The sequence below is a fragment of the Oryza sativa genome, chromosome 1 (assembly GCF_034140825.1).
Source record: "Oryza sativa Japonica Group chromosome 1, ASM3414082v1".
In the NCBI taxonomy this organism is placed as follows: Eukaryota; Viridiplantae; Streptophyta; class Magnoliopsida; order Poales; family Poaceae; genus Oryza; species Oryza sativa.
Genome location: NC_089035.1, coordinates 13,167,407 through 13,239,495, shown reverse-complemented (window position 1 = coordinate 13,239,495; position 72,089 = coordinate 13,167,407). Strand labels below are relative to the sequence as shown.

The window sequence follows — 72,089 nt, the reverse complement described above, 5'->3', positions numbered from 1 at the left end:
AAATTCGGAATTAAAAAATAAGGAATATTAGAAGTAGAGTATAGAGTCCATATAGGAATTTAAAACTAACTAAAATTTGAAATAAACATAATAAAACTAAAAGTAGAGTACGTTCGTTCTCATGGCATAAAAATTCTCACATAAATCGGAGAAAAAGAAAAAGCAGAGTCCATATAGTAATACAATTTAGAAATAGCTGAAATTGGGAATTAAAAAATAAAAAATATTAGAAGAGGAGACTAGAGTCCATATAGAAATTTTAGAAATAGTTGAAATTCGAAATTAAAAAATAAGAAATATTATAAGAGGAGACTAGAGTCCATATAGAAATACAATTATGAAATAACTGAAATTCGGAATTAAAAATAAGGAATATTAGAAGTAGAGTATAAAGTCCATATAGAAATACAATTAGGAAGTAACTGAAGTTCGGAATTAAAAATAAGGAATATTAGAGGTAGGGTATAGAGTCCATATAGAAATACAATTAGGAAATAACTGAAATTCGAAATTAAAAAATAAGAAATATTAGAAGTAGAGTATAGAGTCCATATAGAAATGCAATTAGAAAATAAAATAAATTTGGAATTAAAAATAAGGAATATTAGAAGTAGAGTATAGAGTCCATGTAGAAATACAATTAAGAAAAAAAAGGAATTCGGAATTAAAAAATAAGGAATATTAGAAGTAGAGTATAGAGTCCATATAGGAATTTAAAACTAACTAAAATTTGGAATAAACATAATAAAATTGAAAGTAGAGTTTAGAGTCCGTATAAAAATACAATTTACGAATAACTAAAATTCAAAATTAAGAAAAACAAGAGTTTAAAGTCAATATAGGAATACAATTTAGAAGTAACTGAAGTTCGAAATTAAAAATTGAAGAATATTAAAAGATGAGTTTAAAGTCCACATAGAAATACAATTAGAAATAATAAAAAGTCAGAAATAAAAATAAATAATATTGAAAGAAGAGCATAGAGTCTATATAGAAATACAATTTATTGAAAATTCGGAATTACAAAAAAGAAATATTAAAAGACAAGTCTAGAGTTCATATAGGAATATATATAATTTACAAATAACTAAAATTGATATTAAAAATAATTAATAACTAACACGTACATAAAATACAATATGAATATTACACATTAGTAGTTTTGTAAAGCTATTGCAAAATTTAAAATTATGTTGTCATTTTAATATATTTGAATAATATAATGAGAAAACATATATGCTATTATATGAGAGAAAATATAATAATGCTAGCCGCGCAATCTGCGTGGGCCACCATGCTAGTTTTTATCATGGTCATGACACATAGCCTGATAAAAAGCCAGGGCCTAGACCCTAAATCTATTATATCTATAAAGTAATAGAAAAATGAGCCTCCACGTTCGCTCTTAAGGCCTAGAAATTCCCACATTAATCAAAAAAATAAGAAAAAAAATAGAACTAGATTAGGATTAGTTAAAAACTGAAGAAAGAAAAAAAAAGGAAACTCTGAATCGGACAATCGGTAAAAAAAAAGAAGAAAAACCTAATCATACTACACACTGGAAACACAATTATAATACCTCCATATAATAGTAAACCGTTATAATTTCTTATAACGGTTATAATGACAGTACACATTGTTACCCACTCTAACTTATTAAAGGAATAGAAAAAGGAGTTTCCACGTTCACTCTCACGGCCTAGAAATTCTCATATTAATCAGAGAAAAAGAAAAACAGAGTCCATATAGAAATACAATTTAGAAATAGTTGAAATTCGGAATTAAAAAATAAGGAATATTGGAATAGGAGACTAGAGTCCATATGGAAATACAATTTATAAATAACTGAAATTCGAAATTAAAAAATAAGGAATATTAGAAGTAGAGTATAGAGTCCATATAGAAATACAATTAGGAGAAATAAGAGAAATTCGGAATTAAAAATAAGAAATATTAGAAGTAGGGTATAGAGTCCATATAGAAATACAATTAAGAAATAATAGAAATTCGGAATTAAAAATAAGGAATATTAGAAGTAGGGTATAGAGTACATATACGAATTTAAAACTAACTAAAATTCGGAATAAACATAATAAAATTAAAAGTAGAGTTTAGAGTCTGTATAAAAATACAATTTACAAATAACTAAAATTCAAAATTAGAAAAGAAACATGAGAAGAATAGTCTAAAGTCAATATAGGAATACAATTTAAAAGTAACTGAAATTCAGAGTCCACATAGAAATACAATTAAAAATAAAAAATATTAGAAGAAGAGCCTAGAGTCTACATAGAACAATTTACATATAACGAAAATTCAGAATTAAAAAAATATTGAAAGAGGCGTCTAGAGTCCATATAGGAATATAATTTACAAATAACTAAAATTTGATATTAAAATTAATTAATAACTAACACGTATATAAAATGCAATATGAATATTACACATTAGTAGTTTCGTAAAGTTAGTACAAAATTTAAAATTATGTTGACATTTTAATATATTTGAATAGTACATTGAGAAAACATATATGCTATTATATGAGAGAAAATATAATGATGCTAGCCACGTAATCTGCGCGGGCACCATGTTAATTCGGTTTATACGTGAAATCACACGACAAACGTTTGACAGGCATCTATCGATGGAACTAAGGCCAAGTTGACTCGGCCGTGGACTCAACTAGCACGAATCTTGGAAAACATCCTGCAGCCAGAAAAACGTCAAATACTAAGAAAAAAAATCACCCGACAAATATTTAGCAAAATCGATTAGTTTAGATTAGACAAGCATGCAAAACAACTTACGATGAAAATAAAGGATAATAGATACTAATATCTTGTTGACGGAAATGATCTGTTTGTACCATACTTAAAAATATAAAAACGAATTACTACATAGAAATGGACTATTTAAAACAAAGTTATATAGGTTGCGTTCAAATCGGCTGTTGGTGGGAGCTACTTCCCCTTATATTCTGAATATGATTTCTAAACTGCTAAATATATTTCGCTTGAAACAAACTATATAGAAGTTTTCTATAAAAACTTAAATAAATTTATTTTTCAAGTTTATAATATTTTAAAACTAAGTTAATCAAGTGCTAATCACACTAAGATCGGTTTACGTGCCACTCACTAGCCGAACCACACCTCACTTTTAAACTCAGCCTGGTCCAATCTTTTTTATAACTTGGTGTAACCCCACGCTTTACTGCGGGAGTTTAGTATGAAAATAACAATAGAACTAATATATAAGATAGCTAGACAAAATAAACTTACATAAGTTGATGTGGTTTATGGTAATTTAAATTTAAAAAATATATAGAATGATGATCCAAATGTAAAAGTAAGGTGATATGGCTTTACGAGAGAAGAAAAGAAGGAAGACAGTTCGGACAATAGATAATCATCTAAGGATAAAAACAATTGAAGTGATATGGCTTAATGATACTCCCTTTATTTCAGGTTATAAGACGTTTTGACTTTGGTAAAAGTCAAACTGCTTTAAATTTGACCAAGTTTGTAGAAAAAAGTAGTAACATTTTCAACCCAGGACAAATTTATTATGAAAATATATTCAATTATTGATTTGATGAAACTAATTTAGTATTATAAATATTATTATATTTATCTATAAACTTAGTCAAATTTGAAAGGTCAAAACGTCCTATAACTTGAAACGGAGGAGATAATTTGAACCATAGATAATCATCTAAGAAATTAAAACAATTGATGTGTTATGGCTTATTGAGAGAAGAAAGAAATTACATTAACTAAGTTAGGATGAACTATATAGGTACATAAGATATTATAAAAATGATGAAGATATTTATTGAAATATTATGTGAATTATATCGGATGATGATTTAACATGCTTGCATTTAAAGCTCCAAAATTTAATAAATTATAAAAGTATACGGAGTAGATAATATAACATGCTTTGCATGATGTTTAAATATAATAATTGTTAGTGGATGATGATGTGACATCTTTACAAGTTAAGCTTTAAGATTTAGTGGATTGTAACTTTATTATAAAACTAGGTAATAATCCACGCTTTGCTACGGATTTCATGTATGAGTATATGTTAAATACTTCCTCCGTTTCACAATGTAAGTCATTCTAGCATTTTCCACATTCATATTGATGTTAATGAATCTATATAGATATATATGTCTAGATTCATTAACATCAATATGAATGTGGAAAATGCTAGAATGACTTACATTGTGAAACAGAGGGAGTATTGTAGAATTGATGAAGTTGAAATGTTGTAAAAATAATAGGAGGAAGATGATTTGACATACTTATATATTGAGCTATATAATATAATATATTCTAGATGATGTGTCATACTTGTTCGGGATTACAAATGATTGTTCGGGATTACAAATGATTTAGAATTGTAATTGCTAATGAGTGATGATGTGACATACTTGTATGTCGAGCTTTAGTTCTAACAATTATTAGTGGGTGCGAACTATATTAAAAGTATAGATAGGATAACAATACGGAAATTTTGAAAAAGGTTAATCTATATATAACAAATATTTTAGTTTGAAAACCGCACTGTGCACATAGCGGAAAAGGTGGGAAGTTGCTAAAGTGCATGTTTACTGAGTACTTATCCTAGTACTAATTAACATTTGCTATTACTATGTTTTTTTATCCTATCCTCCTTATCAGTCCATGCTCCTCAAATGTTGTATTGAAAGTGTATAAAATTGATTGAGCGAAAGGGATTGAGCGAGAGAGAATTGCACACAAGAATATAGGGAATGAATGAGCGGACTACTTTATTGATCAATGCGGTACAATATACAGATGGGGAAGGGGTGGCAACCGGAGACGCGATGGCTGGGAACCATTGCGTCCGTTGCCAAGAAGCGCCTAGGAAGAGGCGCGGTTGCCTTCGGTTGCGATCCATCCTTTTATATGGATGAGATCACCCTGTTGTTTCATAACACTCCTCCTTGATCGAATCCAGCTTTGATCATTGCTCTTTCATTGTTCCAGATATCTGTAAAGATAATCTTAGAAATAATTATAGTTAAATACCTCACGTAAAACTCCTCGAAAACCCAATGGGAAAAATAAGGAGAGAACCGTGATATATATTATTGACTATTTTAGATCTATGAGTAAAGCTCATAGTATGATCCAAAATAGTATAATGTCTACAGTTATCATTTAGTAAAAACCCCAGTGGGGAAAAGCCAAACGATAAGACATATAAGCTTATGTTGATATTACCTCGTTAAAAACTTTGGATGAGAAAACCTAGAGGGTAAAACTCATACAAAGGAAAAAGAGTATAATATGACGAAAATAAGTTATTTTCCAGAGGAAGATACTCCCCCTGAATCCTGCAAATTTTTAAGTCGTCTCATACCAATTCCTTAGACACATTTAAAGAATGTGGAGTATGGTAGAGATTTTGTGAATAAATCAGCAAGATTATCACATGACTTAGTTTACAAGATGTTTATCTCTCCATGTTGCTGAAGCTCATGAGGATAAAATAATTTGGGAGCAATATGCTTAGTGATGTTGCTCTTAATATAACCAGTTTCCATCTGAACAACACAAGCGGCATTATCTTCATAGATAATGGTAGGTGATTCCAATGAACCAATACCACAAGATGTTAATATGTGGTTAACCATTCCGCGAAGCCATACATATTCACGTAATGCCTCATATAATGCAATTATTTCAGAATGATTTGTGAAAGTGGCTACCAGAGTCTGTTTAGAAGACTTCCATAAAATGGCAGTTCCACCTTGTAAAAATACGAATCCTGTTTGTGATCTGGCATTGTGGGGATCAGATAAATAGCCAGCATCAGTATACCCAATTAAAGTCGAATCCTGGTTCTTTTTAAAGAAAAGAACAAGATCTCTTGTGACATTAAGATATCGAAAGACATTCTTAACTCCAGTCCAATGGCGTTTGGTAGGAGCAGCGCTGTATCTTGCTAATAAATTTACCGAGAAAGCAATATCTGGCCTCGTACTATTTGTGTCGCGCCCGGAAAAATACCTTTTTTAGAACGCTAGTGTATTAATCCCCGTCCCAGGAAAAGCCGGGGTACACCACACAAACATGATACAAAAGGCACATCTTTATTATATCGATAATATTTATATTACTACAAAGGCACTTAAGGCCTGACAAACAGAAATAAACAGCAGCGGACTAACGGGCCTACAGCTCCATCTTCACAGGCGCTCAACTGGGGTATAAGCCAGGACTCCACCTAAGACTTCTTCTCCAAAGCTTCTCTTACTGAAGGGGAGGAAAGATAGAGCAAAAATGAGTACAACCACAGTACTCAGCAAGCCACACCGGGAGATGCATGATTAATGCAAGGGGGTACAAGGAGTAATAATATAGGGTTAGGTTTTGCAGTAAACAGCATTTAAAAGACACTTAGTTGCTCAAAGCTATTTTGTAAAGACGATCATAGAGCTACACAGTATTATTAATCAAGGCCGTGAACCCACACGAACCTGCCTTAACCCAAGGCCTACGATGATTCAGACCGAACTGGCAACCAGACCCAGGTCCCAGCTCGTCCCAAGCCAACCCAGGCTAACCATTCCATATTTTAGTTGTTAAGCAAGTTTTAAGAAGTAAACCTCTAACTTGGGTACATTGCTAGGCTTGCCCATAACCGAGGGTGCGGCTATTCGAATAGATTATACTCTGATAAGAGGTGTACATCTTTACCCACAAGACACATCTTTACTCCACATTCCACGGCCTTGGAACCCGTCGTAAAGAATGTGACATAACCCCTTTACCCATCCTAGCCGTGACAAAAGCACCGACCCAACCTCGCCTACGGCCGGAATCCCGAGACAGGTAGGTAAGATTGAGCCCCTAGCAGCAGGACACCGGCCCTGTGCCATGACATCTCGACTACCGAGCCGCAGCCCGTGTAGCCTTCATTTACCCTAGAGATGTCCATCGAGCCCCGACTTCGTCCATCTCCATCCGTGTACTCTTGCCAGGACTAGACTGAGCACCGAGTTAAGCCCTACCCATTAGACATGTGGTTAGTACGGTAGTGTTTTGCAACAGAGGCCTGAAGACCGGTCCTTATAGTGGCCGAGGTGCTACTAGCAGAACCATGCACCTCGAGCCCAGCCTAAAACCATTTTGGGAGTTTTGAATAGAGGGGGGAGGTGTGTGTTCAATTCCATCACAAGCCAACCATTTCACAGTGTCCAAATGACATGAGAGCTCCCATAGTCTAAAGTTATAAAACCATCTAATGTTGCCTAATTAATTAGCGAAGCATCTACCTAAATTCATACTAGTGGAACCATTAATAGAGTACCCACTAGTTGGGGTTTTGTTTCCTAGGGTGAACGAGGTGATAATAACAATTGCAATGATAAGGCTATAACAAGGATTAATAGGAAGTGCTAAATAAAACAGTGATAACGCAGGAATTTAAATAAAGTAGTAATGCAATAATTTAAAAAAAATAATTTTATAAACTGGGATTCAATATGCTCAAGGGTGATGCGACTTGCCTTGTTCAGAGAGAACGGCCTTCCGAACCTTCGGCGACGACCGCGAACCACGCTTCAGGAACCTCCAGAACGACAGGAGCTACGCGAAGCACACAAGCAAAGCTACCAGCCTATAAAGAAGCTATAACAATACATAAAAAGAAAGCAGAGGGTTCTTTAGGTTATAACAAACATTAAGAGACTTGAACTGATCGATTCGGAGTTCGTATGACCAAGGCATGGTCATCCGAAGTTTAATGCTGTTATATGGAGATTTACGGATTATTATGATTAGGTTTTGCAATTATAAAACATGTGTAAGCGCTAGCCTGGAAAAGACAGGAAGGCTGCGCTGTTGACATGCAGACCCCACATGTCAACCTAATGGACCACGGTAGACCGAGTACACAGAGACGGTCCACGGGTCGACGGAAGCAAACCCCGTGTGTCAACCGAGGCGAGTGGCCGACAAACGGACTCCACTAGACACCACGCGGGCTGCACACGTGGAAACAACGCGGCTACCGAGCGGGCACACAAACACGGTCACCACACACACCCACGAACGACTACCGACACCGGTACACGGGTACCGGGGTCGACAACCACACAACGGGCATGAGGCGACACCGAAAGGACGAGGACGGGGCAGCGAGAGGACGGATCCTTACCACCACGCGACGAGGCGTGGGAACGACGACGACGAATGGACGACACTTCGGCGGCGATCCTTGGAGGAAGGCGGGACGAGGCGCCGAGGATGAAGACAACGACGAGGCTGCAGCAGTCTTGACGAAATGCGGGCGACGAACGAACGCGGCTTGACGAAGGGACGAACGCCACGACGACCGAGAACGACGGGAGGACGACAACCGGAACCGGCGAGGAGGCGATAAGGGCAGCCGGCAGTAGCTGCATGGATACGAGGACGGCGCGGATGACGACGATGATGACGATGGTGGCGGCGCAGTGAGACAATGAGCTGGGCGACCGACGGGACGTCGACGACGAGGACGAACGGTGACGACAACAACGGACAGCGGAGGGGTTCGGATGGAGGGGAGGCGATGCCGAGGACGAAGTTGCCGGCTCGCCGCTGCGAAGCCGGAGGTGGTGGTGGCACGGCCGACGGCGCACGGGTGGAGGAAGGGCCGACCGGGGAAATTCCGGCGAGGCGATGGAGAGGCCGGCGCGGCACGGTGGTGTTCCGGCGAAATACGGGCGACGCCGTGGCCTGGCCGGGGAAGAGGATGGCGTTTCGGTGCCAGGAGAGGTGGCGGCGACGTCGGCCGGTGCACAGGAGAGGTGGCAGAGGCGGCCGGAGGCGGAACAGTGGCGGCAACGCCACTGTTGCCGGCGGGGATGCACTTCCGGAGGTCTCCTCGAGAAACGGAGGGCAGGCCGGGGAAGGGGAGGCGACTGCGACGCTGGGGGAGGCGACGGCACGGCCGGCCGGCGTGCTGACATGGCGGCAGGGGCGGCTGGAGTTGGCCGGCGGCGTAGGAGAGAGAGAAGGTCGGCGACGGTGTGGCTAGGGAGCTCGGGAAGGGGGAGAACAGTAGGAGAGGGGGACTAGGGCTCCGTTTTATAGGCCATGGAGGGGAGTGCCGACCACAGGAGGGGACGGGAACGACGCCGGAGAACGTGGCCGACGGCATCAATGGCGGTCAAAGAAGAGGGATTAAATCCCGGCGATTGGGGGCGGGATTAAAGGGGGAAAGTTGGGGGAAATAATGAGGAATGGATGGGGATTCCGTTTTTGCAATTTATTTGGCCGGAACTTGCGGAGTGGAGCGGGATCGAAGGATGGTGGCGCTAGGGTTCGGGAGAGGGACAAAGAGGAGCGGCCGGCTGGAGGTTGAAGACGACCGGGTGGGTGGACCCACCGGTCAGGCGCGAGGCGCGCACGTGTGCCGCGCGTGCAAAGGGGCGCGAGGGAGAGGAGGGAGGCGGCCTAGGGCGGCAGGTCGGCTGGGCCGGGACAGGGCAGGGGCGGCCCAAGCGGAAGAGGAGGGAAGAGGTGGGCCGGGAGGAGGAGGGGAGGCCTGGGAGAGAGAGGGGAGGAAAAAGAGAGGGAGGGAAGAGAGACTTCAGCCGCAGGCCGAGGGAGAGAGGAAAGTAACTTTGGGCCGGACTTGGCCCAAAGGAAAAGGAGGATTATTTTTAGTTTCCTTTTTAATAAATTTTCTTAATTGTTGTTGTTGTTTAATAATTATTTCCGGTGCTCTGAAAATTCAAGTAAAATTTGAGGGCTCATTTTAGACCAAGGGGAATTTAACAAAAATTCTCCAGGCCACATTCGAATTTTTCTTGTACGCATTTTAATGTTTGCCAATTTCTATTTGAATTTTAATTAATTCTATTATTCCTTTTAGAAAATGATTTTTATTTCGGGATGAATTCATCAGGACGTGACAATTTGCAAGGTACATAAGTGCGCCAATAGCACTAAGATATGGAAAATCAGGTCCAAGCACATCCTCACCATCTTCCGTTGGTCTAAATGGATCTTTCTCCACGTCTAGAGATCGAACCACCATAGGGGTTTTAGAAGGATATGACTTGTCCATATTAAATTTCTCCAAAATTTTCTGGGTATATGCACTTTGGTGCACAAGGATTCCAGAAGGTAAATGCTCAAGTTGTAGACCTAAGCAAAATTTGGTTTGACCCAAATCCTTCATCTCAAATTCTGTCTTTAAATGATGACGTGCTTCATTAATATCTTGTGTATTGCCAATGATGTTGAGATCATCAACATATACCGAGATAATACAAAATCCTGTGGGGGAGTTTTTGATAAAGACGCACGGGCAATCATCATTTATAGTGTATCCCTTTAGTGAAAGGAATTCACTTAATCGGTTGTACCACACATCCTGCCCGATTGTTTTAAGCCATAATGTGACTTCTGCAACTTAACATAATACATGTTACGATTCACCTCCTGATTCGGGATGTCGATTCCATCAAGAACCTTCATGTAAATATCAGAATCAAGTGACCCATAAAGATATGCTGTCACTACGTCCATCAACTGCATAAATAGACGATTTTGTACTGCCAATGATATTAAATATCGGAAAGTTATACCACTCATAACTGGAGAGTAAGTTTCGTTGAAATCAACACCAGGTTTTTGCGTAAAACCTTGTGCTACAAGCCTTGCTTTATATCTCACCACCTTGTTAATTTCATTCCTTTTCCGGACGAAAACCCATTTGTATCCCACAGGAAAGATACCACGAGGAGTAGGCATTACAGCCGAGAATACATCTCTTTTGTAAAGTGAGGCTAATTCTGCGTCAATTGCGTCTTTCCATTTGTTCCAGTCAAAGCGCTTTTGGCACTCTTTTATAGACCTAGGTTCTGGATCAACTTGGAGGCAATCAGCAATTTGTTCAGAAAAATTAATGTTGACAATTGTAGCTCTTCTATCAAAAGATTCTCCAGTTTCAGAGTAGTTGATGGCAATTTCATCAACCCTTATAGACTCATCGTGATTTCCCAAAACAATGTGTCTATGGTCTTCCGAATTCCTAGTCTCAGCATTGTGCACCACCAAGCTAGGTTGCAGACTATCACGATTTGCTTGATATATAGTATCAATTTGGTGTGTACCAACTAAAGGTTGGTTTGCATTTACCGTCTTTCTTTGCTTATTAGCAATTGTTTCTCGCTGAGTGGCCATACTTCTTCCTCTCTTTTTAGTGAGTAGAAGTTGAGTGGTTTTATTTGGTACCTCCACTCTTTCTGGCGCATTCTGAGCGGGAATGAAAGATTTAGTCACACCTTTATAATTGGTAAATGCATCTGGCAGGTTATTTGCAAGTCTTTGCAAATGTATAATTTTCTGAGCTTGAAGTTCAGTTTCAGTAGTACGTGGATCTGAGGCTGGAATACCTTGGGCGTCCCAATCAATTTCATGGCATTCTTTCTGGTACTTGAAGTCTCCCCCTAATGCCGGGAAATGTTCCTCATAAAAGATAGAGTCAGCGAACCGGGCAGTAAATAGATCACCTGTTAAGGGTGCTAAATACTTTATGATCGACGGAGATTTGAATCCCACATAGATCCCCACTTTCCTGTGTGGGCCCATAGCGGTACGCTGTGGTGGTGAGATCGGTATGTATACAGCACATCCGAACTTACGCAAATGGGAAATACTTGGAGGATTTCCACATACTAACTGCATTGGGGAAGTTTCATGATATGCAGTTGGTCGTAGTTGGAAAAGGTCAGTAGCGTGCAGAACTGCATGACCCCAACACGACGAAGGTAATTTGCAATTCATCAATAATGGTCGAGCAATAAGCTTAATTCTTTTGATCAACGATTCAGCCAAACCATTTTGTGTGTGGACATATGGAACAGAGTGCTGAACTTGAATTCCCAATGCCATACAATAATCATCGAAAGCATGATATGTAAATTCGGCAGCGTTGTCCATACGGATTGATTGAATCCTATGTTCAGGGTAATTTGCCTTCAGTCTTATAATTTGAGACATTAATTTGGTGAAGGCATGATTTCGTGTCGATAGAAGACACACATGAGACCACCTAGTAGATGCGTCAATCAAAACCATAAAGTACCTGAACGGTCCAGATCTTGGCACAATAGGGCCATAGATATCTCCTTGAATGCGTTCAAGAAATTTAAGTGGTTCGGCTCTAATTTTGAGATAAGATGGTCTCAAAATCAGTTTCCCAGTAGCACATGCAGTGCATACGAAATCAGAGGATTTGGGAAATTTGTCGGTGATCAAATGATGACCAATAGAGTTGCCAATAATTTTTCTCATCATCCCGATACCGGGGTGCCCAAGTCGATCATGCCAAGTGTGGAATGCATCAACATTTTGAAAAATTACTTTGTACGCAACATGTGCAATGGGCTTAATGTGTGTATAGTACAATCCCGATGTGAGAGATGGAATTTTCTCGCAAATGCGTTTGCCATATCCGTTTTGTTTGGTTAAGAGAAGAAATTCTTCTCGATTATCCATATGGGTTTCTATGTGAAACCCATTTTGACGGATATCTCTATAACTTAGTAGGGTACGGGTTGAATCGGGATACAATAAAGCATCCTCGATTGTAATTTGTGTACCCATTGGGAGTGTAATAGTTGCTCGTCCTGAGCCAACTATCACAGTATCGCGCCCAGCGATAGTCAAAACTTTGCCTTCTCTCTTTTTGAGAGTTTGAAAATATTTGATCTCCCTAAGTATAGAGTTTGTGTTACCACTGTCTACAAGACATAATTCCTCTCTAATCGGAGTGATATCCTTAGACATCTATAATGAAAGAAGAATTGCTTGATTAAGAATTCTTTATCCAATATATATACATACATACAATAATTAAAACATCAAATACAGAGTATGAAGTTTACATATGTTAAAAGTACATACTCTAATGACTAGCAAGCCATACAACCTTACAATATAAGGGAGCTCGTACTTATCTACTTATTACAACCAATATTGTTTGGCAAACTTATAGGATATCAATATACTGTTTCAAGCACACTGAGATTAGAGCAGCTTCATCTCCAAGTGGGACTCACCAAGATCATTGCAAATCTCCAAGTGGGTCCGTTGAGCAGTATTCGATGAACATATCGTCCATCGCAGAGAATGGAGCGACATCTTCTGGGAGAACAATGAGGTTGCTCTCTGGTTCAACAGGAGCCTGGTGAGAACTTGCAACCTCAGGTCGCTCTTCATGTGTAAGATTGAAGTGGGCTTCAAATCTTGGGTTCTCAGAAAACTTTTTGTCCTTGAGGGATTTTTGGTACAAGAGAACTAGATGTTTCGGGATGCGCCAGTCTTTAGCGACATGAGTGTTAGATCCACACCTGTTGCAATGCTTGTTGCCATTGCTACGAGGTTGTGGTGCCTTACCCTTCCCTTTTCCTTTCTTTCGACCCTTGAATTTGCGCCTGTTGTTGTTATGTTTGCGCTTTCCAGTCAGATTCTTAGGATTATTCGAAGAATTTCCCTTGAATCCTTTATTATTCTCAGCATTATTCTATATATTGAAGTGCACCTCAGGCAGTGGTGCAGAGCCCGGGGGGCGCCGTTGGGCATTCTTTAAAGAAAGCTCATGGTGTCTTTCTGCCTGAGTCAATGTATGTATAAGCAGAGAATGTTTCTGGAAATTGTTAGCGCGATACTGTTGAGTCGGTATCCTGTCCACCGGAAGCATAGTGGATAGAATTTTCTCTATCTTCTCTGCCTCCGTTGGCTTTTGTTCGCAAAACTTCAACCTGGAACAAATGTTATGAATAACATGGTTGTATTCTGCCACAGTTTTAAAGTCCTGTAGGCGTAAATGAACCCACTCATAATTAGCCTCAGGCCAAATGAGTTCCTTTTGCTGATCATAACGCTCTTTTAGAGCTTTCCAAAGATTGAGAGGGCTCGTCTCTAACATGTATTCATGTTTGAGATCCTTGTGAATGTAGAGTCTTAAAAGAAAAAGGGTTGTATTGAGCTTCCTGGGCTCAATTTCCGGGTCCCCATCATTTTAATTGTATTTAAAATCCCCCGAGAGGCAAAATTGATTTTGATATCAGAAGCCCAGATGGGATAGTTAGTCCCATCGAGGGGGAGTTCGTCGAACTCTTTTGTTGCCATATCCCTACAATCATGGTTAACATTATCAATTTACAGAGGTAAATTAATAAAAACATGATATTAAGGTTGTAATCTCAATGCGAAATTTAAGACTTCATATTTTGTAATGTTTCGAAAAAATGCAGGTAATAGACCTGACAATTTGAGTTAGGATTTGAAATTAGGTGGCACAATGTGGATAATCTCCAAGTAATTAAAAAGTGGAGTAGATCTCTTAATAGTGGGCAAGTTATACTTGCTGCCTAAAACACGGTCTCCAGGCAAATATATTATGTTGAATATACCGCAGCCAATGTTTAGGACTCCACTACCTTGTGCTCAACCAAAATTCAAATAATCTCATTTCTCAAAACATATTCTTGGAAAATAACACATGTGGGTAATCATCGTGAGATGTAGACCTCTGTGAGATGGGCGAGGTGCTCGCTGCCTAGGTTATGACCAGTGCGGCCAATTTGAAGGGCTCCATCGGGTAATCATCTCAAAATGTAGACCACTTAATGATGGGCGAGATACTCGCTGTCTAAGTTATGGTCACGATGACCAAAGTATAGGACTCCATCGACATGTGATTAATTTCCAAGTCAAAATGTGAAGTGGAACATGCATTAAATCCTCCATTAATCATGTTGTACATAATTAAGAGAATTTGCTAAATCAAAGTACAGAATTTATAGAATTTTGTAAATTAATAAAGCGAGAAAGTAGAGCGTGTCTTGAAATAATATGCAAAAGGCATGTTATTAAGACAACAAATAAATTTAGTGAAACAGGGTATTTGCATAAACACCTATGTTAATTAACACATAACATCAATGCTCTATAGGATCATTACATAACAATGTGAAGAACTGATGAACTATTTCCACTAAATTACAGAAAACATAGGGACTAAAATGTAATTGCTGCTGAAAATAAAATTAAAAACTAAATTTAAATGGTAAATTGGGTGGTGGGCTGAAATATAAAGAATTCGGCCCACCACCGTGTGGCACAGGCCGGCAGGCTAGGGGGAAGCGGGAGCAATGGGCCGGCCCATCTGGCCCGGCACCAACAGGCGGGGGGGGGGGGGGGGGGGGGGGGGGGGGGGGGGTTGGGGGGGGGGGGGCGTCGGGGGGGTTAGGGTTAACCCTAACCGCCCCCACGATTTTGCCGCCGCCGCCGTTTTCGCCGCTCACGCCGCGCCCTTTTCGCCGCCCACCGCCGCCATTTCGCCGCCGAGGTGCGCCGCCGTTGGGGGCGCCGCTGACGCCGCCGAGGTGCACCGTCGAGGCAGCCGAGGTGCGCCACCGACGCCGCCGTTGGGGGTGCCGCCGACGCCGCTGTGGGGGCGCCGCCGATGCCACCGCCGCTGACTCCACCGCCGTCTCCACCTTCTACCGCCGCCACCGCCTCCATTTCCACCGCAGCCTCACGCCTCCACCGCCACCTCCCATCCACCACCACCTCCACTGCCGCCATCCACCATCCGCCGCCGCCGCGTCCCCCTCATCGGCCGGCGGCATGCCGGCCAGCTTTAGGCCGACAATCCTGACTCCTCATCGGAGTCGGAGACCGGCCGGACCCGAATACCGTCCCCCCATGCCATTTGGTATCGTGCGGCTCCGGGAGCCATGGGGAACGGCGATGAACGTATGGCGGAGGCCGGGACGACGTGCAGCGGCGGCTCCAACGTGGCGATGTGTTGGAGACGGTGTAAAGAGAGGCGGCTCCCCCGTGCACGCCGCCATGGTTCCGGTAGGGCCGAATCCTGTTGGCGCGGGAGTAGTGGAGCGTCGAAAGCTTGGCGTCGGCTGCGACATTGATGGAGGTGGGGAAGGAGCGGTTGGTGGTGATGGAGTGGCGACGAACGGGGCCGGCAGCGACTCCATCTCCAGTGGGAGATCACACGGCTCGCCGGGCAGTGTCACCACCGCCGTCCATCCATGGTGGGCACAGTACTGTACCCCCTGCACAAGGATCCGGCGAGGTGCTTCGGCAACCTGAGGCGGAGGAGGAGGTGCAACAGGGATGGGTGGGAGGACCACAACCGGAGTTGCAGTCACACGGCGGCGAGGGTAGTGGCGGCGGCCACCAACCCTAGCCCTGCCTCCGCGGGATCCCCGGCGCGTCCTCCTCATCGATCGACAAATAAGATGGCGAAGCCGGCAGGCGCGCTGATGGCGAGGGAGGCCGAGAACGGCATCCATGATCCAATGAAAGGTAGGCATCGTACCTTCTCTGTTGATTCTTCTTTTCGCTTTTCTGTTAGATCAAAAGCGATATTTCTTCCTTCTTTCACTTCGCGATCTTCTTCGCGAGAGCGATCGTGCTGATAACGTATTGAAAGTGTATAAAATTGATTGAGCAAAAGGGATTGAGCGAGAGAGAGAATTGCACACAAGAATATAGGGAATAAATGAGCGGACTACTTTATTGATCAATGCGGTACAATATATAGATGGAGAAGGGGTGGCAACCGGAGACGCGATGGTTGGGAACCATCGCGTCCGTTGCCAAGAAGCGCCTAAGAAGAGGCGCGGTTGCCTTCGGTTGCGATCCATCCTTTTATATGGATGAGATCACCCTGTTGTTTCATAACATGTTAAACTTGGGGGTCTTTTTTTTTTCCCATTTTATTATTAGGGATGGTACAACTTACTACAATAGTATATATATACTGCCAGACTGCCAGTATACCATCCCACTTAATTAGAATGTAATATAAAATTACATGGAGTAAAATTACCTTTCTATGTTTTATTATTTGGAGACAATCTCGTAAATTTGCTAGCCAACAATACTTAGACTGTGTTCATTGGTTGGGGACGTGGGAAGTTATTATTCCTCTAGGACATAAAATGAAGCTGACTTATTAACACATAAATAATTAAATATGAGTTTATTTTTGAAAATATAGATGAATATAATTTTTTAAAACAACTTTTGTATAGATATTTTTTGAGAAAATTGTTTAACCATTCAAAAAGTGTGCTCGTGAAAGAAGGGAAATGTGAGTCGGGGAAAGAGGGAAAGATCACAGCCGATCCCGTTTCGCGGTCGCCCCCACTCGTTCTTACCCACGGCGAGGCGTCACCACTCACCACCACCGTGAGTCCGCGTGCACCAGGCTGTCGCCGCCAGCTACCACGAGCGTACACGACACGTATTGTTACTCGGCCGTTTCAATTTATGATAAATTCCTAGAGTACTTTTGTTTATGTTAGCAGTGTATACTACTAAATTGTACTCAGTGTATGACGCTGTTGATTTTTTGATAAATGTTTAACCTATCGTCTTATTTAAAAAATTTATGTAATTATCATTTATTTTACTGTGACTTGATTTATCATCAAATGTTCTTTAAGCATAATATAAGTATTTTTATATTCGTATAAAAAATTTGAATAAGACGAATGGTCAAACGTTGGTTAAAAAGTCAGCGGCGTCATACATTAAAATACGGAGGGAGTACCATGTAAGAGTTCTGACGGAGTGAAATTCGCAATATATGAATCTCCCGACATGCATTTGGTTATACCAAAACGGAACTATCAAACTAGATATATAGCCATCAGTGCCAACTTCTACGTAGCTAGCTGAGGACGTCTATATATATGTATGGAGCATATCGGCATGCATACTAGGGATGAAAATTTGACCGTTTGCTGGTTTATCCGTGGGAAAAAACTCTAATAGAGTTAGATTTGTTTTCTATTTAGTACATATGGGTTTTTTTATTGGGTCAAAACCTGTACCCAATGCGCTTATGGGCATGGACATGGGTAGTCACTACCCATGCCCGCTTCGCCCGTTTACCCGCAAAAACCAGCTAACATGTGGGTCCTCAGTCAAATTAGTATAAGTGTCACCATTTAGGATTGATGAACTTGTAATACTTGTATTGTTGAACTTAGTACAACTGTACCCTTTCTTTAAACTGTGATAATGTCTCTTTACTTGTGGAGATTTGTTGTTGAAGTGTTGCATTGTGAGTCCGTGACGGGTAAACGGGTATGCTCGTGGGCACATGGCGCCCGTGGGCGACGGACATAGACAGTGTTCCTTGTCCGTCATGTAGTAATGGGCATGTCTGCGGGCATGAATTACCTCGCGGCTGCCCGACTGCCAAGTCACATAGCTAGAAATGGTCGACTGATCAATTCAAGTCTTCCAGCGTGTGCTAGTCCGAGTGCGACAGTACGTATATGCGTACATATTGAATGCTAACGCGCATGCATATACGCATATGCCTCTGCATGGATTGAGATGAAGACAGTAATCGGCCGTTTGAAGAACTAAAAAGTCCAATAACAATTTATTCTCATTCGTACATGCATGTGCGTTAGCATTCAATATTGTATGTACATGCATACGAATGACGATAAATCGTTATTAGACCTTTGAGTTCTCCAAATGGCCAAATGTCTTCACCTCAACCCATGCAGATGCATATGCGTACATGCATGCATGCGCGTTAGCATTCAATATATACGTAATAGCACGCTGGAAGACTTGTATTGATCAGTCGACCGTTTCTAGCTATGCGACTTCTGATCAGTTCATATCAAACTCCGTATATTTTAAATCTGCACATAATTTTCGAATGTATGACGTGTACACGGATGGATGAGATATGATATGAATTAATGTACCTTCAGTTCCATCAGTGTCGTCGCGTCGACATGCTCTTCATTTTGACTCAGCTACGCGCATGCCTATTACTGGTTATGCTAATCTCATAGATAATCGCGGCCTAAACAGAGCCTCGTTCGTGGAGATACAAATATAGTCGTATATACTCCGTACATAGCTGAGCTGGTTGTCGACCATACTAAATTAAGAGTATTAAGGTCAACTTCAACTTACAATACGAATCGGGGTAGATAATTAATAATTGTGTCCAACAACTTGGGTTCTGGGCGAATGGCAGCTACGGCAAAACTAGGACCGGTATGGCCCGTGTGCTTTGCCGTGGGTTAATTTCTTCAGTAACTCAAGTACAAGTACTGCAGACAATGCCATCAGATTCTTTTACTTTTTCAAAGAAAAGAATAAACACAAAAAAAAAATAGCGTAACGTGTTATTCGAATAGCAATAGAACACCAAACTAATTACCGGGATATAATTTTTTCTTCACAAATATACCCTCATTGCTGAGTGGAAGAGCGAAATGGAGACGATAAAGCGACGATGGCGTGACGAAGCCGCAGTCTCGCATGGTGGTATCGCGAGAGTGCAGGACCTACGACGATCTCGCATAGCTACTGGAACGAGGCTCCCCGCAAACTTTTCATAAAAACATCACATTAAATCTTTGGACACATGTATGAAGCATTAAATATAGATAAAAAGAAAAACTAATTGCAGAGTTAGGAAGAAAATCGCGAGATGAATCTTTTGAGCCTAATTAGTCCATGATTAGTAATAAGTGCTTCAGTAACCCACATGTGCTAATGATGGCTTAATTAGGCTCAAAAGATTCATCTCGTGGTTTCCTGACGAGTTATGAAATTAGTTTTTTTTTATTTGTGTCCGAAAACATCTTCCGACATCTGGTAAAAACGTCCGATGTGACACCTAAAATTTTTCATTTCACCAACTAAACATGCCCTTAGTCCAGCGATATGGACTTTCGTTAGACTATAGAGTATATATTTAACCAAACTACTGAAATATTATCCTATATGCTGTGTCAAAGAAAAAAAAATGAATATATACCACTGTCTCTCTCCCTAATCCTGTTCCTGTATGCCTCGACCCAAAGGAAAAAAAAAACTTTTCCACTAAAATCCTCTATGCCTCTGTAAAAAAATGAAAAGAAAAATCTACTCCTGCATTCTGCATGCAGGGACATTGCAGGGGCAAGCAGACAGGCAGAAGAGGGACAGGCGGATGAAAGAGCAAGGGTAGGCGCTGGCCCTCCGGCCGGCAGCGCCGCCAGCGCGAGCAGGAGGTGGCGCGGGTTGGCAGGCAAAAGAGCTAAAATCAATGCGGTGATTCACCGGTGTGCGAGCGGATAGCGGACCTTTCTGGGTGATCTTGCCGGAAGCGAGGGGTCAACGACGGCAGTCGGAGGAGATCGAAATGCATCGCAGGGTGTTGTGGGAACGTGAGACGAGCTAGCACACCAAGGGAAAATAACATATGCACCAGAAAAAAAAACGTCGATAGGGGCATACATCCTGTTGAGCCCCAGGACTAGGGGCTTCGAGGGAGGATTCAAGGGCCTCACTTTGGGGGTATAGTAGTGTCTCTGCTGAACTTAATTTTTTCATGTTAAATCTCATAATTAATATAGTAGGGTCACTACTGGAGATGCTCGAAAACTTGACATAGGAATCAAACAACGTAAAACAAGCATGACTCAACTTACTAGAACTACGTGACTCAAAACTCCTAAACGTGTATCTATACAATCTGGCCGGCATAAATAAATATATATATGCTACGGATCGACTTCTTAACCAAATACTTATCCTAATTAAACTATAACAAGATTAACTCTATCAGGATGCATGAATCTTCAAACAAATTGGATGGCTCAAAATCTATAACAAGTCCCGTCACTACGGGAGAAACCTTCTTCTCTCTCGGTTTGCAACCTCCTATAGTCCAGGATTACAAACCGGGAGAAAGAATCCGGGACTAAAGATCACCATCTTTAATCCCGATTGAAATATCTGGAACTAAAGATGGTAATGCCACGTGGAAGGGCTTCCTTCCTTAGTCCCGGTTGTTTTTTTTTTCATTGTTTTTTTTGTTGTTTTGCGTATCTTAGCCGACATCCCAAATTATAACAACAAAATATCATCTCCCGACATCAAAATTCATCGAACAACAAAATATCATGTTCCGACATCACAAATCATCCGCAACAACAACAATCATCCACAAATTATGAGAAGAAAAAGGAAAAAAAAAGGAAATCCGGCTAGCTGCGTGCCGCCCGGCCGCCTCCCCTCCCAGATCCGGCGGAGGCTCGCTCCGCCAATGCCGCCAGGGTGCCTCCCCTCCCGGATCCGGCGGAGGGGAGGCTGCCGTCACTCCCGCCTGGCTCGCTGGCTTGCTCTGCCATCACCGCCCGGCCGCCTACCCTCCCGGATACGTCGGAGGGGAGGCTGTCGCCCCTCCAGCCTGCTCTGTTGCGTGTGCTAGAGAGAGGAACGCAGGGAGAGATAGAGGAGAGAGGAGGAGGAGTTGTTTGCGAGAGTGGGGGGAGAGGATAAGTCCTAGGATTATATACCGTGTTTGATCTTTAGATAGTACTAAAGATAGCGTGGGCTCCGATGTTTTCTGAATCGGGACTAAAAATGATCTCTAGTCCCGGTTCTTTTTGGAACCAGAACTATTGTGGTTTTTGGTTAACCCAGCAAAAGATTAGTTCCCCAATAGTATGTCGATTTTCAGTCTAATGCCATTTAGCAATTCTGATGTTAGAAAGGTGAAAAGAATTGTGAAACGGTTGACTTATTCTTTACATGATGAAAAATCGTGTCTAGTAAGAAACAGTTCGCTCTCCCGTTACTCACTAGCCTTTGCCTATAAATACCCCGAGGTTGATCTATCATCTTCGCACACAATTCTTATTCTGATCATCTCTTCAAAACCTGAAGAGCACACTACTCGGTCAGTCCGTCTAAACCGAAGAGCATCTAATGGCGTCCACTGAAACTATCAAAGAATTCTTCAACGTCAATGGCCAGATAATCGGCGCCGCCGTGCTTGCCATGCTCGCTACGGTAGTGGTGGCGCTCGGCACGTACGGCCATCATTGCAGCCACCCGGCGCTCCGCCTCTTCGTGTGGGGCGCCTCCACCGTCTTCCTCCTGCTCTCCACCTCCATCATCTCCAATTTGCTCAAGGGGGTCCAGGGGGACAAGTGCAGCAATGCCTCTCCCCAAGCTTCCGGTGGCGTCCAGCAGAAGGACAAGCCGGATATTAGGAAGATGTGGATAATCCTCCTGTGGTCGGCAATCATCCTCATCATCAAGGGCAAGTCCGACACGTCGGCGACCGCCCGTTAACATGGCCTCGTCGTCGCCGTCGTCCGGCGACGTTAGCGTCGACGGGCAGAAGGTCTGGCCGCCGCTGGAGTATCTGCTGAAGTACATATGGCTGATTTATCTGATTGTGGTGTGCTATCCACTGGAGGACTGGGTGGGCACTACCAGGAGGAACATCTTCGTCGCGTTCTGCATGCTCGGCCTCGCCAAGTTGCTGCTCAACCTGTTCGCGTCATGGCGGGCGAGCAGCTCGTTCGCCGTTGGCAAGAACGCCCGGCTTGTCTCCGGCTACATGGAGCAGCTCGAGGAAGAGGGCGACGAGGTCGGCGGCCATGACCAGGTGCCCCGTTACATAGTGACGGGGGAGAAGGAGGAGCACGTCGCCACGGGCGCCCGCGGATACCGCATCAGGCGGGACGCCCTGGACGATGAGTCCAGCAGCCTCGTGACGCTGGACCGCATGTGGCGGATGGCGGAGCACGGCGATGTCAACGGCCTCCTCGCCAAGCGGCCCGAGCTCAGGGACCTCTGCCTCTCCTTCTCCCTGTTCAAGAGCCTTCGCCGGCGGCTGTCAGGCTATCCCCTGGACGACGCGGGCTCTACCAAGGCCCTTGAGTTCGTGCTGCGAGGCATGAACGCCGCCGGCTCTGCCTGTGCCGTCAACGCCGACCGAGTGTTCCATGTTCTCGTCGACGAGCTCTCGTTTGCCAGCGACTTCTACTTCGCTGGGCTTCCGCTGTGCACTTACAGCGGGTGGTGCGCCGCCCTGAACTACATCTTCTCCGTCCTAATCGTTGTCGGAGCCACCGCCGTGGGAACAATATATAAAGTGGAAAAGGTGATCATATTCTAACAAGTGCTAAAGAGAGACACCTTTCTTTCAAAAAAAAAAAAGCTACTAGTACACTTAATATCTATATATTTTTTTTCTTCTTAGAGAAGTTTCTCTTAAATTACTCATCCGATTACACCGTTGTGTTCGTAACAATTAAATCTTTACAATAAGATCTCACATGATTATATTTTGATGAAAAATCACAAATTACTTTTATGATATGTCTAAATTACTTCTAGATTTCACTAAGTTACTTCTTACACATATAAAAGTAAATTCAGTAAACCTTAAAAGTAATTTACATATATTATAGAAGTAACTTATAACAAAAAGAAAGTAACTTTAATTTAGAACTATATCTAGATTCATTTACATCTATATAAATAAGGGCAATGCTAAAGTGACTTATATTATGAAACGGAGGGAGTAACTATCTGTAGTAGAAATAATTATATTGTGAGTGAGCTGAAATAAGAAACTACGTAGAGTACAATTTGCAAGTAAAGTGTAGAGAAGATTTATAAAGTCCACAAAATATAGAATTAACTAAAAATAATAATAAAAATAATCAACTTAGAGCATTATGAATGTATAAAAGTAATTTAGTCAAATCTAAAAGTAATGTATATATATATATATATATATATATATATATATATATATATATATATATGATAAAAGTAACTTACGTATATAATTAAAGTAATTTATAAATATAAATATTTTTTCATCGTAATATAATCATATAAGATCTTGTTGTAAATATTTAATTGCAACGAATGTAATGGTGTAATCAGATTGTAGATTGAATAAGTAATTTGAGAGAAAACTTTATAAGAAGAAAGAAAAAGACATGCATATCTAAGAGGGAAAAAAGCATGCACGTGTAGTAGTAGTTCTTCTCATAATTGGTTGGTCGCTAGTTAACACTAAATCAAGAGGCTTCTCGGTTTAGATTTTGCCATTCAAAGAAGGGAAGCCTAACTTTGTCGTCACGTTCGCCCTCCTGGTGGCGGTGGCGCTCGTCGAGGTATGGGACATCGTCGCCGGCGTGTGCTCCAATTGGAGTAAGATGGCCTTGCTCGGCCACTACATCAGGCACGAGCCACAGTGGCGTCGGTGTCGCCGCGCCCACGCGGCGCTCGACGCCATGCTGCGGTTCAGGCCCGCGAGGCGGTGGCGCAACAAGATCGGGCAGAACTCGGTGCTGGAGCCCCGCCGCTTCTGCCGGCGGTCCGGCCTTCTCTCCGAGAAGCTCTACGGCCGCGCCGGGCTCATGAGGTCGGTGGAAGTCTCGCCGGCGGTGAAGGACACGGTGCTCAGGTCCTTGATGAGCAGCTACGGCAGGTCGAGCAGAGGAAGCGTTAGCGCGGCGGAGCGGCGAGTCGGCGGCAAGGTCGACTGGCTGTGGTATGGCTCCCGAAAGAGCTGGGCGTGCGACGACGGCGACGGCTGCGTCAGCACCACCGACATCATCCTCGCGTGGCACGTCGCCACGAGGCTCTACGAGATGAGATGCTCGCTGCACGCTTCTCCGACGCCGTCGCCATCATCACCGGACATGGCCGCCGCGTGCCACCTCTCCTACTACTGCGCGTACCTGGCGTCGGCCGCGCCGGAGCTGCTGCTGGACAGCGCCGCGTGGACCGAGAAGCGGTACAAGGAGTTGACGGCCGACGTCACCGCGGCTCTCGCAAAGGACGGCGCCGCCGGTGAGACGACGACGGCGCAGCAGAGGTACGAGCGGCTCGTGGCGACACTGAGCGCCGGCGCGCGCGACAAGGTGCTGCGTGGCGGCGCTGAGATCGCGCGCTGCCTTGCGGAAGAGTACACGACCGCCGAGGAGGACGACGAGGCGTCGGCGTGGCTGTTCCTGGCGAATTTCTCGTCGGAGATGATGCTGTACATCGCGCCGTCGGAGAACGTCAAGGGGCACGTGGAGGCCATGGCGCGCGGCGGCGAGTTCGTCACGCTGCTCTGGGCGCTGCTCCTGCACGCCGGCATCACCGCTAGGCCTGAGGCGCCAAGCCGTATTATCTCGTAGGTTGTTAGAGTGAAGTCTCCTGTCGGCTGTGGCTCCCGCGTTGTAGAATCAATTGCCGTATTGGTAGTTTTTGCATAGTATAAGCTGGTAGTAGTTCGCTTGTTGTTCAATCTAACTAGCTGGGGTTGCGTGCGCAATTGCGCGGCTAGCACCCAAACAAAATCATATATATTTTTTTATGATTTTACTTAAAATTTATTAAGTAGCTATCTTGTTGTCTTAAGACTTTGAAAGACCAAACATTTTCATCCCCGTATTTCTAATTATATATTCTTTAAAAGTCACTCTAGTTGCTATCCTTTACTTTTGTCATCTCCTTTTTTATTTGCTTGATCAATCTACCACTATTTCTATTCATTCTCTTTGGAGCATTTAAAAATTAGATCTTACAGTTTTTAGAGTTTATTGTCTCGTTGGGTTTCGTTTTGCTCGATGTACCACTATTTCCATTGATTCTTATTGAAACCTTTAAAAATTGGATCTTATAGTTTTTAGAGTTTATTGTCTCGTCGGGTTTCGTTTTTATAATTTCTAGAAATCCCATCAAACGCTGCCATTATACTCTTCTATGGCCCGTCCACTGTCTCTTCTCTTTATTGTCATTGGGATTTTAAAAATCGAACATAATTATTATCCGGGTTCATTTTTTTTTACTTTCTAGAAGTTCCGCCATCAGCTGCTTTGCTATTGTACTCCTCTACGGCTCACACGTTGCCTCTCTTCTGTATTGCCATTGAGATTTTAAAATCGAACATGATTATCATTGGTTTTTTTCACTTTTTAGAAGTTCCGAACCTTTAAAAATAAAAATTGGACCTTGTAGTTTATTATCTTGTTGGGTTTGATTTTTCATAATTTTAGAAGTCCCGTCAAACGATGCCACTATGCTCCTCTACGGCTCGTCCACCGTTTACTCTTTATTGTCATTGGGATTCTTAAAAATCAAACATAACTATTTAAAAATCAAACATAACTATCGTTGGAATTCATTTTTTATTTTCTAGAAGTCCTGCCAACCGTCGACGGCTCTGCATCTTTACTCCTATACATCTCACCCGCTGCTTCTCCTTTTTATTGTCATTGAGATTTTAAAAATCGAATATGATTATCAATAAGGTTTATTTTTTTACTTTCTATAAGTCCCGACAACCGTCTTGCCCGTTTGCTTCACGGCCTGTCTGTCGTCCCTCCTTTTAATCGTTATTAACATATATGTTGTATCAACCGTCACCACTCTAATCCTTTATAGGCATGTTACTTAATTTATTACGCCATGTGTTTTAGATGGTCTTTTATCCCAATATTCTTTATTTTTTATCACCAATTTTAGTTATTTTTAAATTGTATCCCTAATTGAAATCTTTTTCTTTTTCTAATTTCAGAATTTTTTTTAATTTTAATTAATACCGTATTGTGTTCCTTTAATATTTTTATTTTTTATTTTTTATTTTTTAAGATTTGATTCTTTAGTATCAAACTGTACTCCGATTTGCACCAGCACGCATTATCTTGACCTCACACTATTTATAGTGTATCGTCCTTTTCTTAAGAGCATGGTCAGAATGTCAGATGTTAATCTGTTATATTATAAGAAGGTGCCTCATTTAAGAAGAGAACGAGCAAATGCTCGTTTACTTCCACAGAAAAAAATTTGAAAATATACCTCTTTTTCCCATATTTCGTGTTTATATACATACATGGCAACTATTTGCGAAAATATACCTAAGCCGCAGACTGGGGCAGCGGGAGCGAAGCGCACCCACGGATTGGGGATGCGGGAGCGGTGCCCGAAGCGGTGCCACACGCTGGAGAAGCGGAACCGCAACGGTCCCGCACATTGGGCGTGTGGCACCGAGGCGCACACGCGTAACGGCCGTGCGGCACCGCGGTGGTATGCGGGACCGGTCGGGGTAAACTCGGTCCCGCACGTTGGGCGTGCGGCACCGTTTCGGTCCCGCATATCCAACCTGCGGGACGGGCGACGGTCCCGCACTACCCCTCCCCTCCCCCGAAAGTTACTTAAATTAATCCTAAGCTTTAGTTACAGTCAGTTTTAAAATTTTGTGTACATTTAAACAAGCAAACCACTCCTCAACTTTAGGTCCAATCACTCCTAAAATTCAGTGAACAGTTAAAACAAAAAATGATTGGAACTCGTAGGTGGCAGTGCTAAAATTCTGGGAACATGGAGGAGGCAGTGGCAGGGCGGTCGCGCGCTCTGGTTCTGCGGGACCGTGGCGGTCGCGCACGCCGGGTGTGCGGGACCGACGGCCCGGCCCCATTACCCTCTGCCGCGCGTGCTTCTTTTATCATCGAGTACACGTGAAACGACCAGTGCTGCTGCTAAAAATAGACAAAATAGGAATACGCGCTTTCAATCAATACAGTGAAAATGTCAATCATGTCTTTTTTTTTACTTAGCTAACAGCATAAAATAAGAGGAGGGTGAGAGGAAGCGATGCACCTCACACAATAGCTGCCCAAAAGAGAGGAGACGCTCATACTGTAGAAGAGAGAGTAGCATTGTGAGAGAGGAGAGCTAGAGAAAAGATTTTGGTGAGCTTGTAGCAGCAATTGAAGAAATAGAGGTAAATTAGTAATGTAAATATTATAAAGTAGAAGTTTAGTGATGGCTTATGTATTAGATATAATTATTAGTGTATTGGATAAGTAATAATTTAGATAGTGTGCGAGTTAATTTTCTGGAAATCCCGATGAACTAAAATACTATATGGAATTATCGTGAAATTTTCGAAGCTATATTGGTAATTTTAAAAGTGTAATAATAATTTCAGCAAAATGAAAAGGTTTAATAACAGCCATCAAAACGCTTCACATACAAAATGAAAATGACATAATCCATATTCATTTGTGAGTATCGTTCTCATCAACCTCGTACTACGTGCTATATTTCACAGATGTTCATGTTTTGTAATGCTTATATGTACTGATTAATCTGGAAAATTTCAGGTATGGCGGACGATTGGCCCTACCCGTTACTCAGTAGAGATCGATGCATGTCACCGTGCACGACAGATGTCTTCCAGCCGTTCAAGTGGTATGTCGGTCTTCATAACGCGGACTTTCCCAATGTGGGGGGTCGACGAATGTTGGGTATCAAGGTAACTAATTTTTTTACAGACTTACATGTAGGTAATATTCTTTTTACTTCAATTAGTGTTAGTTTTGTCTGACCCAACAATTGTCGTTTTGCAAGGTTGTTCGCCGCAGGCCTTCTTCCTTTTGTTAGAATGTTGCAGGCTCGAGGGCATTATGATTACATGGAAGCAAGACAACAAAGTGCACGCCGACGGAGAGCAAATCCAGGGGAAGGTGATGACGAGGAAGAAGAAGATGTGGTGGGAAGAGACACACGACACCACATTATAGACAAGTGACTTCTAATTGCATTGGTTGACAGATGGCGGCCGGAGACACACATTCCATCTCCCGTGTGGAGAGATGGCAATTACACTGCAAGATGTATCCATGCTTACAGGGCTGCCACTTGCATGACAGGCAATTGTCCTCCCTGACCCACCAGTGGATTGGAGGGATGATATCATTGGAAGATTTGCTTGCATTGTTCCAGAGGATGATAGCGACATCAAAGGTTTTTTCTCTGAAGATGAGGCGCGTGGCCCTATGTTACACTGGCTCAGCCAGTTCGAGATAAAACTAATTCGACCATACAACTTCGCAGTGATGATACTATGTTTTGTTACTGAACTTTTATGTACCTTTGTAGGTTGGTTACATGAGAGACGACACGGAAAATTACCATGTGGAATTGTATTTGGAGGCGTACCATCTATGGCTTTTTGGATGGGTTATGTTCACAAGTGGACACGGAAACACAGTGGATGCAAGAATGATTAACTTAGCAAGGTTTATTACGTTGGGCAACATACAAAGTTTTCCCCAGTGGAGTTGGGGATCAGCAGTTTTGGCTACAACTTACGGAGGTCTTTGTGAAGCATGCACAAAGACAAGCTTTAAGCAGCCTGTGTTTACTGGTTGTCCGTTGTTGGTCAAGTTATGGTCGTATGAACGCTTCCCATTGGGACAACCGTACATGACTGAACCTGTGGCTGATTCGACCTTATTTGGTAACAGTACAGATGATAGGCCTACTTATGGCATGCGTTGGTGCTGGGGACCAGTACGTATATTTTTTTTTCACATTTGCATTTATTTCGTACATATGTAATCTTACTATTTATTTCATAACATACAGCCACAGTGGGCGAACGTTCAGGTTCGAAGTGCGTACGACTACTTCACTGAAGCGTTTGATCTACTTAAGGAGGATAACGTTCAGTGGTGTCCGTACACCGACAAGGAGACACAACGCCGTGCCCCTAATGGCCTCAGTACACTCTGCTTGCGTGACTCGTCTTACTGGCTAACAAAAAAGATGCTTGTGTACGATATAGCAGTTGAGGCGTACAGTCCGCAGCGTGTAATGAGGCAATTTGGCCTTTACCAAGAAGTGCCAGTCCTGCCCGGTGAAACGGTCCCCCCAAGATACACTTGTAAGTTATATTTAAATGCATTCCCATTAATTTGCGTGTGTCCGAATTATATTACTGACCTCAACACCTAATGATGAGTTTTTTGCAGGCAAAAGAGGAAGGGAGATGCTAGCGTGCGGCGAAATATTTTTGCTAAGATGACACCTTGGGTTGAACAATGGTCGATGGCAACACTCGACATTGTTAACGAATCCAGACCGTACGACCGTCGTATGTACGCGTTGTACATGCGGTGGTACACCGCACAAACACACGTACGGCTTGTGACAATAGCAGATGTAGATATTCCTGAAATCGCCGACGTGGACATGCTGTACCCTATGCAGTCAGCGCCAGTTACCCACCTGACGGTAATGCACTTTAACTAGTATTTTTAATGGAAACAATAATCTCACCAAAACATGTATTGATCATAACGTTTATTTTCGTAGGGTGATATTGTGGAGGAACTATATGCTGAAACAACATCACTGTGGGAGAAGCTGCGTGACAATATAGCTGGGTCCCATGAGGATATGATGTCTGCTCTAGACCGAATGCGCCAGAAATGCAAACGTATTATGCGCGCGGCATCGTGCAGGCATGCATCAGACATGCACCGTCCCACAGGACACAGGTTCGCGGACCCCCTTCCGGAACGACCGTCTACCTCCTCCATGCCTTCCACTTCTAGGCCGTCCACATCGGCAAGACCCTCAGCTTCCACGCGTCCTAAGCCGGCGGTAAGGCCTGTAGAACCATCTACGATAATTCGACCGGACAATGAAGGTAAAGCCAATTATGATACAAATATTTTTCGAGCATACTACTTGTTAAGTCGTAGTAAACAAAAGATTCTTTACAGCTAGCACGCAAATGGTAAGGCCTACACCAACAACAACAGGAGTATCACAGTGGCATCAAGGGTTCACATCGGTGCCGGGTAAAACTCTTTCACAAAATCTGGTCCTATTTTCAATCATTATATGTTGTGCTATTTTCAATCATTTAGATCTTTTAAGTACAAGTGGCCTAACTTGTACTTAATAAATTCTTCAACCCAATGCTAATTTAATATAGGGACTTAAAAGTACTAGACACTATTTTTATGGACTAATTTATTGTAGGAAGTACAGCGGTGATCCCTTCTATTCCGCATGCAAGTACCACTGGTCAATGGCAGGGAGGGTTTGCGCCGTACGCAGGATCCAGCCAACTGGTTCCCCCCATGCGTACAGAAGCTGGAAGCTCGCAGTTCCAAGGAGGGTTTTCCGGTAGTCCAATAAACACACACGCTAATGTTCATCATTGTGTAATACACTGAGTCGCGCACATTTTTGCTTATTTTTTCAGGTATACCTCAAATTAACATGCCCATGTTTTCAATGGGTACAAACGATCAGTGGCAAGGAGCTCACACATACAACACTGGTTCGTACATAATGTTTTTTCATTTGTACCGATATTTGTATATATTGTGATATTAATTTAGCGCTGCACCTGAAGGGGGGATATACCAAATGTCTATAAATGAAAATACACAACCACAAGGAGCAAGCTTTCTCGATATGTTGGCCATGGAGATTGGCTGTTCAGTCAACCACCTATCATGCAACCACAAACAACAGGTACCAATTATAATTGAGTACAAAATATATTATTTCCAGTATGTGTGCGTACGGTACAACTTTGCATTCAATGTTTTGTAGGAATGTACAGCCCCAAACAAAGGATGGAATATGCCGGCAGCACACAATCCTACGGAAAACCATGTAGCTACGGTGGGGGGTCGTCCACAGCACATCACGAGATAGGACCGTCACAGCTTGATGAACCGCCACCAATAACTCAGCCAACCCAAGACTACAGCCACGTTGATTTCAGCGGTGTTGAGGTGGTCCGTAGGTCTGTCCGTGAAAGACATTCACCTGAAAGATTATCTTTGTTAGGACGTAGACCTCCAACTGGTGCTAGAAGAAAGGGAAAGACAAAGGTCACTAGCACCTCATGAAATTTCGATGATGAGCCTAATGAGTAGAATGATTTTATATTTTGCTCATTCTAACTAATATGTAATGTTGTGTGCTACAACGTTGTAATGTCTCAGCTACATTTCTAAATAATTAAATTTGAATTGTTTGCCTGCCTTTCCATCACGAACTGTCACGCCCGGAATTTCTATCCAAAATTCCAAACGCTTACATGTGTGTGAACCCTCGTCCAGGAATCAGCCGAGGCACACAATAACAAATTGATAATAGAGTACAATTATTACTCTAATTAATAAGCGAATAAAATGTCATTACAGAGGTAGATAGTTCCTCTCAATCAATAAAAATCTAAGCAGCGGAAGAATAAGATAAACGGCGCAGACGACTCCACTCCACAGGCAGCTTGACCAGGGCTACACCTAATCCTCCACACCATCAGCATCACTGTAGAACTCCTCCTCTGATGAATGATTGCAAGGTGAGTATATGACATACTCAGCAAGCCACGCAGCAAATATGCAAGTGCACAGGATAACAAAGGATGGCATAGTAGGGTTTCATTTGCATAAACAACATTTAATGAACATTTTAGAATTTAAAAAAATAGTTAAGTAATAATTAAACAATATTAATCCAACGCTATACAACATACCCTGTTGCATAGGCCCAACCATTCTGAACAACCATCCCGGCTGCACAGTTCTATCTCCAAACCAGGAATATACCATTCCAAACCAGGAGCTAATCAAATTATTACCAGTTATAGCATCTTTTATTATGGTGAGAAGTGTGAAACTAATCACGAAAGACATTGTTAGACCCGCCCATAACCGCGGGCACGGCTATTCGAATAGTTTTACTCTGGCCAGAGGTGTACCACTGTACCCACAAGACACAGCCCCACAACATGTCACCATGCGCCTCAATACCACCACGGTACCTCAGAAAGGAGCTGTGACAGTACCCCTCGCACAACACAATCCACCACAGCGCACCGTTCCTGGATATTCGAATAGTTTTACTCTGGCCAGAGGTGTACCACTGTACCCACAAGACACAGCCCCACAACATCTCACCATGCGCCTCAATACCACCACGGTACCTCAGAAAGGAGCTGTGACAGTACCCCTCGCACAACACAATCCACCACAGCGCACCGTTCCTGGATCATAATCACCCCCTTATAAACAAGGCATGGACTCCCCAGTGACCCCCGTGGGCTTATCTCCGCCACTTCTCAGTCTGGTGCTCCGCAATGAACCATGCTATACAAAAGGTAAAGCCGTTGCCCACGCTGGCTTGTGGTTGGCACGGTTAATGTTTCACAACTGAAACTCGTGAACCGGTCCTTAATTGTGATGAGCACGACCATCAAAACCATGTGCTCACAACCCACCATTATCAAGTTTTAGTTGGCAATTTAATTAATTAACCAATCACGATTGACCATCGTGAACTATCATTAAGCCATCATTAAATAATAGTGATTTATAAGTTATCCCAATAGTGTGCTAATGTTTCTAAGCATGGCTAAGCAATCATATCTAATATCTGGCTGAACCAATATATAAAGCTCAACTAGTCAAGTTATAATAACCCAAAGTATCAAGGAATAAAGTAATCAAGAACAAAAGGGCTATAACAAACAATAGGTTAATTCCACCCAATGACATTCGAAAATAAATGCAATAGTTGAATAGAAACAATAGCTTTAAACGGGATCAACATGCTCAAGGGTTGTTTGGGATCTGTGTGACTTGCCTTGCTGGCCTTGGAACTCTTCAAATTCTTCTCCGGCAAAAGCGGACTCTCCGGAAACGTCGGATTCTAAACAGAAAGGAGCAAAATAGCAAAACAACACATAAACAAGCATGAACAGTATATGTGGATATTTTTAACATGTAGATCTCAATTTTAGAAAAATTTAGAGACTTGAACCAACTAAATCCGAGCTAAGATGAATTAGTTATGAATTTTCAAAGATTAAATCGGATTAAAACACTTATATGGATTTTCATTGAATTATGACGCAATAATGAATTATTTTTGAAAAGGAAAAGGGAATTATTGCATTAGCGGCTAGGGTTCGCGGTGAACCGGGTGCACGGCGGCGGCTCACGGAAACGAACGGCCGAGATCGATTCATCCAAAACGGACGGCCAAGATCCATCGGTCCACGACCGAGCCACGGGAAACGACGACGATGACGTCAGCGGTGACGTCACCATCGGCGGCGGCTCAGGCGCGCAAGCTCGCCGGCGAACGACGGCGCGACGACGCGAACGGAGGACACCAACACATAGAGGGCGACGTGGCGAACTCACCGGCGACCAAAGCAACGGCGGAAGATCAACGGACGGCGACGGCGTCGAGGAAGAAGCGGCGGCGACCTTCGGCTTGACGATGGCGACGGTGTTCCTGCGGCCTACGGCGACGACGGAGGGGCGGACGAGGTCGGCAACGGCTTGGCGATCACGACGGTTGCTTTCCTGAGCGGCAACGACGACCGGAGCGACGGCGACGCACGGCTGGAGCTGCGGCGGCGACGGCGGCGCGATGCTACACGGGGCTAGGGCGCTACGGGCCGCGGCGGACGAAGACGAGGGTGGCGACGGGTAGCAACGGGCTTGGGGGGTCCTTTTATAGGGTTGGAAGGCGGCGGCGAAGGCCCACGGCGACCGGCGACGAGAAGGAAAGATTAGGGTTCAGAGGAGAGAGACGAATCCGATTTGAGATCAAATCCACGGATTTCCAAACGAAATTAGCCGACGATTCCATAAGAGAAAAGATAGAGGGGATCTCGGGGATCATTTCCCCTCTATTAATTTCACCGGAAACGGAAAGGGGCGGCTGGATTTGGAAGGAGACGACGGCGGCGCGGTGCTAGGGTTCGGATTGGGCCAGGAGAGAGAGAGAAGGTTTTGGGCCGACTTTCGGCCCAAAGCCAAAAGAGAACTTTAAAACCTTTTCCAATTTAAATTATTCATGAAATGCAATTCCATTTATTAAAAATACTTCCTTAGCTCAAATAAATCCCAGAAAAATCTAGGAATTATAGAATTAAGCAAAGTATTTAATGAAATTTTATCTGGCCCCATTTTATATTGGAATTTATTAATTAAAACTAGATCTTCTCTTCTAGGCTTTTAAAATAAATTCTAATAATTCCAGTTTAGACAACAATTTATATATTTGGGATTTTTAGGGTGTGACATGAACAAATGAAAATATTTACCTTCACATAACATTTCAGTGACCAATAGCACTTTGCGAATTCAACGAGTAGGCTCTAAGTAGACAACACATGAAATATGCACATGACAAAAGCTGGGAAGAGTCACTCTCTCTTTTTCTCTTTTCTGTTTGTTTCTGGCTGAGCATATCACATGCAGCTAGACTGTTTCTGGCTTAGCATGTCATGGGGAAATAACTAAATATTTACATGCCTTTTCTTCACGAACCCTTCGAAATATTTACCTTCAAACAACACTTCAGTGGGTTTGAACGTTTTGCAAATTCACGGCTTTATCTTATGGTAAGCCCCCAATACGCAGGATAAATCATCGCGTACTCAGTTCATACCACAAGATAGGGCCTGCGAATTTGCAAAACGCACTAACCTATTGAAGCTTACACCAATGATACTCAGTTTGTACTTGAGTCTGCTTATTTCGCTTCAACATGTTCCTTTTATAGGCACTTCACGAGTAGTTTCTCTAAAACTTTCGGCACAACACGTGAAAAAAGCTAGCATCTTCTGCCTGAGCATGTGAAATAGAGCTAGAGTACAAAAAAACTTTCGGTGGACAATCAACTTTCGGTGCGGTCCTACGGAATGGAGGTGCGGAGTAGCAATTCATTATTTTCACGCCCAACTTTAATATTCTGTCTTATTTAAAATTTATAAACATTACTCACACATAAATAACTATTCATATTTATCATCTAATAATAATAATAATAATAATAATAATACTAATTACTAAATATTTTTAAATAAAATGAACATATAAGTTGTGCAGACAAACTTAGGTTGTGTTTAGTTTCCCCCTATTCCTAACTTTTCTATACATGTAAACTTCAAACTTTTTTCAGTACATAGATGGAATTAAAATTGAAAAGTTGCGGTGGTGGTGCACGGTCGCAGACTCGGCCGCGCGGAACGGAGGTGTGGGAGCGACTCGGTCCCGCAGCCCCAATCTGCGGAACCGAGCCGGCAAGGATGGCAGGCGCAGGTGGTGGCGCAGTTGGCGGGCAGGATGGCAGGCGCAGGCGATGGTGCAGTGGGCGGGCAGGTGGTGGCAGGAGGTCGGTCCCGCAGGACCATTGTGCGGCACCGAACCAGTGTGGCCCCCATCCAAAATTTTCTATTTTAAGTGCGTTTCTATACCAAACTTCGATGGTAACCCAACATATAATGTTTTAATAATTAGAAATTATTTTGTTATTACATGAATAATATTTTATGTGTAATAAATGTTTACAAATTTGTTTAAATAAAATAGACAATCAAAGTTGGCCACGCAAAATCATGGCATCACCCGGAAACGGGATCACACTGCTACTCCAGACCTCCATTCCACGGGACCACACCGAAAGCATTAATAAATAGCATAGCGTTCGTACGCATAATTTACAAGTGACATTTAACTGAGGTATGAACAACATTTAACGTAAGACAGAAATAGACATTTCCATTAAATTACAAACAATTTTTATTACAACATTAACAATACAACATGATAGAAATGACGTACAGTAGCAGAAGAACTATTACAACATGGAATAAACGAACTTTATTGTAAGATACACATCAAACTTTCATAAAGTTAAACAATAATTGAAATACGACAATACTAGATGACACCGTCGTGGAGCGATCAAAGGGTGGTGCCTTCCGGTGTGTTGCGGGAGGAACCCGTGCCCCTTCTTGTCCTCCTAGCCCTTGTAGCACGTGATGATTCCCATGTTTGTTGGCCTTGCTGAGCTGTCGACGAGGTACCATCGTTGTTGTTCGTGCAATCTCTAGTCCTGTGACCATACTGCAGACAAGTTTCACATCTCCTAATGGGGCCACCAGCTTCGGACTCATCCATGTCATTTCTTAAACGTCTTGTTTGTCGTCGGCCTTTACCACCCTTTAACAGATGTAAGTCAGGAACCCACACAGTATCGTCTCCACCGGTTCGTATGAGGTTCTCATGTGCCCGATAGCCTAGTATATCTGCGGACCAAGCTTGCAACACTCTATCCTTCAAGTAGAAAGGAGAGACGTATGCTGTGCTGTCCAACCCTATTTTCGCACGTGCGGCCAAAACATGTGAGCATGGTATGTGCAAAAGCTTAGGATTATTGCATTTGCATGAACATGTGTTGTTATCCTCGCTTCCCAATGTTACCTCGTGAGTTACAATGCCAGTTGAAGAGCCAAATCCCCCCTTAGTTCGGCACATCACTTCCCACCATCATTGCACGTTGCCTGTTGTTATAACTGTATGAGACCTTGCTTTCTCAGATTTCTTCTCAAGTATATCGGCCATTTTTTTGCAGAAAGGAGTTTGTGTGTTAGACATTTGGACTAGCGCAGCCGCCCGTCTCCTCCTCATCTAGTCCGTTGTCCTATGCATAATGCCCTCTACAATAGCTGTCAAAGGTAGAGGCCTTAGTTTTCGCTAAACAGCGTTGTAAGCTTCTGCAAGATTAGTTGTCATGATCCCATGTCTGGCCCCATCGGTGTTGTGCAGCAATGCCCATTGCTCCTCTGGCTCTGCTTCAATCCAATGTGTGAAACACTTGATGTTTCTTGCCAACCTCCATCGTTTACCGTTGGAAGTAATAAGACCGTCCATTGGTTCTAAGGCCTCCGGGGCTGGTTGGTCATTTTTCTTGGAATCCTTTTTTGACTTAACATGTGCTGATGTTGCTTCATCCAGCTGCCTCCAAAGATCTTCGAACTTCTGTCGCTGGTTTTGCATACACAGCCGCTTGAACATTTGCATTAGCCTTTTGCTATGGAACTGTTTGAAAAAGTTTGCGCCCATGTGACGCATGCACCATCGACTATGCAAATCCGGCCAGTAGTATGCTCCGTTCTCATCCTCTTTGAGCTCCTTGATTGCCTTAAGCAACCCAGCATTTCTATCATGAATAATGCAGACATTCGATCTGCTTTGCACCACACCCCATTTGACATGCTGCAAGAACCACAACCAACTGTCGTAGTTCTCGCTCTCAACAAAAGCGAATGCAACCGGTATTATATGGTTGCTCGCATCGGCACCAACAGCTATCAGAATAGACCCACGGTACTTTCTGGTAAGAAAAGTACCGTGCACGCATAGAACGGGTCTAGACCATTGAAATGCGTGAATACAGGCTCCGAATGAAAAGAATGCCCTTTCCATTACATGGAAATTCGGAGGTCGCATAGAATCCCTGTCTTGGACAGCAACATAGGTACCATGATTTCTCTGTTTCAGGATATCTAGGATCTGCGGCAATGTGTCATATGCCACCTCGAATGATCCATACCTTTTCTCCGTCGCCTTTTGCTTTGCCCTCCACGCTTTGTGGTAGCTAATAGTGTACCATTCACCAGTCTCTACTGCCTTTATTATATGCCTCATGGGCAGGTCGTCCGCTTCAATAATGTTGTTTTAGTACTTGTTAGCAACATACGCCGCGGTGAGGTTGCGGTGGGACGACCTTGTGTTCCTCATCATACAGTTGTGCCCTCTCTCGACACGAGCCTGTACGACTCGTACTTTGGCACATGCCCATGAACCCTAAAATTGCACCCTTCCGTCTCACACAACACGGTGTAGACGGTCGGGCTTGATTTGAGAACTTTGAACTGCCTCTGCATCTTAAAGGACCACGACTTAACTGCATCCTGAAATGCAGACTTCGTCGAAAACATTGCGCCCTTGTTGATTGGGCCATCACCATAGAACCATATTGAGTCATGAAGCTCGTTCTCTCTGATATATCCAAGATCTTCACGGTTCCATGATGCTGGAACAGGTTGGACTTCGTACTCTTCATCATCTTCCTCCTCATCCTCCTCCCAAGCCAAGTTAGCTTCATCCTCACGAGCATTCCTATCAACCCTCTCAATCTCGTCCACTATAGCATTTATCTCTTCCCCTTCATCGGCTTCACCCGAACCATCTTGTTGCACCGTGCTCGGCATCGCAACCACCGTTTGTTCAACTTGTTCAATATGAAGGCTCTGCATGTCAATGCTGATATTGTCTTCATTATGCCGGGAGACTTCCACATGAAATGCACTCGATTGAGCACATGCCTCTCCCTGCATATCGGACTGACCGAACGAACTGTTTGGTCGAGCCCTCCTTGGACAAGCCTGCACCAACATGGCCATCTCGTATCCTCGGCGTCTGCAACCTTGCAACCAATTCTTCCATGATTGACTTCCGGTTACTTCTTTCAGTTGCCATTGGATGTCCGTGGCCGAACGACTCCATAACAGACTGACATTAACACTATAGACTTGTGGGTCCAATGAGAATGAGCATGTCAACCAGTACCACACTTCGGGCATTCTAAGATTGTCCCGATTTGGGTGATACAGTGTGCACTGACTAAAGTTGCTCAAGTCAACACCCATTTTGTTCGATATAATTTCTCCGTCGCCATAATATACTCTAAAGTTTGCCATTCCTAAACAAATAAACAATTGCATTACGTACGACTAAAAAAACTAAAAAAACTTTCAGATATCATACACACAACTAAAAAAACTTTCGAAATATATACATTTCTCCCCCACGGTCTAACACACTAATAAAATTTCATGTACGTCTTATGTACAACAAATATAATACTAAACCCATTCTATATTCAAACTAATTTCAAACTACATATTTATCAACTTCTAGCTTAAGCGGTACCTAAAATTTCTAAACATAACCGAACTATTTACATGTAATATATGAACATTATCTAAATTATTACTTATCTAATACACTAATAATTATGTCTAGTACATAAGCATTCGCTAAACCTGTTCTTAATAATAGATATATTACTAATTTACCTGTATTTCTTCTCTTGCTGCAAGCTCATCAAAATGTTTCTTCTTCTGTGCAATCTCCTGACTTCTGTACGAGCAGCATCTCTCCTCTCGTTTGCGCAGGTCTTCTAATCTTCTATCTTCTGCAGATGCATCTGGTCTCTCACTCTCCATCTACTCTTATGGTGGGAGCTCTAGGGTGTGTTTAGTTCACGCCAAAATTAGAAGTTTGGTTGAAATTTGAACAATGTAACGGAAAAGTTGGAAGGCCCTGTTTAGTTCCAAAGTTTTTTTTCCAAACTTCCAACTTTCCATCACATCAAACCTTTCATACACACACAAATTTTCAGTCACATCATTCCAATTTCAACCAAACTTCCAAACTTCAGTCGGAACTAAACACAGCGGAAGTTTGTGTGTAGGAAAGTTTTGATGTGATTGAAAAGTTAAAAGTTTGAAGAAAAAGTTGGGAACTAAACAAGGGCCTAAATGAAAAGAAACGACACGAACTGACGTTTTACTATATTCATGGCGCGGATTCTTTATCTTGTCTAGCTTTAAAGCAGCAGTTATCGTGGAGAGAGGGCACTCATATGGCTGTCTTCGCATCCCCTGCTTTCGAACCCATCTTCTCCACGTAAAAATTGGAGCGGTCCATTAGAACATGATTAATTAATATTAACAATTTTTTTTAAAAAAATTAGATTAATTTTTTTAAGTAACTTTCGTATATCAATATTTTTTTCCAAAAAACATAATGTTTAGCAGTTTAAAAAACATTCACGTGGAATACTAGAGAGAGGGGTTAAAAACATGGAGCAAAGACCATAGTGAACTGAGATAACCAACATGTATCGTGGAGAGAGGGCACTCACGTAGAGAGGAGAGAGATTACTCGGACTAGGTCAGCAGGCACGGTTCCGCGCGCCCATTATGCGGCACGTGGAATACTAGAGAGAGGGGTTAAAAACATGGAGCAAAGACCATAGTGAACTGAGATAACCAACATGTATCGTGGAGAGAGGGCACTCACGTAGAGAGGAGAGAGATTACTCGGACTAGGTCAGCAGGCACGGTTCCGCGCGCCCATTATGCGGCAGCGGAGCGGTCCCGCTCAGCCGTTCCGCGCGACTGCACGCCAGCAGGGACCCACCCAAGCCACGTGAATCTCATTGATTTATTTGTTTTAAGTGTGCCTAAAATTTAGGACTGATTGGATATTGTTTTAACTGTGCCTCAAATTTTGGAGTGATTTGACATAAAATTTAGATTAGGAGTTTTAACTGTGTGCCTCAAATTTTGGAGTGATTCGATACTAAATTTAGATTAGGAGAGCGATCACGCAGATCAGATGTGCGGTACCGAGCCGTGCGGGACCGAGGACCGTCCCACGCAACCATTCTGCGTGACCGTGCCGGTGCCGCTCGCCCGTTCTACGTGACCGAGCCGGCGCCGGCCGGTCCCGCAATCTACCGCGCTGCCTCTTCATGGACCTGCGGGATCGTGCCGATACCGCATGCCCAATATACGGGACCGCTTCGATCCCGCATATTCATTCCGCGCGATCGGGACGTCCATTGATCCCGCACATCTGATCCACGGTTAAGCGTCGCTCCCGCATCTCCAACCCGCGGATTAGGTATATTAGTGCAAATCTCCGCCATGTAGGTATATAAACGCAAATTATGAAAAAAAAGGTATATTTTCAATTTTTTTTCTACTTCCACACAGCTATAAATCGGGCCCTCGATTTTTTTTCCAAAAAATAGGCGGTAGCGCTATTACGAGCGGTAGAGCGCGGAATATTGTTCCGAGCACCGCACATCGCGCCCAGAGTCCGTAAAAACTGGTGTTCGGTTGTCCACGTTCAATCTGTGTAGATTAGTTCTATTTGAATTCGTGGTAAATCAATTACAGATCCGTAAAATTGGTGGTCGGTTGAAAATAATCGTTGTAATTGGTTTATCTTTGTTTCCTATCGAGGTAGTTACGATATGGTGTGCAACAAACTGAGACCAAATCTTGTAGTAATCGAATTACTGTCGATGTAAAAGAAAATTGATGGTGCATGTGCCTGTAGTAATTGGATTAACGACAACCATGTTTGGTGAAATCTTATAGTAATCAAGTTACTGTCGACATAAATGAAAATTGATGGTGCGTGTGCTTGTAGTAGTTGGATTATGAACAACATTGGTTGATCAAATCTTGTAGTATTCGTATTACTGTCGATGTAAATGAAAATTGATGGTGCATTAACTTGTAGTAACTGCATTATTGCCAGACTTGGTTGATGATTTCTTATAGTGAGTGCATCAAGCAAGGAAAAAAAGAAAAATAAATAAGGAGGTAGTTACTGGGGCCTAATTAGTTTACCCCCAATAATACGTGAATATTTACTTATACATTGAATCACTCCATCCTAAATCACGGGACAAAAAATAAAGATTTTACATGCACATCATAGTAAAAACACAAGAATAAAAAATTTACATACAAACACAGCAATACATGCCATCGCCAGTTCCTCGAGACGGCTGAATGGAGTTTCTATCCTGCTAGAGAGAGCAAGAAGACAAAGCGACGGAGATGCAGGCTGGAGCCGAGGCAGCACCAAGTCTGGCCGCTGCGATCTTGGTAGGAGCCGGATCCGGTGACGGAGCCAAAGATGGAGGTCGTCGTTGCTGTTGTCACCGCCTCACTATCATAAACTGGGCAACGACAGAGGTGATGAAACAAATCACAGTTTCTTGCTGATGTTACCAAATCGATTGACCATCACAAACAGGATCTCCGCCATGCAAGGGAGAATAGAGAAGCACGCCATGATGAGTGCTCAACCCAATCGAAGTCAGACTACATAGAATCAAGAAGGATAAAGAATTTAATTAATCATAGATTATATACGATTCTTGCAAGAAATCAATAATCTCATTAGGAGTTGCTGAGAGATAGGGATGCAAGTGGGGCAGGCTTTTTTTTCGGCCCGCAGTCCCGGCCCACAAAAAAGCCCGCAAATTTGCGGGCTGGCCATCCTGCGTGGACCTAAAATTGTTTGGCCCATCCCGCACAACCCGTTGGGCGCCACGGCATTAGTGCACAGACTGGGAGACGCGAGACGCAGCCGTAGCGGCGCAGCCGAGACGGGAGATGGCGGCGGCGAGACGGCGCCGCAGCGGCCGCTACTCTCGTCTTCCTTGTCGCCCATCCATCCAAATCCAGCAGCCGACGCCCTCCAGTCTCCTGATCCAGCGAAATAGCAAATCTAGTGCATTTCATACTTTAGTTCTTGATAGTTCTTGATAGATCCATCCAAATCCTGCAGCTTGCGACGCTGCGCTGCCGCCTCCAGATCTCTACACACTAATTAAGGTACAAGATCAAACTAACCTTTCCTGTGTTTCTTGTGTATTTATGTGAATCAACGAATTGCTTCTCCAAGAATGGCAGCAGGTTGTCTCACTCACTCTATTTGTTTTTGTATATGTTAAACTTTGAGTGTGATTGGTGATCTAGCCATTGTTATACTGGACATCAGCGTCTGCAAATGATCTATTGCATCTTTTTTTATCTAATTAATGTGGTGCATGATCAGCTACCACTGGTTTGACATAACAAGATTGATAGGTGCTCATTCAGAGAAGTTTCCTTCAGACTAATTTCTTAATTATTAGCTTCAGGTTTTTTTTTCTTGTTCTATAGTATATAAAGTACAGTTACATGTAGTAGTAATATTCACCCCAGATGTTACACTGGATAATTATTTTTTCATGTTTTCCCTGCATCTGCATTAGTTTTTCAGAATTTCATCTTGGTGAAATAAACAGAACACTTACACAACTGTTGGCCCAATCAGACTATCAGAGTACTGTTCTAATAGAGGACCAATCAGGCACATGTGCTGATAGTAGAGTGATACGCATTCTTTTTATTATTTGCCCTTCATGATATGTAGTCTATTTGTTTTGATTTTTGAAGTGCTATATAGTTCACAAGTGCTCGCAATTTTACTCTTTTCATAAGTGCTCACAATTTTACTATGCTCACAATTTTGCTCTTTTCAGCACAAATTTTCTTCCATGTCGACCCATCATCGTTTGAAGCTACTGAAGAGGCAGCCCTTTTAGGGGCAAAGCGGAAGTCTTCTTTAGATCCTCCTTCAGCCAAGCGACCACGGTCACCTATTTTGCCATTAGTAAGGTCCCCAGGGGTGAGACACATGATGTCCGAAGTGAGCTCTCCATCTGTTAGATCTTCAATGGCAATTATCAATTCTTCAAGGCAAAGAACTCCATCACCAGCCCCAACTTCTAATGATATCGATATGACAAATCAGACAAGAGCGACTCCTTGTGGGAGTCACGGTAAGAACTTGCTGACTTTTCTTTGAAATTATTTGTTCTGATTTTTGTCGTTATCTATCCATGTCTATGAATTATTATTTTTACATTAATTGATTGCATGCATGTACTGCAGTTATATAATATGTATGCAATAGCCATTAATTGATTGTTACAGTAATCTATTCATGTCTATGAATTAATTTATATTAATTGATTGTGTGCATGTACTGCAATTGCACAATATGTATAAACTGAACATAGAGTACTTGTCGAAATGTCGCTAGTATACTTATAATATTCGTATAATACTTGTCAGTGCAGTATTTTTACTTTACTTGTCACTAGTGTATTTATAGCAATATTTTTGTGCTTAGCCACAGGGAGAGCAAGAAAACTGAAATCTACAATGTGGAAAGAATTTGATCCAATATGTACTAATGATAAACTATCACATGCTAAATGTATCCACTACAATAAGGTTTTCGTGGCTAGCCGATCTTCTGGGACTAGTCAGTGCCTTAGACATTTGAAAGTTTGTAAGGTCAGGCTTAGAATGCACCATTTGATTGAGCATATGCATGCCAACTTGTCCCCTACCGCTGATGTTATGAAGAATTGGAAATTTGACCAAGAAGTGTCACGGAAAGAACTTCTTAGGATGATTGTGTTTCAAGAGTTACCCTTTAGCATTGTTGAGCATGTTGGATTTAGGAGATTTGTTGCAAGTTTAAATCCATATTTTAAGGTGATATCAAAGTTAGCTTTATTTGATGTCTTGAAGAGCTCAAATTCTCGAGTATCTCTTACTGCCGACATGTGGACTTCCATCCAGAACTTAGGCTATTTGTGTGTTACCTGTCATTACATTGATAATGAATGGAAGTTGCAAAAGAGAATTATAAAGTTTGCTCTAGTGCCGACCCCACATGATGGCATCACTATGTTTAGTGAAATGCTAAAGGCCATTCTGGAGTGGCATATCGAAAATAAGTTATTACCTTAGACAATGCAAGTGTGAATGATACAATGATGACTAATCTGAAAACCAATCTTGTTGGTAAGACAATGTTGCCTTGTGATGGAGTGTTGTTGCATTTCCGCTGTGCTGCCCATATATTCAATCTAATTGTCCAAGATGGGCTAAAAACCATGAGCAACACCATTAACAGTATAAGAGAAAGTGTTAAATATGTTCGGAGTTCGCAATCACGTGGTCAAAGGTTTGAAGAGATGATTGCTCAAGTGGGAATAAAAACTAACAGACGACCATCGCTTGATGTATCAACGAGATGGAATTCGACATACTTAATGCTCGATTCATCTTTATTGGTCAGAATGGCCTTTGAAGCCTTGGATCGGCATGACATAAATTATTTGCATCAACCCTTCGATTATCAATGGACAATGGCTGAGAAGCTTTGTGCTTTGTTGAAAGTTTTCTATGAAGCTACTGTTGCAGTATCTGGTACGTTGTACCCAACTTCAACATGCTATTTTCATGAACTTTGGAAGATAAAGATGGTTTTGGACAAGGAGGCTACAAATGAAGATGTCACCATTGCATCTATTGTCAAGGAAATGAAAGAAAAATTTAAGAAGTACTGGGACGCTCAATACTTGTAAATATGTTTCCCGGTTATTTTTGATCCAAGGTATAAGTACAAGTTCATTGAGTTCCATTTGAAGCCTGCATTTGGAGCTGCTGCAACTCCTTACCTTAAGGAAATCAAGAGTAATATGCAGAAATTGTTTGATGAATATTCTTCCAAGTATGGGGGCTCAAACAACATCAATTCTCAGCCCGAAACAAGTGTTGAGCAGAATGTTGATGCAAGTAATCAATTCGCTGATTGGAGACATTTTCTACATGACAAAAGCAGGAGCAAAGTAAAGAGTGAGCTTAGTCGATATCTTGCTGATATGCCTCAGGAAGGTGATTTCCAAGATGGGCATGATTTTGATATCTTGAATTGGTGGATGGTAAACAAAACAAAGTACCCTGTGATTTCACGAATGGCACGTGATGTTTTGGCTATTCCAGCAACATAGGCAGCATTTTCAACTGGAGAAAGGATCATTAGTGACTATAGAAGTAGACTTTCGAGCAGTACTGTAGAGGCATTGATTTGCCTTCAAGATTGGATGAGGGCAGAAGGTTTGGGTGATTTCTTTGCACGTGATCTTGCTGAGAGTGATGACCAAAATGTGCAACATTCAGGTATTTAAATTGAGATTCGTTTGAATTAACTTGGCTATTCTATATTTTTGTATAGTTGTATACTACACCACTAACATCATTGTTTCTTTTTTATTAACATCCAACAGTCCAGCATGTACTCTTTTTTATTAACTCCATTGTTTCTTCCTATACAGGTGAAAATGCCTATACACCTCTAGTAACAGGTAGTACCAGCACAACAACCAGCAGCAGGTTATATATCTCACTATCCTCGATAACTGCTTGTTATTGTCAATTATGTCCTTTAATTCATATTTCGGATGCATTCTTAATTGATGAAACTTAGTACATATTTACTCCATTCTACAATATGGAATAACGTTGTGATCAATCGGTTGATGAATTCATTTCTAATTTTCGATTAGTAGTTTCTCCACTCTAACTTTATAAATTTAATGTATGTTGAAGGTAATATAGAAAAAGACCGGAAGAGCTCATGGAGTTGGAAGCAGTTGTTTGTCACTTTGTCAATTGGGACAGTTGGTTTATCATGAAGAGAAAATGCATCATCATCACTCTAACGTTAGTCATGATGTTGAAGGAAAAGAATGGTGTTCTTATTCAGTACTATACTTGTTATGTCATTGAAAAAGAATGGCGTTGAACACATATTAATATTGAAATCATCGTGTAGCAGTTTGATGTTGTTAATCACTTGTCAGGTCTTGTAGCATTAGTGTTTGTGGCTCTGCTGAATTTGTGAATTCTCTTGTATGTTCTTGAGCTAGTAGCTCTGCTGAATTTGTGAATTCTCATGTTCTTGAGCGAGTAGCTCTCTATCTGTTTCATGTTCACTCTCTTGATGTTGCAATTTTATATTTTCTTCCTTCTCTTGCTAATCCTAGCTAAATTTGGGACAGGGAGTAGTTCTGTGCTTGTGTGAATATTTTCACATGAAAATAATACAGTTTTCATGTAGTTTTGTGCTAAATTTGGGACATGGAGTAGTTATGTGCTTGTGTGATTGATGAACCTAATTAAACAGAGATGTGCAAATTGTGGGCTGTCCAGCGGTGCCCGTCGGGCTGAGCAATCCCGCCAAGCCGTGCGGGGCGGGCTGCCATTTGCCTGCACATGCAATTGGCGGCTGGTGTGGGGCGGGGCGGGACGGCCCACAACCTATCCCACTTGCAATCCTACTGAGAGAGCTATCCACAATGTTCACCTCGTTTGCTATGGGCCAGACGTCGCTTTAGCATCGTTCGCCTCAAGCGCCACCGGCTACCACTCGCCGGCCTCCGCCATCAACCGCCACGGTGTCGTCGTCCCACGGTGAGTACTACCGACTGTACTCAGCAAGTCATACCAGAAGAGGAGGTATGATGCAAGATATAACCAAAGGAGGCTAGAGATTCATTTGCATAAAGCGGGCATTTAAAAGCAGTAGTTGAAAGCAGTAAAACAGTGGTAGTAATTAATCCAAATTAACCAATCACTGCTCAATGCTACACCACGTTGAGACAGGCCCAATCCACCACCTGAACTAACCAGTTCCATTAGCTAACTAGGAGTGAGACTAATCACGGTGAATCTGGTCGACCGCCCATAACCACGGGCACGGCTATTCGAATAGTTTTACTCTGATCAGAGGTGTACAACTGTACCCACAAGACACAGCCCCACGACATGTTCCTGTACGCCGACATGCCACCACGACATACCAGAAAGAGGCTGTGACAGGACCCTTCGCATAACCCCCTCTAACAAATCGCACCACACCTCAGGTTTCGCCCCCATCCCCAGCAGGCAACGGGTGGCCCCCTCTCGTGCCACGGTGAATCCGAAAGCCGATCAACCGAACACCCCGGCCGACCCAACTCCATCACGCTCACCCTAGCCTGGGTACGTCAGCTAGAGGAAAGCTACACTACAAGCCCAGCTGTTGCCCACGCTGGCTTGTCGTAAGTACGATAAGTTCTTCCAGGGCATCCCGCGAACCGGTCCTTAATCGCCATGGGCACGACTAGCAAAACCATGCACCCACAGCCTACCATGTAGTGTATTTTAATTAACTAACACCATTGTGGTGGCACTAATCCAAAGCTATGCCAATAGTCAAAGTCTATGCATTAATGTGATCCCCCTTTGTGTACTAGTTGAACTAAGCATTGCTAAGCAATTCCTAATCCATCATCTATGCATTTTAATACCCAAGTTATCAATGGTGTAAGGGAAACAATATATAGCTGAGTAATAGGACCCATCCAACATGATATTGTAAAAGAATGACACGTTTAATAGAAATGCGGGACATTTGTAAATTGGGTACATTATGATAAATTTTAATGCATGACTTACCTTGCTCTCGCACTGATGAGACCACAGCAATGTCTTCAAGAAACCGCGGATCGACGAAACGGCCGAAATCTACGTGGCAAACAATGCACACAAGCAAAACATGCTATAAGTCTACTGAAACAGGAAACCGAACCATTTTTAATGGATCCTAGGGATTTTTATGAATTTACGGAGACTTGAATGGACTTAAACGGAGTTCGGATGAATTAGTTATGAATTTTAGAATATTATCTGCGTTTTTACTATAAAAAGAAAAGCCTTAATTCATTTATTGCGCAATATTGCCCAAGTGACGTCAGCAAAGGGGGGGGGGGCGCCGACATGCGGGCCCTACTGGACAGTGACAAAGGGAGAGGGAGGGGCGCTGGCAGGTGGGCCCCACCCGGCACGGTTCAAGGAGACCGGTCCACCGTGGACTGGGACCACGCGGGTGGTCCACCGCCGGTCCACGGGACCGATGGCCCAGATCGGCAAGGAGGCCGATCGGACGGCGCGGAGAGCAGCCGCCAGGCTCGGCTCGGCTTCAAAGCCGGCTGGCCAGCCATGGCGAGCGGCGGCGGCGCGCGCGGTCACCGGCGGCGGACAGCGCGAAAGGCGGCGGCACATGGCGCGAAGGGCAGTGGCGCGGATCGGCGCTAGGAGGGAGTGGAAGGGGAAAAGACGGGGAGGGGGCGCCTCACCGTGGGATTCGGCTGGCGTGGGGGAAGACGACCGCGGACGGTGGCGGCAAGCGGCAGACGGCAAAGCGCGCGGGATGGACGAGACGGCCCTCGACCTCGCGAGTCCAACGACGGCGACGGAGCGGCTCGACGGTGGCCCTAGCAGCAGCTAGCGACGGATGGAGGCAGCGGTAGGTGGCAGTACGTGGGGAGAGCGATGTGGCGGTGGCCGGGATAGCCCTTGCAACGGCGGAGCTAACGGCGGCGGTTTCTTGGCTTGGCAATGGCTCTCGCAGTGGCGGCGGGTGGCCGGACTTCGGTAACGACCGGCGGAGCTCGATTCGGTGTGGGGAGAGCAGCGGAGAGCATGGGCAAGCGTGGCGTTTTATAGGCACGGGAGAGGTGGATAAGGCCGGGAAGGTGGCCGATTTGGCCGGCGACGATGTGGGGGAGGTGGGGAGAGAAACAGAGGGGGATTCAAATTGAATCCCGCCTCTATGCGTGCGCGTGCGCGGGAGGGGTGCGGACGTGGGCGGTGACGTGGCCGCGCGGCACGGGTGTGGAGTGGGGGCGTGGAGGAGCGGGAAGGCGGCGTGGACGCGTGACTTCTGCGGCGGTTGCCGCTGGCTGGAGGTAGGGAAAAAGGCTGATAGGTGGGCCCCGCCTGTTAGCGCCCGAGAGAGGAGGGAGGCGGTTTGGGCCGGCCCAGCCGAGGGAAGGGCGGCGCGGGAGGAGTGCGCCGATGGCCCAACAAAGGAAAAAGAGAGAAAAATAAAAAGAAGAAAAGGTAAAGGGTTTTTCCTGGTATTAAATATTGCACTTTGATGATTTTAATGGGTTAAAATTATTTTCAAGGCTCGGAAAATTCCACTAAAAATCCTATTAACACATTTTGACATGTAGAACCCAAGGAAAAATTCCACATGCCATTTCCAATTATTAAATACATTTATTAATTATGGATTAGCTCTAGGTTAATTCAACGATTTCTTCAGGCGATTTATTAAACAAAGTTTTAAAGCTAGAAAGGGGAACTTCATGGCTTGACACCTTCTCTATAAATCGAACTAGACCATGCATTTTAGCTTTTCCTAGTCCGACTGTCGGACTGCCTATCTAGTCCAACATAGGTTTTCACCTAAGGGCCCTCAAGGGTGCGCAATATTACACACCTATAATAGCACCTTCAATAAGGCCAATGCCGTCTACCAATGCTAAGGCAAAGGTCTTCGCCTGGTGCCTTATCATGTCAAAACTGCTCAACCCCAAACTACAAAGACAAAATTAAAATGACCGCAAGAGATATATCTATAGGGCCACTAAGATGCCACGACTCGCATGTAGTCCAGATATAGAGAAAGAACATATGTCCGACATGGTAGGAGCTGATTCCGCTGTAAAAGTCTTGAATATCGTTAGCTTTCGCTTATGTGACAAACCACCGAAAAGACATTGATGGCGCACAATGATAGCGTCTTGTGTGTTTTGGCAAGTGAGTTATGGACGCGAGAGAGTATGTTCCCTTAGTCAGCCCCTTTAATCATACCTCATCAGATCATGCCCGTCATCTCCGTCATCTCCGTCGTCTGCCGCAGTCACGGGCATGGAGGAGGCGGAGGCAGCTGGACGAACTAAAAGGAAGAAGAGAAGAGAAAAGTGATAAAATAAGAAAAATAACGAAAGATAAAATGAGTAATCATCTGTCTAACATGTCACACCAGTATCATGTAGGATCCCGAAAAACCCGTAGCCATCTTAAACTATAATCTGGATGGGTCTGAATTTTGAGACCGGTCTTGTGCTTTATACTAAAAAAAGAAAAACGAAAAACCAAATTATTTTTGTCATCAAGTGGAGACCATCAGCGGGACCCACCATCATTAGCAGGTTGGAGGTGTAAAGAGAGAACGAACCATCAGGAAGAAGACTTGGGGACTTGGTTCGAAGTCCACGCCCGCCCATCCTCGCCGTCGCTGCCGCCGCCGGCGAGCCGCCGGAATCCAGATCCAGAGAGAGAGAGCCGCCGCATCCGGTCGACATGGAGATCGCGGTGGGCGCCCTGTCCGGCATGGTGGACGCTCTGCCGGCCAAGCTCGGCGACCTGCTGCAGCAGGAGTACACGCTGCTGTCCGGCGCCCGCGGGGACGTCGGCTTCCTCCAGTCCGAGCTCGGCACCATGAACGCCGCCCTCCTCCGGTGCGAGTCCCTCGAGAGCTCCGACGTCCAGACCCGGGCCTGGGTCGCCCAGGTCCGCGACCTCGCCTACGACATCGAGGACTGGATCGACCTCTTCGCCCACCGCGTCGACGGCGGCGCCGCCGCCTCTCCGGGCGCTGCGGCCGCCACCTCCTCCTCCTCCTCCTCCGGCGGGTTCCTCTCCTGGGTGCGCTGCTGCGTCAACAAGGTCACGACGCTCCCCGCCCGCCACGTCATCGCTACCGAGCTGCAGGAGCTCAAGAACCGGGTCATCGAGCTGAGCGAGCAGCGGAAGCGCTACAGGTTCGATCCGCCGGCGCGTCACGCCGGCGGCCGGAGCGGCGTGGCGGCCGTTGACCCCAGGCTGGTTGCGCTCTATGCTGACACTAGTTCCCTCGTCGGCCTGGATGCGCCGGTGAAGAAGGTGTCCGAGATGGTGGTGGACGACGGCACGACTGGGCTCAAGGTGGTTTCCATCTCCGGGATGCCGGGCGCCGGGAAGACGACGCTTGCCACGGCGGTGCTCCGGCGACTCAAGGAGGAGAACAAGTTCCATTGCAGCGCTTTCGTCTCCGTCGGTCAGAAGCCGGACATTGTAGGTAAGACACTGAAGGGCATCCTCTCCCAGATCGGCAATGGGTATGCAGGAGGCGAAGATATTGGCCGATTGATCGGAATGCTGAGAGATGAATTGAAGGATAAGAGGTGGGCAAAATCAATTTGCAGCGTTTTTGCAATGTGACATGCAGCTTAAGAGTTTAGAATCCTGTGATGAAGATTTTTGGCTGCTACATTTTTGCACTAATCTGTTTTGTTTTGCTAAACAGGTACCTCATTGTCATTGATGATTTATGGGGTAGAACAGAATGGTCAACACTCAAGTGTTGTTTCCGAGATGATAATCTTGGCAGTAGGATAATGGTCACAACCAGAAATGATGAGTTGGCAAAGGAATGTTCTTCCAATTCGGATGAATCAGTTTACAAAACTGGTCTCCTTAGTGACGCGGACTCCAAAGATTTATTTTCCAACAAAGCTTTTGGGAAAGGGAAGGATTGTCCTAACCATTTGAAGGATCTCTATGATATAATCGTGGAAAGATGTGGGGGCTTGCCGCTTGCTATATCTAGCGTAGCTGGCGCACTAGCACATCGTTTTTCAAAAGATGAATGGGAGAGGTATGAATCTAACTTGCTACCTAGTTCACATTCCGATGAGCTGAACTTGAAGCAAATACTTAATCTGAGTTACAACGATCTACCTTCACATCTCAAGTCATGTATGTTGTATCTAAGCATATTCCCAAATAAATATGAAATTGATGTGGAGCGCTTGGTGAGGCGATGGATTGCTGAAGGATTCATCGCTGATGCACGCCATGCAAGCAAAGAGGAGACAGCAAGAAGTTACCTTACTGATCTCATTAGCAGAAACCTGATCCAGGCATTGCATCTGAGACATAATGGCACCCCAAGCTGCTACACACTTCACCCAGTAATACATGATTTCATTGTGGTCAAGTCCATGGAAGAGAACTTTGTCACTGTTCTAGATGCTAAGAAAGAAGCTCTCTCCACCAACAATGGCACAGTCCGGCGACTCTCTCTTCAAAACAGTGTCAAACAGGATCTTGCTGGTGCACGAAATGATATGATCAAGCATGCTCGCTCAGTGACTGTCTTTGGTCATGCCAATGGGGTGCCTCGCCTGAATGATATGAGCGTATTACGTGTTCTGGATCTGGAAGGCTGCAATGGTCCATTATGCCTCGATGGCCTCTGCAAATTGATTCTTTTGAGGTACCTGAACCTCAGGGGAACTGATGTCAGCGAGCTCCCAGCACAAATTGGGGAGCTTAGGTGCCTGGAGACACTTGATGTGAGATCTACGAAGGTGAAAGAGCTACCTGCCAGCATTGTCAGCTTGGAAAAGCTAATGCATTTGCTTGCTGGAAATGCTAAGTTGCCTGGCGAGATCAGTAAGATGAACGGCCTACTAACGTTGTCATGCGCCAACGTCTGGAAGAACACAGGGAGTGTCTTGCCAGAACTTGCTGATCTTGCAAACTTGAGGGAATTGGAACTGTTTTGTGATGCTTCTGAAATCTCTGGTGATAATAAGACACGAGTCTCTTTTTCTAGCGACGGATTCAAAAGGCTTAAGCAGCTGAGCATCCAGGGCAGCTTGCCATCAGTGGCCTTTGTTAACAGTTCCTTGCGAAAGGTTGAAGTTCTTGAGCTGAAGTACGAAAAAGGCATTTCAGATGGGTCAAATGGTGTGTCTGGTATAGAGCATTTGCCTAGCCTGAAGCATGTATTGATTGAGTTCTCGCAGAAGGATGCTGGCGCCACTGCGACAATCGCTTCTGTGAGGAACGCCGCTGAGATGGTTCACCCTAATCATCCAGATGTCTCTGTCAAAGTTGATGGAAAGGCCATCTGATACGGTCTGGAGTTTGTTTCAGAGCAAGAGGGATATAGTACACACTTGCACGGTACTTTCTGCCGGATTTCTTTGTTGTGTTGAATTGAGTTTTGAGTTAATGCCATTCTTTGTCACTCTGCTTATATATGTATGACCATGTCGTCGTTTTCTCAAAAGTACTTTGTTGCAGCAGCAACAGCATCAACTGCTTGCCCTATAGGGATGTTTTGTTGAAGAAGTTATATACTGATGTTTTTACAGTGAAATATCAATTCAGAATAACTAAAAGGGTAACCCGCTCAAATGTATGGGCATGTATGTTAGGCTACATTTGGGAAACTTTATAAGGATTAGATATCATCCGGATTATTCATATCTATCATGTCCAAATTTATCCAATTTCTAGAATTCAATTTTTAGAATATTTTGTGTATTAAATATCCAAGAATCAAATTAGGGTACATAAAACAATTATGCAGATCCCATCGTAAAGCATAAATACTTACCAAGAGGTACGTTGTCCTTACACTAAAAAGAAAAAGTAGCAGCAGAAAGACCATACCAACCTGCTTCAACTCTACTCCACAAGCATGCTTAGAGACTGTTTGATTCAGTTTAGGATTATTATAATCTAAATTATTAGGAGTAAACTGAAACAAACGGGTAGCTTATTATGATAGATTATTATAATTTATAAGCCAGATCTATTATATACTAAAAGTCCATTAAACTTCTTACAAACGCTCCTAAGCCGTCATGTGGCCGCCCATGTGGCACCCTATAAACGCTCCTGTGATGCCACGTGGCAAACAAAACATCTAATCATTGATTTTCATTTAATTTGGTGAACCCATCATTATCTTTTATTTTTAGCCATTAGATTAATAATCCTTAAAAGAAACGGAATTGCTATTCCTCTTAAGAAAAGGACGATACACTATAGTGTGAGGACAAGATAATGCGTGCTGGTGCAAATCGGACTACAGTTCGATACTAAATTAAACAATCAAATTAGCTTAACTAAACGAGAACGACAACAAGCGAACTACTACCAGCTTATACTATGCAAAAACTACCAATACGGCAATTGATTCTACAACGCGGGGGCCACAGCCGACAGGAGACTTCACTGTAACAACCTACGGGATAATACGGCTTGGCGCCTCAGGCCTAGCGGTGATGCCGGCGTGCAGGAGCAGCGCCCAGAGCAGCGTGACGAACTCGCCGCCGCGCGCCATGGCCTCCACGTGCCCCTTGACGTTCTCCGACGGCGCCACGTAGAGCATCATCTCCGACCAGAAATCCGCCAGGAACAGCCACGCCGACGCCTCGTCGTCGTCCTCGGCGGCGGTCGTGTACTCCTCCGCAAGGCGGCGCGCGATCTCCGCGCCGCGACGCAGCGCCTTGTCGCGCGCGCCGGCGCTCAGCGTCGCCACGAGCCGCTCGTACCTCTGCTGCGCCGTCGTCGTCTCACCGGCGGCGCTGTCCTTGCCCAGCGCCCGCGGTGACGTCGGCCGTCACCTCCCTGTACCGTTTCTCGGTCCACGTGGCGATGTCCGGCAGCAGCTCCGGCGCGGCCGACGCCAGGTACGCGCAGTAGTTGGAGAGGTGGCACGCGGCGGCCATGTCCGACGATGATGCCGACGGCGTCGGAGACGAAGCGTGCAGCGAGCATCTCATCTCGTAGAGCCTCGTGGCGACGTGCCACGCGAGGATGATGTCGGTGGTGCTGACGCAGCCGTCGCCGTCGTCGGACGCCCAGCTCTTTCGGGAGCCGTACCACAGCCAGTCGACCTTGCTGCCGACTCGCCGCTCCGCCGCGCGTCCTCTGCTCGACCTGCCGTAGCTGCTCATCAAGGACCTGAGAACCGCGTCCTTCACCGCCGGCGAGACTTCCACCGACCTCATGAGCCCGGCGCGGCCGTAGAGCTTCTCGGAGAGGAGGCCGGACCGCCGGCAGAAGCGGCGGGGCTCCAGCACCGAGTTCTGCCCGATCTTGTTGCGCCACCGCCTCGCGGGCCTGAACCGCAGCACGGCGTCGAGCGCCGCGTGGGCGCGGCGACACCGACGCCACTGTGGCTCGTGCCTGATGTAGTGGCCGAGCATGGCCATCTTACTCCAATTGGAGCACACGCCGGCGACGATGTCCCATACCTCGACGAGCGCCACCGCCACCAGGAGGGCGAACGTGACGACAAAGTTAGGCTTCCCTTCTTTGAATGGCAAAATCTAAACCGAGAAGCCTCTTGATTTAGTGTTAACTAGCGACCAACCAATTATGAGAAGAAGTACTACTACACGTGCATGCTTTTTTCCCTCTTAGATATGCATGTCCTTTTCTTTTTTATAAAGTTTTCTCTCAAATTACTTATCCAATCTACAATCTGATTACACCATTACATTCGTTGCAATTAAATATTTACAACAAGATCTTACATAATTATATTACGATGAAAAAATATTTATATTTATAAATTACTTTAATTATATACGTAAGTTACTTTTACTATATATATATATATATATATATATATATATATATATATATATATATATATATATATATGTTACTTTTAGATTTGACTAAATTACTTTTATACATTCATAATGCTCTAAGTTGATTATTTTTAGTTAATTCTATATTTTGTGGACTTTATAAATCTTCTCTACACTTTACTTGCAAATTGTACTCTACGTAGTTTCTTATTTCAGCTTACTCACAATATAATTATTTCTACTACAGATAGTTACTCCCCCCGTTTCATAATATAAGTCACTTTAGCATTGCCCTTATTTATATAGATGTAAATGAATCTAGATATAGTTCTAAATTAAAGTTACTTTCTTTTTGTTATAAGTTACTTCTATAATATATGTAAATTACTTTTAAGGTTTACTGAATTTACTTTTATATGTGTAAGAAGTAACTTAGTGAAATCTAGAAGTAATTTAGACATATCATAAAAGTAATTTGTGATTTTTCATCAAAATATAATCATGTGAGATCTTATTGTAAAGATTTAATTGTTACGAACACAACGGTGTAATCGGATGAATAATTTAAGAGAAACTTCTCTAAGAAGAAAAAAAATATATAGATATTGAGTGTACTGGTAGCTTTTTTTTTTTGGAAAGAAAGGTGTCTCTCTTTAGCACTTGTTAGAATATGATCACCTTTTCCACTTTATATATTGTTCCCACGGCGGTGGCTCCGACAACGATTAGGACGGAGAAGATGTAGTTCAGGGCGGCGCACCACCCGCTGTAAGTGCACAGCGGAAGCCCAGCGAAGTAGAAGTCGCTGGCAAACGAGAGCTCGTCGACGAGAACATGGAACACTCGGTCGGCGTTGACGGCACAGGCAGAGCCGGCGGCGTTCATGCCTCGCAGCACGAACTCAAGGGCCTTGGTAGAGCCCGCGTCGTCCAGGGGATAGCCTGACAGCTGCCGGCGAAGGCTCTTGAACAGGGAGAAGGAGAGGCAGAGGTCCCTGAGCTCGGGCCGCTTGGCGAGGAGGCCGTTGACATCGCCGTGCTCCGCCATCCGCCACACGCGGTCCAGCGTCACGAGGCTGCTGGACTCATCGTCCAGGGCGTCCCGCCTGATGCGGTATCCGCGGGCGCCCGTGGCGACGTGCTCCTCCTTCCCCCCCGTCACTATGTAACGGGGCACCTGGTCATGGCCGCCGACCTCGTCGCCCTCTTCCTCGAGCTGCTCCATGTAGCCGGAGACAAGCCGGGCGTTCTTGCCAACGGCGAACGAGCTGCTCGCCCGCCATGACGCGAACAGGTTGAGCAGCAACTTGGCGAGGCCGAGCATGCAGAACGCGACGAAGATGTTCCTCCTGGTAGTGCCCACCCAGTCCTCCAGTGGATAGCACACCACAATCAGATAGATCAGCCATATGTACTTCAGCAGATACTCCAGCGGTGGCCGGACCTTCTGCCCGTCGACGCTAACGTCGCCGGACGACGGCGACGACGAGGCCATGTTAACGGGCGGTCGCCGACGTGTCGGACTTGCCCTTGATGATGAGGATGAGTGCCGACCACAGGAGGATTATCCACATCTTCCTAATATCCGGCTTGTCCTTCTGCTGGACGCCACCGGAAGCTTGGGGAGAGGCATTGCTGCACTTGTCCACCTGGACCCCCTTGAGCAAATTGGAGATGATGGAGGTGGAGAGCAGGAGGAAGACGGTGGAGGCGCCCCACACGAAGAGGCGGAGCGCCGGGTGGCTGCAATGACGGCCGTACGTGCCGAGCGCCACCACTACCATAGCGAGCACGGCAAGCACGGCGGCGCCGATTATCTGGCCATTGACGTTGAAGAATTCTTTGATAGTTTCAGTGGACGCCATTGGATGCTCTTCGGTTTAGACGGACTGACCGAGTAGTGTGCTCTTCAGGTTTTGAAGAGATGATCACGATAACTAGCTAGGTGGCCCGCGCAATTGCGCGGCTAGTATCCATATAAAACTACCTTCTTTTACATATGAGTTTACTTAAATTTTGTTAAATAGCTATCTCGTCATCTTAGGCCTTTCATGTTTCTAATTTTATAGTTTTTAAAAGTCACGACAATCGCTACCTCTTACTCCTTTGTCACCTCTTTATTTGCTTGTTTGATCTATTACGGCATCTATTCATCCTCATTTGAACTTTAAAATTGACCTTATAAGTTAATTATCTCGTTGGCTTTCATTTTTATAATTTTTAGAAGTAACGCCAAACGCTGCCACTCTACTCCTCTGCGGCCCATCCGCTGCCTCATCTCTTTGTTGTCATTGGGATTTTAAAAATCGAACGTAGTTATCGTCAGTGTTCATTTTTAACTTTCTAAAAGTCCCACCAAACCGTCAGTGGCATCACTATTATACTCCTCTACGGCACTCTTGATGCCTTTCCTTTTAATTATCATCGAGATTTTAAAAATCGAACATGATTTCCATTGTGGTTTATTTTTTACTTTCTAGAAGTCTTGCCAACCATCGTGATTGTGCAGCTTAACGAGTTGCCCGTCATCTCTCCTCTTAATTTTTGTTTCTAGTTTTTATGCCCGCTGCCTTCCCTCTTTATTATCGTTGAGATTTTACAAATCGAACATAATTATCAATGGCTTTCATTTTTATAATTTTTAGAAGTCCCGCCAAACGCTGCCACTCTACTCCTCTACGGCCCGTCCGCTGCCTACTCTCTTTATTATTATTGGGATTTTAAAAATCAAACGTAGTTATCGTCAGTGTTCATTTTTAACTTTCTATAAGTCCCGCCAAACCGTCAGAGGCATCACCATTATACTACTCTACGACCTGCTTGATGCTTTTCCTTTTAATTATCATTGAGATTTTAAAAATCGAATGCGATTGCCTTTGTGGTTTATTTTTTTACTTTCTAGAAGTCTTGCCAACCATCGTGATTGTGCAGCTTAACGGGTTGCCCATCATCTCTCCTCTTAATTGTCATTGGGATTCTATTTGGGGTTTGTTTTTAGTTTTTACTCCCGCTGCCTTCCCTCTTTATTATCGTTGAGATTTTACAAATCGAACGTGATTAACGTTGGGGTTTATTTTTTTACTTTCTAGAAGTCCCGCCAACCACTGTGATCATGATGTTTTAACAGTCTGTCTGTCGTCCCTTCTTTGAACCATAAACACATTGTTTTTAATATATACTCAATTAATTGTATGTTCAGCACTGAGAAAAAAATGATCTAGTGACATGCCTTACTATTGTACTTCTTTAATTGGTTTGTTGATTTTCTGTGTGCACACCCTAGCGCTGGCGCCTCCACTTCCGTGCATCCTCATCCCCTCACGTTCCATTGCTCAGGTACATCTCGTCTTCGCCTCCGATACGCCAACCCATCTTCTCCGTGCTTGCCAGTTTCCCGGTCTGTCTCTTCGGCTTGAATCTCGAGGCAGGGCAAGTCTAGGGTAGAGGAAGGGAAGATGTACAGACGTCGTGGATGCAGCTAGTTTTTCAGAGGTGCTCATATAGGTTGCTCTCGCGGCCGGCGATCGCCGTCATGGATGATGGATCTTCTTTGAATCTCTTTCATGGCTTCTCCTGGTGAGCTCGTCACTCCCTCCCCTCCCGATGGCTGGAATTTTGATTTCGGAAAGTCTTTCTCCGCTCAAGTGCAAAATCTGTTCAACTCTTCGGTTCATTTCTCCAAATTCTTCAGCAAAAGACCTTTCTTCCTAGTTGTTGATTTCATTCGCTTCAACTTTTGTTTAACGGAAAAATCGGTGGCTGTTGCTTTGCAATCTTGTCTGGGTGGTACTCCTTTTGGATTTCATGTTTCCCACCTCAAGAATAACAGTTTCTGTTTTCAAGTGTGCTCTAAACAAGTGGGTTTCCATATTCTCTCCTTCAAAAATTTCATCTCCAAAGATTTCCATGCTCGATTCTTCCTTTGGAGAGATGGTAGACCGAATTGGCGTTGGGAATTCTCGCAGTGGCAGAAGGAGGAAGCAGATATGTGGACTCTTGTTTCTTATGGCAAAAATAAGTCCCCTATTCTTCCGTCTGGAAATAAGCACCAATGCATTGGCAGATCTGGTTCTTCTGCTCTGATCGCCAAGAACCGCTCTTTATCAAGTGACAAATTGAAACCAGGTTCTGGCAAATCTTCGGTTTTTCTCAGGTTATCTTTTCCTCCATCAAATGTTCATGATGGTATTCTCCCAACTCCTGGGTTTCACAATGCATCGTCGTCCACTACACGTGATGGAATCCTTCCAACCCCTGTGGATCGCAATACAACATGTTCTTCAAAGCTGTTTCATACAAAGTTCTTCAGGTACATGCAATTCATCATCAAAAGATTTTCATGATCTTTTCTCTGCTTTGAATTCGACGAGAAATGATAATTTGAATTTGGAAAAGCATTCAATGCCCACTCATGGAAATTACTCAGTGCATGGTTTATGCCAAGGATGTCTCTCCCCTGATCATGCTATCAATGTCTGCATAAATCAAATTAGAAGTTGGGCCTGCTACAATTATGGACATACTAGACGTTCCTGTTGGGCCAAAAGAAAAAATGACAAAGCCCATTGGCGAGCTAAATCACGCTCTGATCCATCTAGAGAAATCCCTGCCAAAGGAAGGGAATTAATCATTTTTGGAAATAATCAGTCGCCCTCCTCTTCTTCTCCAGCTCTCTCGCCCTACTCCCCAAACTTTCCCTCTTCCCCAAACCCCATCTCCCCCCAAGTGGTTTCCCTCATTGCCTGGGCTGAGAGTATGGCAAACCACACTGATGAGGAGCTCCGCCCAGACCTCTTCCTCCCCCTGGTGCTAACGTGGAGATCCCTTGGATTGCAAGAAACCCGCGGGCCGACTTCACGGTACAGTCAATTTCCCAGAATTTCAATGATGAATTTGCTGCAGTTCTCATCCAGCCACAGCCTCCTGAGCACCTTGTAATCCAAACTATTGATGAAGTTATTCACCATGTCACTCATCACCGCAACATCCCAGTGGTTAGAGCCCAAAGATACCCGCTCGCTCTCTGCATTGTTTAATTTCAATCTGTTTTCCATAGAGATGCTTTGGTAGATGAGGGACCGATCATGTTGCACAACCTAGCTCAAGTCAATTTTATTCCTTATGATCAGCTATCCAACAAAATAAATCGACCTTATAACAGAGAGGGTTGGGTTATGATCCTGGGATACCCCCTCGCTTCAGAACTCCTGCTATTATTGAACAGACTGTGAGCCAGTTTGGAAAGCTCCTTCGCTGGCACATCTAGAGACAGGGTTTTGGGTAGAGTCCTGGTTAAAGTCAGATACACTGTGCCACATGAAGTGCCGGCAAAGATTGTCATGGGCCACACCTCTGAGATCGGTGGACTTGGGGAATCTTGGACTTTTTACCCCTATGTTCTAACTGGGAACTTCATCGACATGCTTCTGGGTGATGAAGATGTTCCTGGCATATGGGAAATCATTCAATAGCAACAAGACCAGATTCATGATCTGCAGATGGACGCACAAATGAACCAGGCTATCCCAGAAGAGCAAGGCGAGATTGGTTTTGCACAGGAAGACCACCAATAACCTCAACTCTCCTACTCTGACCAGGATTTCACAATGATTGATTCGGTTTCTTCTATTCAGATCATTGAGCAACAGGATGATCAGCTGCCTTTTGATGGTCAGATTGTTCCTTATGGGCTCCCCCTACCACACCTGCCTCTCACTAAATTCCCTCCTTTAGTCTGTATTGCTGTTGCTCAGGGAGTTTTCAAGCCACTTCTCCTTGCTACCCAACCAATTATCTTCAGATCAGTCCACTCCTATCCATGTTGGGATCTTATCTCTATCAAATGGATCATCGACATCCCCAAGTTGCCCCAGCTCTGCCCAAGTCCTACTTGCCCTAGTCTTGCGAAGAAGCAGAAATCGATTCACCCTGATGGAAAAAGGGTTGCAAAAGTTATGTTTGCTTCATCTGAAATAACTAGTGATCCTGAGGTTAGGCAAGGGAGAGCAAGAAAGCACAAAATTCAAACCCCAGTTTCTACTGAAGGCCTTAGAAGAAGCCCACGCTTCACTGGGCTTGGTGAGAAGCTGGAGATACATACAGACACACCCAAGAAGAAAACTAAAGTGAAGCCAATGGTGACAAGTTTCAAGCCCAGTAAAGATGATAGAGTCAAGCATCTCCCCCCGGCCATCCCAGTGGCCCAGCTGCAAAAGATTGGTCTTGAGAAATGTGGTCTTCTTCTTGAGGAAGTGGCAGATGGGAAACTTCTCCAGAACAAGGATGATTAAGTCTCTTATTGTTCCTATGGCTATGCTTAGCCTTTTATCTCTTATGTCTAGGGACTATTTATTTGTCAAAAACCTGCTTTTGTGTCCTAAGTGGCTAATTCTGTGTTATAGCCACAATCTCTGCCATTCTCAATGCCTATGTTGGTCTACCATATGTGAAACTTGTCCCTATTTTTGCTATATCTATGTCCGTATGTTCCTATGATGATTTATCATGTGAAATACTGCTGGAGGTTCATCACAGAAGTTAACTGGAATTGCTTTCGTGAAGTACGTTTGATACTTCCAATTTTTCTGACCCATCAATCTTATCCAAATGAATACATCTCCAAGAAATAAAATTTGCAACATCCTTTGCTGGAACATAAGAGGCATAAACTCAGAGAACAAATGGCTTGCTATTGCCCACAAAATTGAAGAATCTGCCTGTGCCATAATCTGCTTGCAAGAAACAAAAAGGGAGCATTTTGATCACTCTTATTTAAGAAAATTCTGCCCTAGAAGGTTCGACAGATTTTGCTTTCAACCTTCCCAGGGCGCATCTGGAGGTCTAATAGTAATTTGTAGTAGCACTTTCAATGGCACTCTCATCTCTTGCTCTCCTTTCGAAATCACCATCCAATTTTGTTCTACTGCTTCTTCATCTGACGTTTGGTTTCTTACCAACATCTATAGCCCCTGTTCTGGTGATTTAAGGAATAATTTCACACAATGGCTAAATGGTATTGATTTTCAACCTGATGCAAACTGGATACTCATGGGGGATTTCAACTTCATTAGGTCTGCTGAAAACAGGAACCTCCCAGGGGGAGATATGAACGACATAATGATTTTCAATGACATTATAAGCAATGTTGGTCTTCAAGAACTCCCTCTCAAAGGACGCTCTTACACTTGGAGTAACATGCAAGACCAACCCTTACTCCAACAGTTGGACTGGTTCTTCACCTCCCTTGCCTGGACCTTGGCTTATCCCAACATTATGGTCACTGCTCTCAGTAAATATATTGCAGATCAAGCTCCCTGTGTAGTCTCAATTGAAACCTCAACTCCAAAGTCACATATCTTCAGATTTGAAAACTATTGGGCTGACTTACCTAGTTTTTTAGATGTTGTCCAAACCTACTGGAACCTACCAATCAGAGCAACACACCAAGGAGTAATTATAAATGCAATGTTTAAAAATGTCAGAAGAGGTCTCAAACAATGGAGTAAAAGACTGTCAAATCTCAATACATTGATTGCAAACTCAACTGAGGCCGTCGACACCCTGGACAAAATTGAGGAGCAAAGGCCACTTTTTATCCAAGAATGGAATTTCAGGAAAATTGTCAAAGAACACATCCTTAAGCTGCTTCAGTACAAGCACAGTTTTTGGAAAAAAAAGATGTACAATCAGATGGGTAAAATTCGGAGATGACAACACCAAATTTTTCCATGCCGCAGCAACTCAAAGACATAGACACAACAAAATCTCACACCTGATTCAGTCTGATGGGAGTACAATTTCCACACATCAAGAAAAAGCACATGCTTTTCTATCTTGTTTCAAAGCCAGAATGGGAACCACAGAAGGAAATGAATGCCTAATTAATCTCCAAGAGCTTATCACCCCACATGAATCCCTTTCCCAGCTCTCAGTCATGCCATCTATAGATGAAATGCATCTATAGATGAAATGGACAAGATTATCAAACACATGCCAAATGATAAATCTCCAGGTCCGGATGGTTTCAATGGGCTTTTTATGAAGAAATGCTGGCACATTATTTCTGGAGATTTTTACAAACTTGCTTTGGATTTTTTTGTCAGCAAATCTCTATTCAAAATCTGAACAAATCCTTTATTTGCTTGGTTCCAAAAAAAACATCCCCAGAAACCACTAATGATTTTAGGCCTATCTCACTACAAAGCATCAGTTTGAAGTTCCTAACCAAAATCATGGCAGAAAGGCTCCAATATGTGATCACTGAACTTATTCATGAAAATCAATATGGTTTCATAAAGCAAAGGACAATTCAAGACTGTTTGGCATGGACTTTTGAGTTCCTTCATCAATGTCATCAGAGCAAAAAAGAAATCATCATTCTCAAGATTGACTTTGAAAAGGCTTTTGATACTGTAGAGCATGCTTGCATCCTGGAAATTCTTAAGGCAAAGGACTTTGACAATATGTGGATCAATTGGGTAAAGAATATCTTAACAACAGCCTCCTCCTCAATTTTACTCAATGGTGTCCCAGGGAAAAATTTCAATTGCCTCAGAGGTGTAAAGCAGGGAGACCCTATCTCTCCCCTTCTGTTTGTCCTTGTTGCTGATCTTCTTCAATCTATGATCAACAAAGCTCTCAACCTGGGAGTCCTCTTCCTTCCTGTTCCTTAAGTCGACACAAAATTCCCTATAATCCAATACGCTGATGACACCCTTATCATTATGAAGGCATGTCAAAGAGAAGTTTTCTATCTTAAAGGCATCCTGCAATCTTATGCCATGTCCACTGGATTAAAAATCAACTTCCACAAATCTTCTATGATCCTAGTCAATGTTAATCAGGATAAAATTGAACTCCTGGCAAGGACTTTTGGATGTACAATTGGAGCTCTTCCGTTTACATACTTAGGTCTTCCGGTTGGAACAACAAAACCAAAAATCTGTGAATTTGCACCTCTCATTGATAGAGTGGAAAGAAGACTCCCGACTATAACGATGTTTTTGAATCAGGGACAGAGACTAACCGTGGTCAACTCAGTCCTGTCATCCCTGCCAACATTTTACATGTGCACTCTTAAAATCCCTAAAAAGGTTCTACTGCACATGGATAGAGCAAGAAGGCATTGTCTTTGGAGAAAGTCTCATGAAATTGATGCAAAAACTCACTCTCTGGCAGCATGGGACAAAGTCTGCAGACAAAAAAAAAAGACGGGGGCTGAGTGTCATCAATTTAGAATTCCAAAATTGTGCCCTCTTGATGAAGCATCTCGACAAATTCTTTAACAAGATCAATCTCCCATGGGTAAAACTTCTCTTGACTTCTTTTTACAGCAATAGATCCATGCCACCGCATGCATTACAAGACTTTGGATCCTTTTGGTGAAAAGATATCACTCGACTAATACCTCTCTTTAGAGGTATCAGCTCTATTCAAGTCAGCTCTCTTCTTGAAAGATCTCTGGTCAGATAAATTATTTCAAAACTCCTTGCCCACTGTTTTCTCTTTTGCTGTTAATGAAGATCTATCTGTCAGAGCTTTTCTTCAAAATAATATGGCACAAAACTTCCTCCTGCCTCTATCTCCTCAAGCTATTCTTCAATTCAATGAATTATCAGAACTCCTGGAGAATATTCTTCTCACTGATCAAAATGATATTTGGACTTACTCATGGGGACCAGTCTACAAGACAAGAAAAATGTATGACTTCTTCTTTGCTCACATTACCCCTCACCCTGTTTTGACATCTATTTGGAAAAGCAAATGTACCATGAAAGTGAAGGCATTCCTCTGGCTCCTTTTTATGGATCGATTAAACACACGAGACATGCTACAAAGAAGACACCTTTCTATTCAGGATGGACCTTCTTGCCGAATCTGCAACTTAGATATTTTGGAGGATATGTCTCATCTTTTCTTCACATGCCCATTTGCTCAAAACTGTTGGAATTCCCTTGCAATCTATTGGGATGTGAATCTTGATCTTTTTGACATGATCCAATCTGCGTTTGGAAATTTTGGTCAAAGCTTCTTTGTGGAAGTGGTGGGGACTGCATGCTGGCAAATTTGGTTGAAAAGAAATGCCCTCATTTTTGACAATGTCGAACCATCACTTAATACTTGGAAAGCTGATTTCAAGGAGGATTTCACTCTTCTTTGCATAGAGTGAAGGAGGAGGACAGACCTAGATATCAATCATGGATTGACAACATTTTTTAATCTTTTCCCCTTTGTAAATATTTTTTGTAATTTTGCTGTAACTCCTGTTTATATTTAATATAATTACTACAGTAGGAGCCTCTCCTACCGTTTAATGTCAAAAAAAAATTTTCTGTGTGCACGTATACTGCATGCATGAGACTACATGAGTTGGTGCTTGGATCCAGGGACTTAACTTTAGTCCCTGTATTTAGACACTAATTTAAAGTATTAAATATAGACTACTTACAAAACTAATTATATAAATGAAAGCTAATTTGTGAGACAAATTTTTTAAGCCTAATTAATTCATAATTAGATAATGTTTACTGTAGCATCACATAGGCTAATCATGGATTAATTAGGCTCATTAGATTCGTCTCGTGAATTAGTCTAAGATTATGGATGGGTATTATTAATAGTCTACGTTTAATATTTATAATTAGTGTCCAAACATTCGATATGATAGGGACTTAAAAGCAGCTAAACAAGGTCTCAGGACAACACATAGCAGCTAGCACCTACTGAATTACAATAGCTAATCCAAGTCTAGCACGGTTTGTTTCACTCAGGAGGCAGGGATTCCGATTCCTCTTTTTTTTTCTTTTCTAGCCAAAATTGACCGGTCTATATCCTATTAGATTCTTTCTCTATCTCTAAATACTTTAAATACTTTTATGTCTCGTATGACTTATGATTTTTCGACGTGTCCATCTCTAATTCGCTTTATGTAAACGGACTATAATTTTCCAAAACTTTTATGTACTCTTATTAAATCTTAACCACTAAAATCTAAAGTGACCCTGATCGAACGGTTGATATTTTTTCTTTTTCTCCGATTAATGTGAGAATTTCTAGCCCCCACAGCGAACGTGGTGCCTCCTTTCAAAGCTGTTTTAATAATATAATAGATAGATAGATAGATAGATAATTGTGTGCGAAGGTCATAGGATCAACCTCGGGGTATTTATAGGCAAGGACTAGTGAGTTGCGGGTGGCGGCAAACATGACCATATTGTCGGAGATGGATTCTAATAACTCGAATGGACGTCCACTCATTTGTTGCATGTCAACTAGATGGTTACGGAAAATTTTCAAAAAAATTAACAAGAGAGATCAATATGTAATATATCACTCCACAAACATGTAAGCTCAAATTCAACTTCTACAAGTTTTAACAAAAACAACAAATTTAATTGTAAATATACACATAGTAATTTTAGTTTTGTTTGTTATTTTTGTTACAATTTGTAGAAGTTGAATCTTAACTTGTATGCTTGTGGATTAATATATTACATATTGATCTATCTTTTTCATATTTTTTCAATATTTTTCATAATTATTTAAATGACATGCAATAAACGGGTGGACGTCCACTCGAGCTGTTAAAACAGTTTTCCCCATATTGTCTGAAGCATGCCAGTGTCTGAAGCAGTGACCAAATCGATAAAGGTCTTGTTTAGTTTCAAAAAAAATTGCCCAAAAATATCACATCGAATCTTTGAACATATGTATTGAGCATTAAATATAGATAAAAAACTAATTGCATGCACAATTTGCATGGAAATCGCGAGACGAATCTTCTGAGCCTAACTAGTTTATGATTAGCCATAGTGCTACAGTAACCCACAAGTGCTAATGATAGATTAATTAGGCTTAATAAATTCATCTCGTTGTTTTTAGGCGAGTTATGAAATTAATTTTTTTATTCGTGTCCGATAACCCCTTCCAATATCCGGTCAAACATCCGATCCGATGTGACACTCAAAAATTTTCTTTTCATGAGCTAAACACACCCAAAGCCATAAGAATCAGTGGTGTTTAGATTCAGTGGTGCAAAGTTTTAGCGTGTCACATCGGGTATTATATAGAGTGTCGCATGTGGTGTTCGGGCACTAATAAAAAAACTAATTACAGAATCCGTCAGTAAACAGTGAGACAGATTTATTAAGCCTAATTAATCCGTCATTAGCAAATGTTTACTGTAGCACCACATTATCAAATCATGGAGCAATTAGGCTTAAAAGATTCATGTCGCAAATTAGTCGCAATCTGTGTAATTAGTTGTTTTTTACCCTATATTTAATACTTCATGTCACAGGTTGTAAATTTTTTTTTGGAAATTACTCCCTCTGTCCGAAAAAAGACAAATCTAGGACTAGATGTGACACATTCTAGTACAACGAATCTGGACTAAGGTATGTCCACATTCGTAGTACTAGGATGTGTCACATCCAGTACTAGGTTAGTTTTTATAGGACGGAGGGAGTAAGGCCTTGTTTAGTTCCAAAAATTTTTTCCGAAAAACATCACACCAAATCTTTGGACACATGCATGAAGCATTAAATATAAAATGAAAAACTATTTCCACAGTTTGTATGGAAATCACGAGATGAATCTTTTGAGCCTAATTTGTCTATGATTAGCCGTAAGTGTTACAGTAACCCACATGTGCTAATGACAGATTAATTAGGCTTAATAAATTCGTCTCGTGGTTTTCCATTCGAGTTATGAACTTAGTTTTTTTATTCGTGTCCAAAATCCCTTTTCAACATCCGGTCAAATGTCCGATGTGACACTCAAAACTTTTCTTTTGGCGAACTAAACAAGACTAATTGGCCGAAGTTTCCCCCGAATACAGAGACCCGTAATAAATGTAAGGATGGTGATCAAAGCGAGGAAGAGGGCAGCTGCTGCCGTTTGTATCATCATCCTGCATGGTGGCATCCACAACCGAGAAGACCTCGTCAATTCGTCATCATAGTCGATGCTGGTCACATAGTACGTTGCTGTGTTGATCTGAATGGTGGCCTTGCAGGATAGGTTGTACCATGGACGAGGAGTAGAAACGCACTGACATGAATAGCCTTGGAGACGGAAAGGGTAGGATATGTTGCCAAGATCACCACAGGAGGAAGGAGGACAGTGCCCTGCTCCAACAACATTTGCTGCTGCAACAAGCGCAAGCAAAGAAGAGAAAAGTAGAGCTTTTTGCAAGAAGAAGTTGAGGTGGTGTTTACATCCAGGGACTTAACTTAAGTCCCTGTCTTTAGACACTAATTTAGAGTATTAAATATAGACTACTTACAAAACTAATTACATAAATAAAAGCTAATTCACGAGACAAATTTTTTAAGCCTAATTAATCTATAATTAGAGAATGTTTACTGTAGCATCACATAGGCTAATCATGGATTAATTAGGCTCATTAGATTCGTCTCGCAAATTAGTCCAAGATTATGGATGGGTTTTATTAATAGTCTACGTTTAATATTTATAATTAATTTTCAAACATCCGATGTGATAGGGACTTAAAAGTTTTAGTCCCATCTAAACAGGGCCTGAGGTTTCTACAATGAGCAGCAGAAGGACGAGATCGAGATGCATTGGATTTCGCCATGGCTCCTAGTCTGGCAGGATTTGCCTTGAGGGGGAGTAGTATTAGGCCGAGTTTAGTGCCAATTTTTTTCTTCAAACTTCTAACTTTCTCATCACATCAAAACTTTTCTACACACACAAACTTTCAACTTTTCCATCACATCGTTCTAATTTCAACCAAATTTTCAATTTTGACGTGAACTAAACACACCCTTAATTTGGTGTGGGAGTAGGATTTACATTTCGGGAAGCACCAAATTTCCGCATTCAAGTAGTGGATCCAGCACACGGCAATTTCTCACTGACTAGACTTCACATATGCAGCTTTCGGGTGCTACTCCACTAGCACCAGTACACAGCAACATTTGGGAAAAAAATTTGGTTTTGCCCCTGCCTGCTTTCTTCTTGGATCGTCTCCATCTCGTCTGTCACAGATGGAGGGAATACAGAAAATAGGATGAGAGGATTTCTTGCAGCAGCCCTCCTGGTGTTTAGCCTAGTGGACAACGGCATACAACTGCATTCGTTTCCCTTGCTAGTAATTGACTGATCGAGCAATTGGATGGAGAGCGAGCTGTTTCTTACTAGACACGATTTTTCATAATGTAAAGAATCAGTCAACCGTTCCACAATTCTTTTCACCTTTCTAATATCAGAATTGCTAAATGGCATTAATTGGACTGAAAATCGACGGGACCTTTTATAGATTTTGAGCCATCCGATTTTGCTTGAAGATTCATGCAGCCTGATAGAGTTAATCTTGTAATAGTTTAATTAGGATAATTATATGGATAAGAAGTCGATCAGTAGCATATTTATTTATGCCGGCCAGAATATATACATGCACGTTTAGGACACTACTAGAGAAACTATTTTTGGTCGGTTGTCAAAAAACCACAATAATCCCGGTTGCTTAAAAATCCGGGACTAAAGAACATTTTTATTCCCGGTTTAAAAGCACAATGGGACTATGCGATCCTAGTTGGTGGACTAAAGATCATCTCTAGTCCCGGTTGATTACATGCTAGGCCGTGTCAGGGCGCTCGGGATCTTTAGTCCCGGTTAGTAACACCAACCGGGACTAATCTTTAGTCCCGGTTGGTGTTACTAACCGGGAATAAAAATCAAAACACACTATATAACCCCTAGTACTTATTCTCTTCTCCCGTTCACACAAACTCCTTTCTCTATTTCTTTTTTCCTCTCTAACTCGGCTGAGCCTTATCCCTTCATTCTCAACGAAGGAGCAGCAGCACTGGGCGGCCGGTGGTGGACGGCGGGCCTGCCGGGCGGCCGGCACGGCGGCCTGGATGGGAGGCGGTGCGGCGGGCGGCGGCTTGCGTGGCGGCACGGAGGGGATGCGGGAGGCGGCAGCGGGCGATGCAGAGGGGAGGAGGGGAGGCGGCAACGGCATTTTTTTTGTTGAGTATTTGTGATTCATTGCATGATCCTGTGATGTATTTGATTTGTGTGTGATGTAGAACATGTGATGTATTTGTGATGAACTTTTTAGAACTTGTGATGTAATTTTTTTTTAGAATTTGTGATGTATTTGGAGATGATCGATTTGAGGATTTGGGATTTCACAATTTGGGATGATATGGGATGGAGTGAAATCAATATCCAATGTTAAAAACAATAAAAAAAGAAAAAAAAGAGAGCAACCGGACCTAGCTTGGCTCCATCTTTAGTCCCGGTTGGTTTTTCTCCCGGTTCTTTCACTCAGGACTAAAAATAGGCATCTTTAGTCCTGGATTCGTGATCTCGGTTGCATAACCGAGACTATAGGGGGGTTACCAATCGAGAGTGAAGCCTATTTCTCCAGCAATGGGAGTTTTGAGTCACGTAGTTTTAGTAAGTTGAGTCCTGCTTGTTTTACGTAGTTTGAGTCCTAGATCGAGTTTAATTTCTTAGCAAACTCTTTATAAGGCCACGACAGGCCATGTAATTGATAAAGTGAGTTGAGAAAAAAAAACGACGATAGTTGTACACCAGAAAGTTCATGTGTTTTTTTTCCTAATTTTCGCGTGTGTAATTTGATCCTCGTGAAACCTAACACACCCAACTCTTGCTATAGTTTCAGGGACCAGATGAGTTAGGGTTTATGGTCCTGGATTTGGGTGGGGATAAGGGACACAAGGGGGAAAATGCTTAGGGCCTGTTTGGGGGAGATTTAGATTCTGAGAAGCAGATGTTTGGTAGCCAACTTCTAAGAATCTAGAAAAGCTCTGAAACCCAGCTTCTCTAGCTTCTGGCTTAATTCATTTTTCAGAATATGTAACTACAG

General features: G+C 43.2%; 4 protein-coding genes, 2 long non-coding RNA genes and 1 pseudogene across 7 annotated transcripts; 5 read left to right on the top strand and 2 right to left on the bottom strand.

Moving 5' to 3' along the window:
• Window positions 1-22,176: 22,176 nt before the first annotated feature.
• LOC9268353 (uncharacterized) lies at window positions 22,177-25,033 on the top strand. The gene is made up of 2 exons (XM_015782113.1): window positions 22,177-22,992; window positions 23,945-25,033. The coding sequence occupies exons 1-2, from the start codon at window positions 22,177-22,179 to the stop codon at window positions 25,031-25,033; spliced, it is 1,905 nt and encodes a 634-aa protein (XP_015637599.1).
• A 2,479-nt stretch (window positions 25,034-27,512) lies between these two features.
• LOC136355146 (uncharacterized) lies at window positions 27,513-29,189 on the top strand. The gene is made up of 3 exons (XR_010739294.1): window positions 27,513-27,621; window positions 28,004-28,155; window positions 28,251-29,189. It is a non-coding gene; the product is annotated as an uncharacterized lncRNA (long non-coding RNA).
• Window positions 29,190-29,276: 87 nt separating this feature from the next.
• LOC136354985 (uncharacterized) lies at window positions 29,277-31,694 on the top strand. Its single transcript, XM_066306923.1, has 8 exons — window positions 29,277-29,568; window positions 29,657-29,918; window positions 30,000-30,336; window positions 30,413-30,490; window positions 30,675-30,821; window positions 30,901-30,978; window positions 31,054-31,175; window positions 31,257-31,694. The coding sequence occupies exons 2-8, from the start codon at window positions 29,706-29,708 to the stop codon at window positions 31,359-31,361; spliced, it is 1,080 nt and encodes a 359-aa protein (XP_066163020.1). The 5' UTR covers window positions 29,277-29,568; window positions 29,657-29,705; the 3' UTR covers window positions 31,362-31,694.
• LOC136354986 (uncharacterized) lies at window positions 31,183-35,201 on the bottom strand. 2 transcript variants are annotated; one of them, XR_010738946.1, is made up of 3 exons: window positions 34,774-35,201; window positions 33,300-33,365; window positions 31,183-31,475 (listed from the first exon to the last, which is right to left on the bottom strand). It is a non-coding gene; the product is annotated as an uncharacterized lncRNA (long non-coding RNA). The 2 variants fall into 2 exon arrangements; XR_010738945.1 differs by lacking the exon at window positions 31,183-31,475 and adding an exon at window positions 31,660-31,998 and having other exon boundaries at window positions 34,774-35,195.
• Window positions 35,202-44,493: 9,292 nt separating this feature from the next.
• Window positions 44,494-45,853, top strand: LOC136355250 (zinc finger BED domain-containing protein RICESLEEPER 2-like; annotated as a pseudogene).
• Window positions 45,854-50,994: 5,141 nt separating this feature from the next.
• Window positions 50,995-54,014, top strand: LOC4326844 (disease resistance protein Pik-2-like). Its single transcript, XM_015766945.3, has 2 exons — window positions 50,995-52,013; window positions 52,136-54,014. The coding sequence occupies exons 1-2, from the start codon at window positions 51,151-51,153 to the stop codon at window positions 53,748-53,750; spliced, it is 2,478 nt and encodes an 825-aa protein (XP_015622431.1). The 5' UTR covers window positions 50,995-51,150; the 3' UTR covers window positions 53,751-54,014.
• A 609-nt stretch (window positions 54,015-54,623) lies between these two features.
• Window positions 54,624-56,027, bottom strand: LOC112939698 (uncharacterized). The gene has a single exon (XM_066309236.1). The coding sequence runs from the start codon at window positions 55,842-55,844 to the stop codon at window positions 55,203-55,205; it is 642 nt and encodes a 213-aa protein (XP_066165333.1). The 5' UTR covers window positions 55,845-56,027; the 3' UTR covers window positions 54,624-55,202.
• Between the last annotated feature and the right edge of the window lie 16,062 nt (window positions 56,028-72,089).

Bases quoted from the DNA above. Each gene is read 5' to 3' on its own strand.
- LOC9268353 (XM_015782113.1), top strand. From the start codon at position 22,177: ATGGCCTCGTCGTCGCCGTCGTCCGGCGACGTTAGCGTCGACGGGCAG. The intron at 22,993-23,944 runs GTGATCATATTC...TTCTCGGTTTAG, and splicing joins CAATATATAAAGTGGAAAAG to ATTTTGCCATTCAAAGAAGG.
- LOC136354985 (XM_066306923.1), top strand. From the start codon at position 29,706: ATGACACCTTGGGTTGAACAATGGTCGATGGCAACACTCGACATTGTT. The intron at 30,979-31,053 runs GTTCGTACATAA...CTGCACCTGAAG, and splicing joins AGCTCACACATACAACACTG to GGGGGATATACCAAATGTCT. The intron at 31,176-31,256 runs GTACCAATTATA...AATGTTTTGTAG, and splicing joins CATGCAACCACAAACAACAG to GAATGTACAGCCCCAAACAA.
- LOC4326844 (XM_015766945.3), top strand. From the start codon at position 51,151: ATGGAGATCGCGGTGGGCGCCCTGTCCGGCATGGTGGACGCTCTGCCG. The intron at 52,014-52,135 runs GTGGGCAAAATC...TTTGCTAAACAG, and splicing joins GATGAATTGAAGGATAAGAG to GTACCTCATTGTCATTGATG.
- LOC112939698 (XM_066309236.1), bottom strand. From the start codon at position 55,844: ATGGCCATGCTCGGCCACTACATCAGGCACGAGCCACAGTGGCGTCGG.